At 38.9% G+C, this 72,089-nt stretch overlaps 1 pseudogene; it reads left to right on the top strand.

Annotated features, from left to right (window-relative positions):
• Positions 1 to 37,112: 37,112 nt before the first annotated feature.
• Positions 37,113 to 38,348, top strand: LOC126950840 (argininosuccinate synthase-like; annotated as a pseudogene).
• Positions 38,349 to 72,089: the final 33,741 nt, after the last annotated feature.

Genomic DNA, 72,089 nt, shown 5'->3' with positions numbered 1-72,089 from the left:
AGTTTTCACTCCTAGTCTTTCATTTAAGCTTAAATAATAACTCAAATTCACGCTTTTTAATATTATGCTTATTCAATTATTTTTGAATTTCTGTCACAATTTTTTCCCTGTATATTATAATACATCACAGTTGATTAATGCAGAAAGCTCTGACAGATATTTTAGTGAGTTGATTTGTACCTCTTAATGTTTGAAATTTATATAGTTGGTTGACAGCCTGGCTAAGGCAATAAAATACTGAGAAGTAAAAATACAAGCTCATTCTTAGTTAACATATGTTTTCTGTATCAGCATCATAAAATTCCACATTTGCAAATTTTGTTCATATGCTGAAGTTTTATTGGAAGTAACAAATTGTTGTCACATGAATTTCTCTGAGTTAAAAAGTGACACTCTAAAGACCTAGTTTTCTGCAGAGCAGTATACAAATTTGGCTAAACAGTTTTCTTACAATTATGTAAAAATAACAAACGAGGCTTAGAGGGAAACAGACTGAAAGGAAATGTATCAAAATGTGTTTCCTCTCCCTCATGTCTCAGCCTAGGGGTACTATCCTCCTGGCAGTCTCTGTTGACACTCTAACTGGATTGCGCGCCCCTCCTATGTGCTTTTGGCCCCTTCTTCCTCTGTCACACTGTGGTAGTGGTGCATGGCAGATCATGTCCCCCAGGTACTGTCAGTTCTAGGAGTGAAGGGACTGCTTTGTGCATGTCCTTATCATCTGTCTACTGCTCAGTTAACATTTGCATGGGGAATAGATCCATGAATGAATGAATGCATGGATGTTTGACTGTTACGCTATGGACATTCACAAAACATTAATAGCTCAAAATTTGTGTTTCTATTTTCCAAATTCCCTTTAACATACACATTTTATAATGTTTGGTTTTCATGTGAACGAGAATGTGCAAAGGCAAGCATCAGAATAGCAGAATATCTTGAAAAGAGATTTGTTTTTTTCTTTCTGAGATGCAATTTTTATTCCAATACCACCAGCCATGAGGGAGGCATATTATTTCCTGCTTTCTGCTTTGCTGGGACCTCACTGCCTGGCCCTCTTGTGGTGGGGTAGGATAAGGGCATGTTACTTGTTCTTACAAGAGAGATGTAGGAGGTAATAGCACGTGTCACTTCCAGGTCAAAGTATTGCTGGTGTGAGCCCCTCCAGAGCTTACTTCCCCTTAGCCACAGTGACCAGAATATTCCAGATATTGCTGTCAGCCAGGTTCTCAGCGTGAGAACCTCATGAAGCATACTTTCCTGCCAAATGGAGATGGATGTTATGTGAGCGAGCAGTTAACCTTTGTAATGTAAAGTCACTGAGATCTGGGGAGAGCCTGATACCGAATGATAAGTTAGTTTTTCCCAGTTGATACTCTGTGTGGCAAACTTCTTCCTTATGCCTTATTCAGAGATAGTCACTGAGTTCTAGAAACTAGTAAATTAAGCACAGAAAAATGAATTCTGTCTCTAAAGATGGAATACAATTTAAATGCTAAAAGATTAGAAAAGGAAGTACTTCTGCTTTGCAATCCCTGTACCAAGTTGGAATGCCTTGTAGGCTTATGTCCTGAGGCTCTCCTTTTTCTTTCCTTCAGAGCCAGTTAGACCAACAATCTTACCTAATTGGTTAGAATTAGATACAATTCTTGACTGTGACATTTGGGGTCTTTTGAACATTTTCAAGTTCAGTGGCTGTAATATCGGGAAAAAAAAAAAAAAAAAAAAAAAAAAAAAAAGACAGAATGTGGCCAATCACATTACTTCAGGGTTTTTTTTTTTAGCCCTAAATGTCAGTAGCTAGATTGATACATATCACTCTCTGAAGTACAGGCCATAAAACTAGGAGTTATAAATGTCAGTTTTGATGTGTGTTTTAGTGCCTTCAAACATTCCCAGTGGCGGAAACAAGCAGGCTGTTAATACGAAGCTCCTTGCATTACACAGGGACCTACTAGGACTGGCAGTAATTGGTAACACTTGGAAAATCTATGAGGAAAGCAGCTCCCAGATCACTGAAAAACTCTTGGGCTTAAAATCAGAAGATCTGGGTCTGAGGATCAGCCATTTCATTTTGTGTGTTACGCTACTGTATGAGCAACTTTGAGAGCTTGGGGAAATCTCTTTACGTACACCTCAGCTGTCTCGTCTGTTAAATACCAGGCAAAAAGTGTTCTTAAGAAAAGTGCATGAGATGATGTGAAAACTCAGAGCTAGCTAGGCTCAAAAGAGTTAACTTCACTCCTAAGGTGGGGTCCATGGATCATGTAGCTGACCAGGAATGATAGCAGATGTAGATGCATCCAGATAGACCTCTTGGCTAAATCATGACTAAAAAATCCCAAAGGGTGAGTATCAAACAGGGGTCATTTTTCATTTTTGGTGTTGGTGCAGGGATCTCTCTCAAAAATAAATGGCAGGCAGACATAATGGCTGATGCCTGTAATCTCAGCATTTTGGGAGGCCAAGGTGGGAGGATCGCTTGAGCCTAGGAGTTTGAGACCAGCTTGGGCAACATAAAGAAACCTCATCTCTATTTCAAAAAAATAAAAAATAAAAAAAATAAGGTAGGCATGGTGGCATATACCTGTAGTCTCAGCTATCTGGGAGGCTGAGCTAGGAGCATCACTTGAGCCCAGGGAGGTTGAGGCTGCAGTGAGCCATGATCTTGCTACTGCACTCCAGCCTAGGGGACAGAGTAAGACCTTGTATCAAAATAAAATAAAATAAAAGGAAACTGTCCATCACATAAGTGGCTTACACATCGATATGTTGTGGCCATGCCTCAGCCCAGGTGCTCTAGGGACTCTTTCCACTCTGGGCAATAAGGGCAAATTTGCATCCATACCTTTGGTCTTTGAGGGGGAATGGCTCACAGTCTTCCTGGTTTGGGAACCTGCAGATAATGAGGAGCCCTGCCCACCACAGAAGCATTTCCACAGTGTGAATGCCTGGAAGCATGGTGCTAATGTTTTAGCCAAATCCTCTGGCTCTACCTGACCATTCCATGCTTGGAGTCTCATCAGTCAACTCTTATCTCAAATTCTGACATATACTAAGTTAGGCTAACTAAGAGGGGTGCTTAAATTTGGAGCAGAAATCACCTTGAGGAGTAAATTTGGAATTAGCATCTTGGTACAGGCTCCAATTAAACAGTCCCTGACCACAAGTGATGGAGCGTGAGTCTGGAGTATGTTTTTCAAATCTTCATAATTTAGTGTTTATAGGTATTCATAGAGATTTTCTAGGAAAAAGAAGACTGACCAGCAAGGGATTATAGTTTGCTTTGCCCTCTGTTAGACTTCCTTATCTCAGGGCTTTATTTTATTGGGTTGCAAAAAATCTGTCCCAATAAATATTTGTTTGATCTTTTAAATTTGCTTTCCAAAAATTTCCATTCAAATATAGCCAAGAAAAAGATTCTTTAGGGTTTTCTTCATATGTGTGTATCAAGATAAAGATAATACAACCTAGAATCCTCAAAGTTCTTAGATGCAGAAGTCTAGCATTAAAATTTGAGTTTCTCTTTTTTTTTTTTTTTTTTTTTTTGTGAGACAGATTCTTATTCTGTTGCCCTGGCTGGAGTGCAGTGGCACAATCTCGGCTCACTGCAACCTCTGCTTCCCTGGTTCAAGCGATACTTCTGCCTCAGCCTCCCGAGTAGCTAGGATTACAGGCTCCCACCACCACACCCAGCTAACTGTTGTATTTTTGGTAGAGACAGGGTTTCACCATGTTGGCTAGGCTGTCTTAAACTCCTGACCTCAAGTGATCCACCCACCTTGGCCTCCCAAAGGAGTTTGTCCTTCATAGCAATGTAGGATCTGCTATTTTCTCTCCCTTTGACCTTGAGGTCCTCAGTCAAGCAAGGGGGCATTTCTCTCTGACATTTATTGAGAATTTTCTATTTGCCAGGTACTTGCATATCTATGCTATTTGAGACTCCCAAACAGCTCTTTGAAGTAGATACTTTATCCTCATTTTACTGATAAGAAAAATGTGGTTTGGATGGACTAAGTAATGCTTAAGGTCACTTGGTTGATACATAGCACAGTTTAGGTTTGGATTCTGGGCATGTCACTCCTGGGTTAGTTGCTATGTCTCAGTGGCAGTGATGATAGGTTCAGGAGTCCTGAAAAGTGGATCTGGGTAATTTTTTTTTTTTTTTTTGAAACGGAGTCTTGTTCTGTTGCCCAGGCTGGAGTGCAGTGGCGCAATCTCCACTCACTGTAAGCTCTGCCTCCCGGGTTCATGCCATTCTCCTGCCTCAGCCTCCCAAGTAGCTGGGACTACAAGTGCCCGCCACCACGCCTGGCTAATTTTTTTGCATTTTTAGTAAAGACGGGCTTTGACAGTGTTTGCCAGGATGGTCCTGATCTCCTGACCTCGTGATCTGCCTGCCTTGGCCTTAGTGCTGGGATTACAGGCGTGAGCCACCGCACCTGGCCGGATCTAAGCAATTTTTTAGGAAAGCATGGAGAGGGAGAAGGGAGTTCTAAAAAGATAATGAGATCAGAAAAGTTGAGAATAATTTGAGGTATATTTACATATGAGAGGACTCAAGCAACTAGTTTGGATACTGGAATTGTCCTTTCTGGAAATTGCTCTTTCCAGAAACATGGAACTAACTACCCACCAGTGAAGAAGGATGGTAGATCCGTACAGCAGAATCTAACATAGCCCTTAAAAAACCAAGAGGTTAACATGTGGGGTCTGTGTGTTGGCCACTAGTTAATCTCTTTTCCCTTCTAAAAAATGGGGGAAATAATAGTACCTACTTCATAGGGATGTTGTGGAAGTTAATGGAACAACTCATGCAAAATGCATAGAAAGGTGCCTAGCACATGGTAAGCACTCAGTAGACGTGAGTTGTTATTATCTACACATAATGACATGAAAAGATATCCATGTCTTTTATATCATGTGAATAGAGGAGGCTGTGAAACAGCAGAAAGAGTGTGATTCCACTTTTCTAAATATGTATGTGTGTATAGGAAATATCTGGGAGCATACATATCTTAATGTTAGCAGTGTTAATCTCTGTGTTTATAAGATCATTCTTCTCTTTTTTAACTTTTATTTTAGGTTTGGGGATACATGTGAAGGTTTTTTACATAGGTAAACTCGTGTCATGGGGATTTGCTATACAGTTATTTCATCACCCAGGTATTAAGTGCAATACCCAATAGTTATCTTTTCTGCTCCTCTCCTTCCTCCCCCTTTCCACTCTCAAAAAGACCCAACAACAGTCTTGAATAGACTCAACAACAGTGTCTGTTGTTTCCTTCTTTGTGTTCATGAGTTCTCATCATTTAGCTCCCACTTATATATGAGAACATCTGGTATTTGATTTTCTGTTCCTGCATTAGTTTGCTAAGAATAGTAGCCTCCAGCTCCATCCATGTTCCCACAAAAGACATGATCTTGTTCTTTTTTAAGGCTGCATAGTATTTCATGGTGTGTATGTACCACATTTTCTTTATCCAGTCTGTCCTTGGTGGGCATCTAGGTTTATTCTATGTCTTTGCTAAGATCATTATTTTCTTATAAGCATAAATAATTTTTATAATTAGGGAAAATTGGGTTCCAAAACCAATAAAACAAATATAAATGACACAAGGAAAAAAAGTCTTTAGCTTCTTTCTTGGTTTCTTAATTCCAAGGCAAGTTAGTGAAGAGGAAAATGACAAGGTGTAAGTCTCATTTCTGTTACCTTGACCAAGTCATTTAACATGGGTCCTATACCTCACAAGAATATTATAAGAAATCTAGCAAGTGAGTATCTGAAAGCACCTCAGCTCTCATAAGGATTTCTGTTCACTCATGGCCTCTTGCAGACTTTAGAAGAAGGATTTTTGTTTTCAGTGCTCAGAAATATGACAACCAGAATTTTGCCAATAATAATACTAATAACAACAATGACAAAACATTGTCCAAATCTCAATGACTCTTCTTTATTTTAAATAAAATAACACATGCAAGGATTTCAGTGTTCTTTTAATCCTCTTCTAAGTGGATGTTATTATCTCTGACTATTAAGGTGACTGGAGGCCACTTAGTGACCAACACCCACAGAGTTTACACGAGGAAACAAACCATGTATTCTCCAATCACCATTCATGTATTCTAGAATTTCTTCTGTGTCATTTGTATAATAATATTATTAAGCTCCATTAAAACCCACACTAGACTCATTTTGGAATTAGTAGGAATATACAGACAGGTGAGCAAGAAAACAAAATCTCTCTTCTCTCCTTCTCTCTTAGCAGGGGCTTATCCCAAAGTCTCCACTGATTAGAAAAAAAAAAAAAATGCACCAAAACATCTCAAATCAAAATAAATCTTACTTTATAACCAAACATAAATATCACAATGAAAAGATTGAGTGTGAGGGAGTACAGAAGGGTAACATTAGAATTGTTAGTCCTTTGGTGATTTTTAATCAAAATGGTTTGACGCCTCAGGCTTCTCAATCTCAAGTCATAACTTTACTTTGTTCACCTCCTAGATGCAAAAAGTTATGTGATTTAAATAGATATTTTATTTAAAATTTAGCCATCATAATAAATGTATCTATTTCCAACATGTTAGACTAAAAGCTGACTGCCCTCTGGTGGGCTGTTTCTAAAATATTTAGCACCTCTTTAACTGGATTGTCTCGTAAAATATTATACAGTGGCATGAGATTATTTTACAATTCAATTCATGTAAATAACAAAATTATCTGGGGAAGGGGAAATTTTAAAAGGTTAAATATACTTTATGTTATATACACTTTATTAATGTATAAGCAAATTATACTTTGAGTTTAATTTCTAACTAAAAATTAGTTTTCCCTTTAAACAGATTTTAATGTCCAATTTCAATTAAAATGGTGGAAAACAAGAAAATGTTTGAAACTTCATTTCATTTTTGAAACAAAACAAAATGAAAAATTTTGAAATGTGAATATTTTGATAATTTTGTTATTTTTCAGTTGTTGATGGCAATGGGAAAAGTAAAGTGTTTATCATACTTAAGTTCCCTGTCACTGTTTAGATGTAATCTTACTGTTTGAAAAAAGCAATAGAAGTGAGATCATTATATTCCTGACCAGAAAGAAAAACAAAACATTATATTAAGAAAAGAAAAAGCTTGAAAAATATCAAAGTACAAGGGGTAAGTTGAGTATAAGTAGAAAAGCATCTTTAGGGAGTATTGGTAAAATACTCTGAAATCCTAAAAAACCCCAGTATACCATCAATCCTGCCATACAACAGGATCTCATTCTCTTCTGTTTGCAGTTCCTCTCTAACACAGAGGTTCCAGTGAGCTGAAATCTCAAGCATGCCAACGAACTGAAGTTCTTAGTTTTCATGTTGCTAGTTGGACTGTGTATATTAACAAACTTGAGGCATCACTGGCTCCATTTTGTCAGACTGTTACCACTAATCGAAAATTCCAGCTCACGTTTTATATCATTTCCTTAGCACATATCTCATTCTTATGCTAACAAACCTTGTGAATAGTATTTGAATTCATACTTTAAAAAGTGATTTCATATAAATAAAGATTCGGTATGAAGAAGTCAAGAATTGCCAAACTATTAAAAAAAAACTTAGAGCCTCCGTAAGGAAAATGAGAATGAGTACCAAACAATTTATCTGGTTAATTTCATCAATGCCAGCAACAAATCTGAAAACTCTATTTAACATCCTCCCTCCTTTTCTTCTAGGTAGCAGTTTCTTGGCAATGGCATAAAGATTAATTTTTTAATCTTAATTCCATTTAACACTTGCAGATAAACCTTAAAAAGAAAGAAAAAACTCTTCCTTCATAACAATAAAATTGAAGATTGCAATCAAGTCATTACAATAGGTTAATTCTGTGGCTGCAAATACTCAAATTTAAGTAAAGAAGCAGGTAGAGGAGTATTTAAATCCGTTCAGATCCCAAAATGCAACCTCTCAGTCAGAAACATTTTCAACATGCAACAGCAACCAGAATTTATTTCTCCAAAATAGTCAAGAAAGTCACGCTTTAAAAAATGTTAACTGCAAGTATTTGTGCAAGTTAACATTTTTTCATGTTGCTTTTAAACTAATTAAAATATGAAATAGCCTTAAAATGTAAAGATACCACTTCTGTGAAATTTGATTTTTTTCCATTTCAAAAGAAAGTAAATAGAAATATGGAAGTGAAGAAGTGAGTGCTTAGTGAATTACTGCTTTAAAATTGTCATACAATTTACTGTTTTATGAAGGCTCACTGGAACTTAGTTTGAAAGCGGTAACAGCAAACCAGGCTATCAATTTTTCCTCACCCTGCAGAGACAACGCTGAAGCGAAAGGCTTTTCTCAGCGGTTTTGCTTTCTGTTGATTTCCCTCCTTAAACCTGAAGGCATTAGAAATCTCCCTGTTCAGTTAAATTCTTACCGTTTTTCATTTTTAGCATTAGTTAGGTGTATAGAGCCTGAGCATGTAGCGTCATTGTTCATGCTAAGTGCTCTCTTCGGTTGCAGAAACATTTGAAACGAAATATATGCGTGTGTAGGTTGAATCTATATCTGCACAGAGTAAAAAAGGAGTCGTCTTACCTAGCATTTCCAGGTATGTAGAAACTGAATAACTAGCATGTTTATGTGTGTATCTATCTAAATATATATATTCCAACAATTGTGTCTGAATTTGCAATCATCTGTACTCTCTCAATGTTCATTAAATCAATATTTTTATACCTTAAAATGTGATTTTTACATCACAAATGTGTACCGGCTAATGAGCAGCTTTGCGACTTCTGGTAGGAAAGCTTCTCTCTGTATCCTCCGCTGCGCATTACTTTTTCCATCAACAGAGGGCACTCTGTTGTTTGCCAAGGAACTCTGCTACGTAAGGGGGCTGAGGGCTGGGAGTGCAGCATCTGACAGACCAGGTTTGCAGGCTTTGCTCCAATAACAGGCAGAAGCTCTTCCAACTGGTCAGTGTATAATTTATTGGAAATGCTACTGATCACTGAGACAACATACCTGAATGAAAGAGAACCCCATGATTTACAAAAGTCGGATGCAAGTGACTTTTAAGTCAGTGGTGTGTTATAATTTGAGTATCACCCAAACGGTTAGTGTTGGAAATCATCATATGCATACAATCCAAATGCATGCTCAAATACAAGCTCACCTTGCAGAGAGAGTGACAGCTTTATTTATGTGGCCTGTCCTAGCCCTGAGTGCAGGAGTGTCTTTACCGTGCTTGCTTCAGTACAACTTAAATATATTATAGCTGTTTTATATTTGATCTAAGAAAAATGAAATAATTCCTCATATAGTAATCTATCTGGGTCATAATTGACATGTTGGAAAGGTTCTAGGAAGCTTTTCTCCACCACAAGTTATAGAGAAGGTTTCAGGTATCAGTGCTATTAATTTTTCACCAGTCAAAGACACTAAATTTAAACTGAAAACTTGAAAGAATGAAAAAAGATGCACTTCAAGAAAATTAGATTTTCTTGGGGTATTTGTCCAAGATCTACATTTACAGATATGTAATTTATTAGATGCTTCAACACAACGAAGTAATCATAACCAGGTAGTACGAGGACTGCCATTTACGCTTTGTGGAAGGAAAGTTTTCCGAATGTCTTAAAGCCGTTGTAAAAGCAACAGTGAGAAATCCTAATAGACATTAGAATCAACATATTTGACAAAAGTGTGTGCATGATCATGGCCCATTATTTTAAATGAGAGTGTTCTATCTCAAGAACTGGAATGATACCACAAATAATAGAATAAATGGGAATGTACAAGTGAAACAGCATGACAGCAACTGCTCAGACTCAGAAGAAAAGAGCATTTTCAGATACAGATGTGTTCTGAAAATCCTCTTATGAGAAAATGTGCTCCATTATCACAGAAGGAAAGAAATGCAAGTTTTTCTTATGTTGAATGTATGTTTGTGTAATGTTAAGGATGATGAAGCAAATATTTAACAGCTAGGATACTGCATTACGGCTAACAGTAATTCCTTTATCATTTACCCGACTAGAAGATAAGTGCCGTTTTCCTTCTTTTGCAAATATATTTGCCAGCAGCTGTTTCAACATTTATAAAGACCATTTCCACTGATTGCCAAATAACCGTAAATTCATTTACGCATATTTTTGAGTTGAAGGCATAAAAATAATTACATGTCTGATTAAATCCACTTATGCCTTCATGTCTTACTAAATCTATAATAGATATGAATTGTTACAATGTATTACATCTAAGTGCATAAATAATACAATGCAGATGTAGAGTCCAGCTTTCCTACAGCAGAATGTGCAGCAATAATTTACACAAATACAGTTGGGATATATTATCAAAAATAATTGATTTTAGAAATTGTTATGGAATCTCTAACACATAAAAGTAGGACTTCAACTCGAAAGCTGAAGTTCTTTCTTGTTCATTATGGCTTCACAATCCTGAAATACATACTAAATAATCATTTTAATAAACTTGTCAGTAGACAAGAATAATTGAACTAAAAATTCCACGTCTTAAAACACAAACTATGGAAAAATCATATATATACTTCCAAGTTGGCTGAATTCCTGAGGTATATTAGTTGCTCCTTCTACAACTTCCCTGCCTCCCAACCTCCCCTCATCACTCCATCTACTCCTATCCACCTCCTCTGCCACTTCGAACCAAGATAATTTAAATGATTATAGTATTTGGAGAAAGGCTTTAAGGGACTGTTCAAAGTTAAGAATCACAACGTGTAGAAACAACAGTTTGATTCCACTCTTAACTCCCTGAAATAGAGATGGAATTTTGCTTTCTTTTGATTGAAACTCAGCTTATAATAACTTTAATCACATAATATTTAACCATATTTGTTATACCACAACACTTGGTAACACTTCATTTTGAGTGTTCCAGCATTATTAATTCATGTGGTATTCATTGTAATAACACAGATCATAATGAACTCATTTGGTATTCATGGGGATGTCATAAGTACTTCCATAGGAATTCTATTGCATTTTAGCATTAATTAAATATACTCCCTAATTTTCTTAGAAAAACAGAAATACACTGTATTTCCTAAGCACTATATCTTTCAGCGGCACATAAACTGGGCCAATTATCTGTGTACATCTTTATGAACATATTATCTATGAAACAGCTAACAAAGATCAGTGTCTAGATTTTTGTGCATTATATAATAATCAGCATTTCATGAATGCAGAGAGAAGTGATATTTGCAATGATGTTTCTCATACAATGAAGAAAAGACTCTATGTTAATTTCCAGATTCTCAAAGAAAGATATACATCTTTCTTTAAGAACAAGTAAGCAACCAACACTCAGAAAATGTAAGCTATCTAACCAGAGAGAGCTTTTCATGATGGCATTTTCCCTGACCGCTGGTGCCCATGCCTCTGTGGACTTTGTTCCTCTGTATTTGTCATCGTGGAGTGCAACTTATGTGATGTCATTGACACAGCCAGGAAAAAATACCAGCCCCTATTAGCATCCTGAGCTGGCAAAACAAAGTGGCTTCTCAAAGAATAGGACAAAACCAGTTTAAAAGCAGAACTCCTGTAATGTACTAAGCTTCAATCACATCAAGGTTTCTGAAGTTATGACACAGGCTTTAAATGTGTTCATAAAAGTAGCTGATTCTATTCTCTTTTCTGCCAGCAGAGATCACATTTCTCAGCCCTATCTTACTCTCTCCTTACGTTAAAGAAAAATAAGACCAGATTTTTGCGTATGGAAGATCCTGTGAGGAGTTTCAGCTTCAAGCACCAGGAGGCCCCTATGTTAATGTGAGGGGTTGTTTTTGTTGTTGTATATTTGTTTGATTTTTATTTATTTTTTTGTTTTGGCTTGTCACTTGTCTGGGAACTGAAATCAGTCAGCAGCATTAGAAAGTAAACCCTTGTAGGGAACTACAGTTCCCCCCTACTACTTGATTCTGCAATTTTCATGGGGGTGCTGGGAGGCGGGGCAGGGGTAGGGGGCACATGTGGGGTGGGGTGGGGAACTGTTTAACTCTTAAAACATGTAAATGTGTCTTAAAGTAGAAATGTTTAATTACCAGTTGAACCTCGCATTATCTCTTTATTATTTCTCATTTGTGATGTGAACAGAAAACCACAGGTTAAAGAACAACGTCTTTACCAGGGAAACTTTCAACGCTGTGGTACAATTGCAAGAGTCCTAACATTTTGAGAATTATAATTTTAAAAATATTTTAAACTAACACTAGCACTGCATGATCCCAAAGCAGAAAATGAAAAGGACAAGTGTGCAGTTAATGTTTATTTTTCCAGTACATTCAAAGATAATTCGGATGTTTTCTATGAAACCCCGGGCAGTGAGAATATTCAGTTCACAATTCTAATGTTGTAGAGGAGACAGATGCATTTTTTTTTCTCTTATGGTTTGTAACTCCTGCTACATTTAATAGGAACTGTGCATCAAGGTGTGGGAGAAAAAGCAGATTCCTGTTCTGTAGCTTTGAGAATTACGGACTATTCAGAATCTCCCTGACACCTGGATACAATGGGGCAGGTTAAAAACGTTGCTTCCTGTGAATTCGAGGCTTTTGCTTTTTTCAACATTCAAAGCAGACCTCTCATATTCAAAAAGTACTTCAAAGGTATGCAATGTATTTTTTGCTTGTTTGTTTGTTTAGGTTTGCAGTTCTCTCTTGCACTGAAATAGATTTAGCAAGCCAGTGTTGATTACCTTGATGTGGTCTGTTTAATAGCGGCAGATTCTGTTTTGCCACTGGTGGCAAACAATTTAATTAGGAACACAAAATAGCTGCCTGCTTTATTTCCCCCCTGCAAGCGTCTGCTCCTTGTCTAAGAATAAGAAACTACCACTATAAAAATCTCTTTCTTTGAGCTGTCTCTAATGAAACTTCCCGATTCCACTTGTTTCACTAGCTTTATCTGCAACAATTTATTCTTTCTATCTAAATACTCCTTTAGGTATGCGAGGCCGTTTGTAAATTATATGGTGTTCATAATATCATGAAATATCATGACTGCAGTTTATGGGCAGATGAAGGGGGATGAGTTGTAACAAGAATAGATGACACAAAATACATTGGGAGAGGAGTGAGGGGACACTGGTGCCAGCACAATTATTAAACTTTGAGTGGTACTTAATGAAGACACTAAATTAAGTGACCTTACCAATGGACAGAGATAGCAAATGGGATTCTTAGGGAATTATCTTCCATTATCTTACAAAGAAATGAGGGGACACATTATCACAGAGCAAGATGAGGAAAGTATGGGTGAGCTGAATATTAGCAAATAAAGCAGTTTCACTGAAAAAACGATGATCCTTTAGAGTTGTCCTGAATGTGGTATATAAAATCACATGCCATTGAAAAAAATATAATTTATGGTTTGGGGAGACACATTTTATACAGAGTTTTGCCTTTTTACAAATGTGTCTGACCTAAGGCATAAAAGCTTTTATTGTTTCTGTGATTAATATATAGGACGGAAGAACACTGAGAACTAGAAAACCAGTAACACGCTGTAGATTTCTCTCTCTGCCTTACTTAATCTCTCTGTGAAATGGGGTGCTAAATTCTGACTAACCTTTAGAAACTAAGTGAGGAATTAGGAATACATGGTTGAATATATATTGGAGAAGATAGGCATATGTATGTATATATGTATATTTGCTCCCAGATGCCTTTATTACAGTAGAATTAATATAGAGTAAATGACCAAATTTTACATGTACAGCTTGATGAGTTTTTACATATGGATACACCCTTTTGACTGCTACCCACATCAATATTTTCATTGCCTGGGAAAGGTTTCTCCTGCCCCTGTTCACTCCTCCAGAGCGAGTCACTCTTCTAACTTCTGTCACATTAGATCAGTTTTTAATATTCTTGAACTTCACATTGATAGGTAATCAGAGAGTATGTTCTCTTTTGTGTTTGGCACCTTTCGGACTCAACATAATTTTTTACCGTCACTATCTTCCATTATTAGGGATTGAGAGAGCTGGGAAAGCAGGATTATCTGCAGTTTAAATGTTGACCCTGAAAGTATCAAACAGCCTCTCCTTCTGCCCATTTTCTTTTTCTACTCTACAAGATTGCAGCACAGTGGTTAAGAGTGTTGGCTCTGTCGTCCTTGGGCTGGGCGCTAATTTTAGCTCCGTCACTACCACCTGTGGAAACTTGGGTAACTTGCTTAACATCTTCAAGCATTACTTTTCTAAGTAGAAAAATGAGATTAACAATGACTTCATGAATTTGTTGTGAGAGCTAAGATAATCAACATCAAGTGCACAGTATAGTATCTGGTCCCTAAATGACAGCATTAAGACCAGCCTGGAATATAACAAGTCAAAAATGGAAAGCTCTCTCTCTCTCGGGCTTCTCATAAAGGAAACAGACAGAAGTCTGAAGATTTCCAGGCTCTAAAAACAATAGTTCTATTAAAAGAGAAATAGGTCTGTCAACCTAAACTTACCACACCCCAGTAGGGCAAAGAAGGTTGCAGAAGAGTATTCTTTCCTAGATATAGCTGTGTCATTATTCGTCGTTTTTGAATAAAGGGAACACTATTTGTTTAAAAATGTATTTACATGGATTTCATAATTACCAATGCGTACTAGTTTATTTTGAAATAACTGCCAATGGGAATTGATAGATTTTAGAACTACAAAGGATCTTACAGATCATTCAGTTTGTCCTCATTTTATAGATAAGGAAACTGAGGCAAGTTGTGTTATTTGCTCAAGATCAATGAAAAAGCCAAGATTTCTGTTTCATAGTCTAAGGGAATGGTTCTTCGATTGTGGTTCCCATGCTGGTACAAACAGCATCACCTGATCCTGACAGAACTTTTTGGAAATCCAAATTTTCAGACCACACCCAAGACCTATTAAACTGAAAACTCTGGGGATGGGGTCCAGCAATCTACATAGCATTCCCTCTAGATGGTTCTTACCTGCTAAAGTCAGAACCTTTCTCTATAGCCTTGTTGCTGAAAGAAGGGTCTGTGTATCTGCAGTATCCACCTCACTTAGAAGATTATTAGAATGTAGAAGCTCAAGTCCCAGGATCTACTAAAGTTTGCAGTTTAATAAGATGCCCAAGTGATGTGCATGCAGTTAAGGCCAGGAAGCACTGATGCAGGATATGATCAGAACCATCTGAGACTAAATAGTCTACCAGGATCTGTGCCACTTACTGCCGTCAGAGTCCCTTGATCCTAGCCCTTTCTCAAATTTCTCCTGAGGCTTGCTCCTGCCCCAGAGGATCTGCCAAAACGAACAACTGTAGTAATACCCAGAATTAGTGAATTCCCTCCAAGTGCCAGGTTCTATGCTGAGCAACCTCTGCAGAGCCATTTATTCCTGTAATATAGAATACTTTAAATTCCTTTAATATAGAAGTAATTATCCTCATTTTAGTAACACAAAAATTATCTCAAAGAGTTGCTCACCCAAGGTTATGCCTTAGTAGGTAGAGGAGTTGGGGTAAAATCTCGGTTATTTTGGACCTTGTTCCATGATATCATGAGACACCAGGTACTTATTCTCACTGGATTAAGCACTCTGGTAATTAACCTAACCCAGGATCTGCTTATCTGCTCTTAAATCAATTTTAACTTGCAGGACTCATAAAAAGTCTAAGGGCTTCCACGGATATGACATCTCAAGTATCACACTGGTAATTTTTGAGAGAAGAAACTAATGACAGCACTAGGGTAATAAACCAGGCCGATGCTTCTCAAATGGCCTGTGATGAAGGACTATTCAGCCCTCCAACCCAATCTGTCATACATCAATTCTTTTGAAAAATACAATAACATTAATTAATAGTGCAATTAAGAAGACAGAAAAATCAAGCCATTTAAAAAAAATGTAATAGATGCAAAATTATACTGTCAAATTACTATAAAACTATCTAAAAGCTTATTCTCAAATTCTGTACTTATATTGTCACAGGCCAGTCATGGTTATAGACTGATATTGTTGCAGAAAGTACACTTTGAGTAGCAAGAAATAAGGCAATCCACTAAGACTGCAGCATAGTCTGGGCCAATTTTTACATTTTTTTCCAATCTCTTTTTAGAGATGGGTTCTTGCTGACCGGCCTGGCCAACATGGCAAAATCCCATCTCTACTAAAAATACAAAATTAGCCGGGGATGGTGGTGCACACCTGCAGTCCCAGCTAATTGGGAGGCTAAGGCACGAGAATCTCTTGATCCCAGGAGGCAGAGGATGCAGTAAGCTGAGATCACACCACTTCGCTCCAGCCTGGGTGACAGAGTGAGACTCTGTCTCAAAAAAACAAAAACAAAAACAAAACAAATCACGGCCCCCACCTCCCTCCCCCCACTGTCTGGGAAGTGAGGAGCGCCTCTGCCTGGCTGCCATGCAACCTTCGAAGTGTGAAGTGACAGCCTTGTGTGTGATCTTTCGTCTTCCCCCAGTTTGGATTTTCGACATTTAAATTTACTTTTTAATTTAAAAAAAAAATAGAGAGAGAGATGGGGGTACAAGCTGGTACAAGCTATATGGTACAAGCTGGCCTTGAACTCCTGGCCTCATGCAATCCTACTTCAGCCTCCCAAGTAGCTGGGACTGTAAGGATGTGTCACCATGTTGGGCTGGATTTTTTTTTAAATTTTTTATTTTTGGGGATTTAGGGGCACAAGTGCAGTGCAATTGTGTTACATGGATATATTGCATAGCAGTGAAGTCTGGGCTTTTAGTGTACCCATCGGTCAAACAGGTAGTATTTCATTCCTCTAGATCAGGTTTAAACTAATATGTAATAGGTCAATGACACTATGACTCCATATTTACATCCATAGAAAGGTATGGAAGACCACTGACGCTTTTTCCATGGTCATCCCTAGGAAACTTAGTAACATTTCATTTTTTGGTATGTCAATTCAACCAACATTTAATAATACATGATATGCCAGATTCTTAGGATACAAAACCGATTGAAATGTAGTCCTTGTTTTTAGGAGCTCACATGGTACTAGATCATAATAATTTCTTTGTTTCTATCTCTTCATTTACTTTCTATCCATACATCTGTATTTTTCCCCTTCAAAACTGAATTTGAAGTATATCTTATTTTACAGTATGACATGAATATAAAACTAGTAAGAGTTTTATATTGTCTAGCATTTTATTACTATCTCATTTTATCTTCACTGTGAGGTAAGTAGGACAGGTATTATTATGTCCATCTTACAGATGAGAAAAGAGGATCAGAGGAGTTACCTCGTATGTCCAGGACCCTACAGCTTGTGGAGAGGAGAGTAGAGCATCCAATTTAGGTTTGTTGCCTGCCAGCCACTGCTGCACTCATAGCCCCCTTAGTTGTGGTTGTTTTCCTTCCCAATTCTTCATCCACTGTCATTCTTGGCTATCCTTTTGATGCCTGTCCATTCCCAAGCATCACAACCTTATGACCCTCCTGGAGGTAACCAGCTCTCACCGGGGCTTCTACTTGCAGTTCATTGGAGCTACAGGTCTTTTACTCTTTTTTTTTTTTTTTCCAAATTCAGATTGAACTGACCTAGATCCTATTCACTCTTGATCTCACTCTATGCTGCATGACAGCACACCTACAAAATTTGAATGTATGTCTCTATTTAATGGTAACCAATGACCAATTATTTCCTTTCTATCTGGGGGAAGACCTAGCTAAGACTGTGAGATAAGGGAAGTTTGTCTTCATTAACTTTTACCTCCTTGGTGCTATGTCTTCATCCTCAAATCAGTGACCTACACAGGAATACTCTTTTTTCTTCCTTCCTTGGGTAAAACAGTCTCTCAGAGCATTCATTCATGTAAGGGTGTCATGGCAGCTAGCAAAAAAGCATTCACCACTTAGAAGTGTTTTTGCGTTCTATTTTCTTCACTGTTATATCGCCATAGCCCAGTATCTTATCTCCCACATGGTTAGTACTCAGGAAGTATTTATTGAATGAGTGTTAAAAGAATGTCTAGTTTGGTAGCAATAAACCTTTCCTTTTCCTTAAGGAACGGAACCCAATATGTAAGTGTCCTTCGTTTGCCTCTTTTGGTGCTCTTGTGCATTTTATTTGATGTATTTCTACCTCATTCATCTCCTTGTCTCTGGTCTTACTTCCTTCCAGTCTGTTCTCTGAATATAAAATGCATATCTGATTATGCTACCTCACTACCAAAAACACCTTCTTATACCTCTATTGCCTTCAGGTTATAATCCAGAAACCTCATCAGGTGATACTTAACACAATAGCCATGGAAATGGGAAGAAGTGACTAAATACAGAGTTATTTAGAGGGTGCAGTTGGATGAGTGGGGTGAAAGGGAGGAAGGCACTGACGATGATGTTAAGGATAAGGCTGGTGAGGATGATGCCGTAATAAGCCACGTTATGAAAATACCTATGTATTTCTCCAGCCCTGTTTTCCTCACTTCGCTCTATCTTCTCTCAAAATGTACGAAGTCCAGAGAAATTCCCTGAGACTCATTTTGAAATCTGATAATAAATTCAGGGATGGAAAAACACAATTATAAGACCTTTTATTTAAAAAAAAAAAAAAGGATACTACCTTTCCCATATTTGTTAGTTGTGGGTATTTAATCCTCCCATTGTGATGGCAATGAAACCCTTAAAACTATACGCTCTACATACTTTTTTTCTGGGTAAGAAGAGGAAAGGATGGGGAGAAAAGGTTATTACATTATGTTTCACTTCTTTGTTGTTGTTGGTTGGAAACAAAACCCCAGAATAGGATGGGTGGTGAAAGCTAACAAGAGTAAAGACAGGACCCCGGAAAACTGTCTGATAAAGATAAAAGGCACAAACAGGTATTGACTGTGGTGGTTAATGACATGAGATCTGCCATCAGAAGTAGCTAGGAACCCTGTCTACCACTTCCTTATTAAATGGGTAATTCAGGAAAGTTACTTACCCTCCTTAAGTTACAGTTTCACCTTATGCAAAATGAGAATTGTAAGAGTGTCTACCTCATAGACCTATTGTGATGGTTAAATAAGAGTTTTCTCAACACAATGCTTAGCCCAGCAAATGCTCAATAAATATTAACTATTATTGGAATAATTACCTGGCTTAGCAATAGAAAAACCATGATGGTGTCTGTGGCATATAAGCAGGGTACATAAACTTACAAAATGCTTTGCCGTCTGGAAGATACTTATTTTGCAAGATTTCCATGTGGAATTTGTGTTCATTGTGGTCTTTGCTTCACATTGTTATAATCAGGAGAAAATAGACATGGTTAATATCATTTTCAAATGCTGAGAAAGAAAGCCTTTTCATCCCTATTAGAATAATCAATAAAGAGCAGAACAGATTTCTGGGACAGTGAGAAAACAAAACTGATTTATGAGCTGATTTATTTTGAGGTATGCTATAGAATGAGAAGGGTTCCTCTGTCTGTCTCCTCCTGCTCCAGATAGAAAGCCAGTGTTAAGCCACTGGGTCACGGTGATACAGTTTGCGAGAAGCTACGAGTGCTTATCAGAGGCATTCTCATTCTGCTGGGTGGTTTCTGAAGCTCTGAGACGACAGCTCTCCTCTATGGAACAGCAGGTCCCAGAGCCTGCATCAGAATTTCTCAGGCTCATAATGCAGATTTATGGGCCTCACCCACCTGTCTGATTTCTAGGTCTGACTGGGACCAATATTTTGCATTTCTGAGAAGTTAAAGTGATGTCAGTCATGCTGGACTGGAACCATACTTTAAGAACCATTGCTTTAGAGCAATGTTTCCCCACCGCAAGGTTATTCCCCAATTAAAAAGAGTTTCAAAGTATAGGCTCTTCTTCATGCACTGTTAGCATTACTAAAAAAAAAATAAAGTAATTTTCTTCTTCGAACAGTCTCTATTTATGGATCCTGATGTTTCAACTCACATTGTCAATGTGTCCTTTTGCCCTTTTTCCTTTTTAGCACTTCAGTTTCTTCAACTTTTCCTTACAGAAACCTGGCCAATGCATTTTTGGATCGTGCTTTGGTGTGCTTTGCATGGCCGTTTCCTGCTGTTTGTCTGTCTTATAAGTTTTGTTTACTTTACAACTGGAATTTTCCTGTTGCTCTCACCTCTGGCCTAACAGTTTCCCCCAAAGTCATTGCCTCTTTTCTTGTATTCAGAACATAAATGTATCTAATAGAGCTAACCTAATAGAACCCTTCATCAGAATATGCTTAGCACTTAGCACACATTGTTTTTTTGACCAAAATCAAAACTAAAACTAAAGTTCTAGCATTGTGATTGATACTTCAGGCTATGTGGAATTAATTGACTTCCTTATCATTTTTCCTAAAGATTTTGTTACTGTGTTTGTTTTAATTAGGAGTACTTATGCTAGAAACCTACTGAAGCTTTTTTTTTGTTTTTGTTTTTGTTTTTTTTTTGCTTTTTAATTAATTTCCTGTTTTGGTTTAAATGTAAACCTTAATTTAGAGTTTGTTTATGGCCAAATATAATATTTAAGTATCACTTTGCAACACCCTCTCAGTTGGATCCCTCACTGTGCCCAATATTAGACTTTACTTTTCAGAATGGTGAAACATAAATTATTTTTAAATTGTTGCTCAAATATAAATATATGGCCAGGTATAAGAATTCAGTGAAGTTTTAGCTTTAACTTAGTTTTGCTCTCTCTTTTCAAGTGAGAAGCTGAAATGGATACTTGCATTTTACTTATCACAATTGGCTGCCTTCTTTACAGCTGTGAAAAAATGAACAGCTTGCCATATCCATCAAAGAAAAACCATTGACATGTGTGTTTGTGTGTGTTTTTGTGTGTCTTTAAAAAATACTGCATCTGTGCTACATTGTACTTAACCACAATGACAGTGACTAACATATAATAAAAGACATTAATTGGTGATGTGCTTCAGAAAAGTGAGCATTTAAGTCAGCTCCTCAGATTCAGGGAATAGGTTTCTTTCCTAAGGAAGAAGAGAAAGATGTAAATTAAAACTCAACTGCAAAGCAGAAGTAATATAGAGGATGATCTGGCAAACTGGTTAAAAGAAAAACAGAAATGTCCTATTTCTTATTAGCTGAACTTGCTGTAAATTCCAAAGACTTTAGGTTTTATCCATTTACTACACTTTGGAGAACGATCCTAAAAAAAAATGAAAACTTAAACAGAATAGTCTCTTATTAAACTGGGAAAAGATGAGAGTGCAATAAGTAAAGACATCCAGGGGAAAGCAGATTTGGTTGAAAAAGAAAGGCAAGGGAGAAAGGCTTCAAATTGTCCTTTCCTCTTCTCTGGCTTATACTTCAGATTCCTTATAGATGAATTCTCTATATATAAAATTTGAAAATTCTTTTTTTGATGAGTAGTAAACCATTTCAGTGATCTTACTCATCAAATTTAGCTCAAATGTTCTAAATAAGAACATTTTCACATTTAATAAAACTTTTCAAACGGCTGTCTTAAAAAAAAAAAAGAACTCCTCCATGCTTTGTAATACCTGAGAACATTTCTAAACCTTTCATTTTGGCAAAGATCAATTTTGATAATATACTCTGTGGTGAGAATATGAAGTTTCAAGCACACTTACGTTGGTGGTCGTATAAATTGGTACAACCTCTGTAGAGAGTGGTTTGTAATATCTAAGATAAAAAAGCACATACCCTTTGACCTAGCGATTCCTGTTCTATGGATTTAAGCTACATATATAATTTCTCATATGTGGAAACACCTATGTTCCAATAATACTCATTGAAACGTCATCTGTAATAACATTTGTTTATCAATATACAAATGATTATAAATTTAGTTTTATCCATCTGATGCAGCTATTTTAAAACAAATTCAGTATATATTGGTATGGAATGATCTCAAAGAGATATTAAGAAAATATCATGTCTGTATTTGTTTTTGTTTTTTGTTTTTTGTTTGTTTTTTGTTTTTGAGGCGGAGTCTCGCTCTGTGGCCCAGGCTGGAGTGCAGTGGCCGGATCTCAGCTCACTGCAAGCTCCGCCTCCCGGGTTCACGCCATTCTCCTGCCTCAGCCTCCCGAGTAGCTGGGACTGCAGGCGCCCGCCACCTCGCCCGGCTAGTTTTTTGTATTTTTTTTTAGTAGAGACGGGGTTTCACCGGGTTAGCCAGGATGGTCTCCATCTTCTAACCTCGTGATCCGCCCGTCTCGGCCTCCCAAAGTGCTGGGATTACAGGCTTGAGCCACCGCGCCCGGCCTGTATTTGTTTTACATATAATTCCCCTGAAATGTAAGAGACTAGTAAAGGTAGCCACATCAGGGAAGTTGTTATGCAGGGCAGGAGCCCAAGGTGGAAGGGAAATTTTCACCACATTCTCCTTGAAACCTTTTGATTTTTCTACTCTGAGCATCTATTTGAATTCTTTCTTATTCAAAATAAATTAAATTTTAAAAGTGTGGAATCTCAAGTCACAAATAAACTTGAAACAAACCGGGTTAATTTAACTTATTTCAATGACTTCAGTAGCCCAAGAACTGAAAGTCTAAATTATTTAATTCTGAATGTAACCGAACTTATGTAGAAAAGTCTTATCCTAAGCCACGCAAACTCAGGGCTAGAGAAGTATTTCTTTTTAATGACATATTTCTTAAGCAGGCATTTGTAAAACTAAAATGCACCCATTCTTTACTTGCTTAGGAAGTTTAAAGCTTGTCTCTGTAAGGTAAAATAAAGGAAGCTTTGTAGCCATCATTAAATGTCTTCACTGTAAGATTTATTACCATAATTGTGACAGAGCAAATGATTTTTTTTTTTTCCTGGCAGCAAAAATAGTTTTAAAAAGAAACTAGGTATTGTTTTTTCTTTTCCAAGCAAAGTATAGATACCTCAAAATTACATGGTGTCACAGAGCATGCCATAGTTAGAAAAAATGATGCACTGCCTTTTCAGTCTTATTAAGAAAATTACATAGTTAACTCTTTGTACCTTTGAAGGATGTCTCTGATGAACTTTGTTATTAGAACAACATTTGGCTGGAAATTGTGTATTGGAACAACATTTAGCTGGAAATTGTGTATTAAAACTAACTCAGTTTAGAGTTAACAAAGTAGATTCTGAAATTAAACCAATGTCATAGCAATAAATACAAATTATATAACTGTGGCTGAACAGTCCAAGACTTTTAGCTATTGGTGGAAGGAACAACAAGAATGTAAAGGATCTGTATTAGTTGATTGACAAGTGGGTTATTAATGTACTAAGGGAAGGACCATGTCATTTTTTGCACTACTATCTGCACAGACTAATATCATGGGGTTCATGCTAGTCACTCACTCACTCACTCACTCACTCATTTTTCTTATTTGGTCAATCAGTCCCCAACCCCTGATTTTATTGTAGAGGACACAAAAGTAAATGAGGCAGTTTCTGTTCTTCAAGAGCTTACAGGTTAGTGAGAGGGAGGTTAGGGGGAGATGAACACAAGACACAGATAAATGTAATGCCATGTAACAAGTAAGAGAGAAAACTCTTAGGAGTCCAGAGGGAAGTCCTCTCATTCAGCTCGAAGTGCATGTCTATTTATGTGTCTTGGGGAGGTGGAGTGGGGAGGATCAAGAAAGATTTCCAAGATGGTGTGATGTTTGAAGGGAGTTTCAGTGCTATGTGGAAGTTCAAGTTCACTGTGTTGACTGGTGGTTGCAGGGTCGGGGAGAGGCATAGGCAAAACTCCAGGCAGAGTTCACAACAATAAAAAGATAAGGAGGTGAGAAATATCAAGGTGAGGGGTGGAGGAGGGGGTCAGCTTTAAGCCACGGTGTTGCTGAAACCTATGGGAGAAGCAGGATCCACAGAGGAGATTCCTAGCAAACTATTTGAATAAGAATGGACTATGAGAAAAATGCAAAAAGAATCATAATTTTCAGTCACCCTTGAAATGTGCTTACTTCAGAAATGTAACTACAACTTTAGATGCTAACTATGTAATTTAATTTAGAGAGGGACAGCCATTATCATAAATTGAGACCATGGTAATAATTAGGTTGTTTTCTGATTATCTAGAAATGTTAAAAAGATTATTTGCACTGTAGAAAATATTGTTGGTATGGCATTGACTGTTATGCCACAGGTTGCATCTGACAAGCACAGTTCATAGAAACGTCACGAGGCCTCTGGGAGCTTATGTGTAAAGTTTGAGGGTGTTGCTGCTAGGTGGTGCTTTTTATTTGGAAACACTCCTAAAAATCTGGATTTTAAAAAATTAAAAATACTGAGTAAGTTATTAGAATAAAAATTTATCATGAATACTAAAAAGCTAACTGTGGAAAAGTAAAAGTAGTTGCGGTAGGATAGGATAAAGCAATGTGAAGTTCTGTCAATATATATTTTTTTATTGTGGCAAAATACATGATACATAGCATAAAACTTACCATTTTAACTACTTTTGAGTGGACAGTGCAGTGGCATTAAGTACATTCACATTGTAGTGCAACCATCACAACCATTTATTTCCAGAGCTCTCTCCTCTTCCCAAATGGAAACTCTGTATCCATTAAACAAGAACTCTCCATTACTCCCTCTCCCCACTCTGGTAACTACCATTCTATTTTCCATCTATGAATATGGCTCTTCCAGGCACTTCCTAATATGTGGTCTCATTAGCTTGAGTGTAACTTTGCTAAACTTCATTTATCTGCTCCACTGAGAGTCTAGAAATGTATTCATAAATAGGTTTGACTTCAGGAGATGTGACCTACAGGCTTGATTATTTTTTGGGCTTGGCCCACAGAGAAGTATGGAAGCAGTTGATGAACTTCACACTCCTAGCTACTAATGCACACAAGTTATCTCTTTATGTGGCTGATAAAGCTAGTGAAACTGTTAATGTGGGAAGGCCCTTTCTTGCTGGCTTCTTGAGCTCCCAGATTCGACTTCAGATGGTGAGGCAGCTCATTGCTTCCTACTGTATCTTTTTCTCCAACAGGGATAAATTGGCAACCATTTGGAAATATTAATATGTCCGTTCTTACTTTACAGATCTCTGTGGAAGTGTTCATTATAATTGATACTACGTATATGAATAACTTCAAAGCTGTTGCTTTAAAATATATTGAGAATCCTTAAAGAGTAAATGGAAATCTTTCCAGCCTTCAACTAAATAATAATGTTATAGTACATTTATGTTACATTGTTGTTCTGAAGAACAAAATATGTTCAAATACTAGGGGAATGGGATGTTTTAGTCCATTGATTGCTTATAGTTTCAATCTTTCTGGTTAGATTTTTTAGAATGCAAGAGTTGCTTATCTGCTTGTATTATCAATCACATTCAGTAAAACAGAAATGGACTCTAAAATAATTATTACTGTTAACTTAATTCACTTTTAGCCTCTGCAACCAGTGAAGTAACGCCTTTTTAATTTTTTTGTGATTGAAAAATAATGCATGCAAATTATTTAAAATGTGGATGTTCTAAATAAAATTATTTAAAAATCAACCATAAAATGCTACCACCAGGAATAATGACTGTCAGTTTTGTTGCATTTCCTTATGCACCTATAACATGTATCCAAAAATCTGTATCTTATCGTGTTCTTTGCAATAAAATTTATCAAATTTTTCTGTTTATTATTGTTTTAGAACTTTTAAAAAATAACTACAATAATATTTTATCATATGGCTATACAGTAATAAATCTAACTATTTTTTCTATTCCTCATATTGTTAGGCATTGAGTAGGAAGGGGCTATTTACCTGAGAGTTCAGAGTGGGAGGCATCTGTCAGACCTGGATTGGAGCATCCCCTCTGTCTCCCGTCTACTATGCATGACTCTGGGCAAGTTGATGGAAAACTTTTAACATTGTCTCTACTGCGAAACTTGAAAATCGAGATTTTCAAACACAGCATGACATTTAATGTAAAAGAAAGAGGCCAGCATGGTGGCTCACGCCTGTAATCCCAGCACTTTGGGAGGCTGAGGCAGGCGGATCACCTGAGGTCAGGAGTTTGAGACCAGCCTGGTCAACATGGTGAAACCCCATCTCTACTAAAAATACTGGGCGTGGTGGCACACACCTGTAGTCCCAGCTACTCAGGAGGCTGAGGCAGGAAAATTGCTTGAACCCGAGAGGCTGAGGTTGCAATGAGGCGAGATCACACCACTGCACTCCAGCCTGGGTGACAGAGCAAGACTTGCTCTTGAAAAAAATTAAAAAATAAAGGTATGTGTCTTCATTATCTATTGCTTTAAAATATAGCACTCCAAAACTTAGTGATTTAAAACAACATGACTTATTCTTTCTCATGGTTCTGTGGGTTGGCTGAACTCAGCTGGGCAGTTCTTTGATTCACATGTGTTGTCTGGGGTCACTCCTAGAGGTGCACACAGCTGGCAGCTGGGCTGCTCTGTAAGTTCCAAGGCAGCTTTTCTCTTATGTGCTGTTGGCTAGAGCACCTCAATTCTCTTCCTTATGGCCTCTCTCCCCATGTGGTATGTCCTCTTCCGAGGCCTCTACATGTGACCTCTGTCTCCAGCAGCCTTACCTGGCCTTCCTTAGAGCATGGTGCTTCTTCAGTCCAAGACCCAGAACAGACCTGCTACTGCTGCTTTTAAATTTACTTTTTAATTGATAAGTATCAATTGTAATATATATGTATGACATGTTGTTTTGAAATATGTATACAGTTATTCCTGGGTATTCAAGGGGGATTGCTTCTAGAATCTCCCTCCCTTGGATATCAAAATCCATGGATGCTTAAGTCCATAATATAAAATGACATAGTAGGCCAGGCACAGTGGCGGTGGCTCAGGACTGTAATCCCAGCACTTTGGGAGGCTAAGGTGGTGGATTGCTTGAGCCCAGGGATTCAAGACCAGCCTGGGCAACATGGCAAAACTCCATCTCTACAAAAAATACAAATATTAACTGGGTGTGTTGGTGAGTGCCTCTAGTCCCAGCTACTTGGGAGGCTGAAGTAGGAGGACTGCTTGACCCTAGGAGGTTGAGGTTGCAGTGAGCTATGATGGTGCCACTGAACTCCAGCGTGGGCAACAGAGGGAGACTCTTGTCTCAAAAGTAAAAACAAAAAAAAAGGCAAAGCGTCTGCTTGTAACGTATGCACATCCTCCCATATACTTTAAATCATTTCTAAATTACTTATAATACCTGATACAATGTAAATGTTATGTAAATAGTTATACTTACTGTATTGTTTTTTATTTGTATTATTGTATTGTTATTTATTATTATTATTTCCAAATATTTTTGATCAGTGCTTGGTTGAATCTGCAGATGTGGAACCACTGGATACAGAGGGCCATCTGTACGTTGTGGAATAGCTAAATCAAGCTAATTAAGATATGCATTACCTTACAAAAGTTTCTTTTTGTGTGTGTGGTGAGAACATCTAATATCTACTCTTAGCAATGTTCAAGAATAGGATATATTGTTATTAACCATAGTCACAATATTGTACAATAGAGCTCTTGAACTTATTCCTGCTATTTAACTGAAATTTTGTATCCTTTAGCCAACATCTGCTGTCTTTTTTTGGTCAAAGCAAGTCATAAATTGGCCAGGTATGGTGGCTCATGCCTGTAATTCCAGCATTTTGGGAGGCTGAAGCAGGTGGATCACTTGAGGCCAGGAGTTTGAGACCAGCCTGGACAACATGATGAAACCCTGTCTCTACAAAAAATACAAAAAATTTAGCCAGGTATAGTGGCGTATGCCTGTAGTCCCAGCTACTTGGAGGGCTGAGGCATGTGGATTGCTCGAACCCAGGAGGTCAAGGTTGCAGTGAGCCAAGATAACACCACTGCACTCAAGCCTGGGGGACAAAGTGAGACCCTATCTCAAAAAAAAAAAAAGCAAGTCACAACTTGAGTCTAATTGGAGAAAGACTGGGGAAATAGACTCCACTTGTTGGTGGCAGAGGAATGGCAAAGAATTTGTGGCCATCTTCAATCTACCACAGTATTTATATTTAAAAATTTGAATGTATGTACCTAAAACCAAAATAAAATAAAATAAACAAAAAATTCTTTTCTATATTATGGTTGTCTGTAAGGACCACATGCTGTTTTTGGTTTCTTTAACCAAATTGTCTTTCCATGAGACTGAGGGTGGTGGGATATGGAAAGGTGGTAACTTGTTTAAGCTTCTTGATAAAAAGTGCTGTCTTTGTTTTCTGTTTTCTGATATTTATACAATTATTCCTCTCTTAGTGGCTTTTATAATTATTGGGAGTGGAAAAATCTTGAATAAACTATATAGTAGTATGGGTATATTAAATTTATTTGATCCTGAGACCTATATTTCTTAACTTGTTTTTAACTCAATAAATATTTATTGAATTAATAAAAAAATTCTTTAATTCTTGAAGCAGTCACAAACACTGGGAGGCGGAGGTTGCAGTGAAAAGAGATTGCGCCACTGTACTCCATCCTGGGAGACAGAGCGAGCTGGGTCTCAAAAAAACAAACAACAATGACCAAGATCCACTCTTCTTAGAAAGGACACACAGTGATATATGCTTTAAATCCTTGCCTGACTGAAAGTCTTGGGACAGGCATACCATCCAGATTTTATGTGGAATTTTTGTTTCTCAAGCTTTTAAAAACATTCTATAGCTTTCACACTTAAAAAAGTATTTCCATAGGTTATTGGAGAACAGGTGGTGTTTGGTTACATGAGTAAGTTCTTTAGTGGTGATTTGTGAGATTTTGGTGCACCCATCACCTGAGCAGTATATGCTGCACCCAATTTGTCATCTTTTTTTCCTCACCTCATTCCCACCCTTTCCCCCTGAGTCCGCAAAGTCCATTGTGTCATTTGTATGCCTTTGCATCCTCATAGCTTAGCTCTCACTTATGAGTGAGAACGTATGATGTTTGGTTTTCCACTCCTGAGTAACTTCACTTAGGATAATAGTCTCCAATCTCATCTATGTTGCTGCAAATACCGTTAATTCATTCCTTTTTATGGTTGAGTAGTATTCTGTTGTATATCTATACCACATTTTCTTTATCCACTTGTTGATTGATGAGCATTTGGGTTGGTTTCACATTTTTGCAATTGTGATTTGTATAGCTTTCACTTTTGGTTTTTTAAAATTAGTGTTGAAAAAGTGAAATTAGAGCACTCTGATTGTTGTTTCTTTCTGATTTGTAATTACATTTTTCCCCTTTGTTCTTGAATTTAAGTTTTGAAAAATATGACTGTTTATTTAAATGTAGGTCCTTTTAATTAATTTTGCCTGAATCCAGATGAGTCGTTTCAAGTCATGATTTTTCTTCCAGAAACTCCTTCTTCTATTATATCCTTGACTATTGCTTCACTCATTATTACTCTGGTTTCTGCTTTTGGAAAATTATTATTTATGTCTGCTCTCAAATCTGTCTTTCATAATTTTCCCTCATCTCTTTTACCTCTGCATTTTTAACTCTGCTTCTGGGAGAGTATCTGACATACATCCTCCACAGTACACATAGGAATTTACAAATTATTTCAATAGTTTATACTAACAAACGTACATTTTTCATCACATTTTCTTTTGAATTATTTTCTTACATTAGCTATATTTGCATCTGTATTTATCACAGCTAAATTTTTTCTATAATTGCCTGCTCCTTTTTTCAAAGAAGCTTTCTTTTTTAATCATTTTGGGGAGCCAAGCATAAATACTCTCTTATTTTTACCAGTTTATTATAGGGTAAGTCATGCTTTTCCTCTGAGGCTTTGGGGAAATGTCCCAACTTTGCCTTAAGTGGCCGATTTATTTATTAGCCTTCTTTTCCACCAAAGTGGTTTTCCAGATTACTTGAAACGCAGCTAAATAAATAAATAAATGAATAAATAAATAAATATTCAACTAGAGACAGAAAGAGGAAAAACAAAGAGAAAAATCAAAAATGCCTACCCTGAAGACTCACGCTTTCATGTTAGTGGACACATATTAGTGAGCATCCAAGATGTGTGCTAAGATGTGCTAAGCTGAGAAAGAAATTGCCCCTGAAGCCCATGATAAATGGAAGAATTCTCTGCACCATAATGATTAGTGTCCTTAACAATATCTGGGAGAGGTACAAGGTCATGTGGCTAATGATGGGTTAATGGCCTTACCTCAAAGGCAGTTCAAGTCTGGAAATACTTAGAATGTATGGAGGGTTACATGGATTTCATTTACTTCTTTGAGTGATTCCCCCAAAAACTTTACTTTCCTCAACTTTTGCTGAATATTAGGCAGCTGTTATTTTGAAATTGTTCTCTTTGGCAATTATCTGGAGTGTGATTGTTCTCTATTCCCAATTAAATTTGGAACTACACATTAGTAGAAAGTCAAGCCAGAGGCAAGGTTGACGCTCTGTTGTGAAATTACTGAAGCCTAGGCAAGCCTACATGACTGAGAAAAAGGCACATACATTGATTCTACCTTTATGCAGAGAATTACCTAGGAGGCAAGGCATTACTCATGAGCAGAATGAAGCTTCTTAGAAAACAATTTACATCTACTTTTTAATTTAATTTTATTTTTTTGAAGCAGGGTCTCACTCTGTTGCCCAGGCTAGGGTGCAGTGGCATGATCTCAGCTCATTGCAACTTCTGCATCATGGGCTCAAGCTATACAGGAGTGCACCACCATGTCCAGAGAATTTTTGCAGTTTTTGAAGAGAACGGGTTTTGCCATGTTGCCCAGGCTTACATCTGCTTTAATGCACAGACAAATGGAAAAGTTCAAAGTTCAAAGTTCTACTTCTAGACCTAAAACAACAGTTTTAGCAGGAAAATCATGAAGGCAGGTGTACGCAAATACTCCACAGTAGTCAAAATACCATCTCAGTAGAGTATGCAGAATGCATTGTTTTGAGTAATGCTGCTTCATGGTATGTACACCAAAAAAACTGTTGCTAACTAAATATGAAACAAATAAATGAGTTGATTATTAAATACATGTAAGTTAAAACTTGGGGAATATTATAGAAGTTTTTTTGGCTTTAAATTAATTGAGAGCCCTCTGGAGAAATGATCAGATGGGAGAGCCAGGTGTTCATTACAGATACACTTTGATCATGACAATGAGATCCAGATCCTATCTTTTGTATATGTGAAAATTCTTATTTTTTGTCTGTTGGGGATTCTTTCCAAAGCATATTAGACGACAGCCAAAATGGCCTCACTTCAACTTTTGTAAGTGCTTTGATTTATTTTCCCTTTCTTTTAACTTCGGGTCCTCCTATGGGATAGGGATACTGTAATGACAGTAACTAAAAAATTAGAAAAATTAAAAAAATAAAATACCTCTAGTTGGATCATTAGCCTCTAAGTGTTTATAAACCTTCCGGTTTTGTGTTCTTGGGTACATTTTCACCAGAAAGATTCCAAAATCATTTGTAAAGAAGCTTTTTCCAAAACTACCTGGAAATGTCTGTTTTTCAACAGAGAGAACTGTCTCTCCCGGGGATTTGAGGTCAGGATAATCCCACTTGGAACAAGTCAGCAGGAAAATCATCCTGTGTTCTTTCCCCCACAGCCAAAAAATTGATAGATAGGTGATAGGTAGGTGGGTAAGTAGGTAGGTAGATAGATAGATAGATAGATAGATAGATAGATAGATAGATAGATAGATAGATAATTATGGAGAAGGGATAAAGTGAGTGTCATTGTGAAGCTTGAAGGTACAAATCCTAAAAGACACTATGCAGCCCCAGGGGGGAAGTGGCAATGGGATTCTGCTTGGGAAGATGGAATGAATACAAGATTCTCCTACTGGCACCTTCCCTGAGTCGCCACAGAGCTAACGGTAGAGAGGTGGTTCCCTCAGAGAAGAGCCTAAGCTATTTCCCTCAACAGTGCCCTCAGTTTGTACCTTCAGGAAATCCTTGTCTGTATATTATCACGACAATCTCACTACAGCTGTCCTCATAATAAACAAGAAAACCATTTGTCCCACCGCCCTCGCCAACCAAAATGGTGTTTGTGTGTTTGTGTTTGTGTTAAAGAATACTATACTCAGCAAATTTTTCATGCCTTTTCAAGTGTCAGTGCAAAATATGGTAAAACGCATCCAAACGCATTCCAATTCTCCCTTTACCTTTCCAAAGGAAAGATTTTTCTGGTGTGAACCTGACCCTTGTGACAAATCAGAATGAAATGGCGCACTTTAAAGGGAATGTTCTTGGCTGGGAACATATAAGCAAGCCTGCGAGTGTTTGAAGGGGCGATGAAGGCTACAGCCCGCGGACTGCTCCCGTATCTGTTGTCATCACTCCTTAAAGGCGTATTTCAACATTGTGAACGTCATTCCTATTATGTGACAAGATGACAAATACTATCCAATGAACCACAACACATAAAAGGGAAAAATAACATTTTCTCACCTTAGGAGGGCTTGAAAGGTCCATCTAGCCAAAGACACCGGCTGATATTACTTTGCCAAGATGGTTTCAACCTAGAGAGATGGGTTCAAAGAACAGAATTTTAACAAAGAAGGAGGGTGAGATAAAATAAGGATTTAGCAAGAAGCCAGCCTGGGAAACACAAGATGAACTTTGATGAAATATTCTAAATCTGAATTCCCAAAGGAGGCTTTTCTCATTGCCCTTTTTAACATCCATATTGAAATAGGTGAATAGGTGAAAATGGTTTCCAACAGTCGAAGCAGAATCTCTCAAAATATGAAAAAGTGAAGGAATTCTCTAACAAACATCGGCCTCCAAACATCGTGTTTTCAGCTCCAACCCTGCCTGGGTATCACTTACAAACAGATTTTTTAATTGTTTCTTTGGGTTGCAACTAGATAAAAAGCTTATGTCTATATGATCTATAATCATTCTGTAAACCGGCTCCACTTGTGGATTCAGACTCACACAGCAGATCTGCTGTCAGTCAGTCATGCAGGCCTGATTGAATAGTTTTTCACACCCTGATCAATCAGGTATCATCCTGAATGGCTATTTTCTCCTACTCTGGGTTGTTTAAGTTCAACAAGTGTCAGAGGAATTTAATGAACCATGTGGTGGCAACATCAGCTAAGTGAGCGATTCTTTGATGTTCCCTGTTCTTACAAGAACAGGGGATAAAATAGAATGTTTACAGAATAAATTCTGGGGGACAGCGTGGTGAAATTGTAATCTGATAAAACGTGGGCATGATTAAGGAGTTGTTTTTGTTTTGTTTTGTTTTGTTTCCTGAGAAGGAGTCTCTCTTTGTTACCCAGGCCAGAGTGCAGTGGCACGATCTCAGCTCACTGCAACCTCCCCCACCCAGGTTCAAGCGAGTCTCCTGCCTTAGCCTCCTGAGTGGCTGTGATGACACGTGCACACTACCACATCCTGCTAATCTTTGTATTTTTGGTAGCGACGGGGTTTCACCATGTTGGTCAGGCTGGTCTCAAACTCTTGCCTCAGTTGATCCACCAGCCTTGGCCTCCCAGAGTGCTGGGATTACAGGCGTGAGCCACTGTGTCTGGTCAGGAGTTTTTATTTAATTTAAAAGATACTACCTTAGTTCCTAGACATCCCCCACCTCTGAAGATCATTTGCAGCAGGACAATATTCATATGTATAGAATGATTAGATCTTGGGTGCTTGGAGGGACAAGGGATTAACACCAAGCTCTGGAAGCCCAATTTTGTGATTCCATGGTTGCAGTTTACATAAGGGGTGAGAACAAGGGTTCACATGTCAGAGCACCAAGTTTTGCCTATATAATTGTAGAAAATTCATGTGTCTTCAGAGCTTCCTTTATATATAGATCTCACATTGTTGACTCTATATTACCTCTTTGTGATAAGTTAGTAAACCCCACTAAATGGTTTGGGATTTCAAGGCTAAAAATAAAAGGCTCAGAGAAGTACTAATTAAGTGCACAGACTCATGTTCATGCTATCAGGTTCATATCCTGTATCCACCCATCATCTATTAATGATTTAGACCTTGGACAAAGTTACTTAACCTCTCTGAAGCTCAGTTTTTGCAGCAGTAAAAAGGGGATAATAACAGGTATGTCTCAGAGGAGTGGTGTGAGGATTAATTGGACTGATGACTGCATAGGTCCTAGCACAGTGCCTGCCACATAGTGCTCACTCAATAAATAACCACTCTTTTAGGATGTGACACAAATAATCTTTGGGAAACAGGGCCTGCTGAGGAGATGCTATGTCCATGTGAACTGAATAAAACCAACTTGATTACAGGCCTGATTACCCAATTTCCACATTTCCTTTTGCTTGCTTTTCCTTTAATTTTCTATCCATTCATTTCTATCCATATCATTGCATAATTCTCAACACAACGTAGTGCAGGATAATTCTGCTAGAGAAAAGGCAAACACTGAGATGGGCTCCCTATGAAGATTAGCAGAGTGAACAAATAAAAGGAAACCCACACTGTAGAATGATTAGTAGGGGGATTGGTAGAAGCAGACCATTGAAATATATTTTTATATGATGTGAGATACTATCATGATTTTCTTGGCCATAATAAACATGAACCATCAAGGGGTGAAGTTAATCTTCTGGGCATCTTTTCACACAGGCATGGGTGTGCTTGTACCTAATCCCTAGGCACACACACATATGTATTTGTGTGCATGTCCACACACTTGCACATGCACACATGCAAAACATCCTTCTGATATTAGTGTCCTTTCATTTGTAATAAATTCTGCCTTCAATCCTGTATGACATGGCTGGCAAAAGGACACAGTTACTACATAAGTGTTTGAGGCAATGACGGCAGCCCTTGGACTCAAACATTGATTTGCAGGTGTTCTACCATCCTCTGTAAAGAAAAGACCATGTCCTCGGCATCAGTGATAGAGAAATCTTCAAAGGAGATGTTGGTTAAAAATGAGCATTTTAGAAAAAAAAACAACAACAACAAAACTTGCTATTCCTCTGTCACTGCCTGAGATAGCAAGATGTGGAGTCAATTTAGTGAGCTTCAATTGTAGCTGACTTTGGAAGAAATAATATACTCATGTCTCTTTGGATGCATATTGAAGAGGGAGCTATGTGAAGGGCTGCGATTTTGCAGATTGCAACCTGATCAGACTTCCAAACACAGACTATCACCGTAAAACAGGGAGAGAGAAATCCCTGTATCTTAGAGGACCAGTGATTTAAGGATTTCCCAATTCACTTCTAAAATGTATGTGGGAGGTTCTCTATTTTCATAATTTTCTTGTCAAGCTTGACACCAGGAAGAGGTGTGAAAAGGGCCAAGCTTTATTGGCAGGCAAGGTCAGACACTTCCTTTACAGGGAGATTTCAGAGGCATTAGAAGGGCCTCTTATTCCCTAGATCCCATAAACACTACTTGATACCTAAAGTGCCACCACAGAATCTACATTTAGAGTCATTTTCTTGGAAGTCACAAATTTGGAAGGGAGGAAGTCCAGTCTCCAAGGTGAAGAGTGGCTGGGGAGGGAACAGTGCACATGAATATCTTCCTCAGGCATAGAAGTGGCCAAAAGACAGATTTGAAAAACATGTTCCACACAACTGATCATCAGAGAGATGCAAATCAAAACCACAGTCACATACCATCTCAAATGGTTACTATTAAAAAGTCAGAAAATAACAGATATTGATGAAGACACAGAGAGAAGGGGATGCTTAAAAGACACCTACACTCATATGTTTATTGCAGTACTATTCACAAAGACATAGATTCAAAACCTAAGTGTCCATCAACAGTTGATTGGATAAAGAAAATGTGGCACATATACATATGGAATACTATGCAGCCATAAAAATAATGAAATCTTGTCCTTTGCAGAAACATGGATGGAGCTGGAAGTAATTATCCTAAATAAAATGGCTCAGAAACAGAAAATCAAATACCACATGTTCTCACTTAAAAGTGGGAGCAAAATAATGGGTACACATGAACATGAAGATGGAGATAATAGACAGTAACGACTCCAAAAGAGAGAAAGGTGGGAAGGGGATAATGGGTGAAAACTATCTACTGAATACAGTGTTCACTATTTGGGTGATGGGTTCACGACAAGCCTAAACCTCATCATTACACAGTATTTCCATATAACAAACCTGCACATGTACTCCCTGAATCTAAAATAAAATAAAGTAAGTGAAGCAAAAAAAAAGTCTTCCTTATCACAATTCTGCATAGAGCTGGCCTGCAGTGGTATTAACAGTGAGCAATCTTCAGAGAATGAAAGTGGAAGGCCACTGAGTGGCTGCAATTACAATGAGCATTAAACTGAAAAAGAGAAATGCAACTGAAGGTAAAGTTGGTTGGCTCTATGTTATGGGAGAACTTTGAAGAAACATCCCACATGCAACCTCACTCCCTGACACTACGATATAATAATTTTCCTTCCTAGAGGAAGTGTATACAATAAACAGATTGTGAGTATCTCAAGGAGAGTATCCCAAGGGTTCCTCTATGAAAGGATTTTTCTGGTTGCAATATGAGAGAATGTGTAACATCATTAAACACCCTAATAAAAGCCCCCCTTCTTCCTGAAATCACACAATTTTGCCTTTTATATTTATATAAAAGAATAGACAGACACTTACTCAACCATGTTTCACGTGAGGCATAAGAACATTGTATACGGCTGTCACCATGGCCTTTATTTCTACCTTGAGGTGAACAAAAAGAGAGATGAGAAAATTGTTTCCTAGATTATCTAGTGGTGACAGCAGGGACTTCACTATAGGTCTTGAGCAAAATCCTTTGGGACTCAGCAACATGGTCCAGTGTCCTACATGAGCTTTGATGCCTGTGACTCTCCCATACAGCTGAAAAATCCCACTTCCTGGCAGAGGATAGGGAAAGGTTTCAGGAACACTGGCTTTGCAACTGATAAGGGATGAAGAGAGAATAAAATTCTCGAACTGTTTTCAGCTTCTTTGCCTCATTGTATCTGTCAGAAGGAAATATTTTCTGTAAAGTTTTACTAAGTGGCATGGCTAATTGAGCCTAGAAACCCTATTTACTAGGTGAGCCTGGAAAGCCACCATCTTGGGAGGCTTGGCCATGGTATCAGAGAATAGTTGGCAGGCAAAAAATATTGCATATAGCCCTGCTCTGTAGCCTGCCACCGCTGCCTGAGCCCCAGTGGTTCACTGCACCGTGAAGACAGATTCCAGATGCCAGGAACTGGCGCCTCCAATCCCAGAGGCTATGTCCAGCAAAGGCTCAGTGGTTCTGGCCTACAGTGGCGGCCTGGACACCTCGTGCATCCTCGCGCGGCTGAAGGAACAAGGCTATGACGTCGTTGCCTACCTGGCCAACAATGGCCAGAAGGAAGACTTTGAGGAAGCCAGGAAGGCAGCACCGAAGCTTGGGACCAAAAAGGTGTTCATTGAGGATGTCAGCAGGGAGTTTGTGGAGGAGTTCATCTGGCCGGCCATCCAGTCCAGCGCACTGTATGAGGACCACTACCTCCTGGGCATCTCTCTCACCAGGCCCTGCATTGCCCGCAAACAAGTGGAAATCGCCCAGCGGGAGGGGGCGTATGTGTCTCACGGCGCCCCAGGAAAGGGGAACGATCAGGTCTGGTGTGAGCTCACCTGTTACTCGCTGGCGTCCCACATAAAGATCATTGCTCCCTGGAGGATGCCCGAATTCTACAACCAGTTCAAGGGCTGCAGTGACCTGATGGAATACACAAAGCACCACGGGATTCCCATCCCAGTCACTCCCAAGAACCCGTGGAGCATGGACGAGAACCTCATGCACATCAGCTACGAAGCTGGAATCCTAGAGGACCCCCAAGAACCAAGCGCCTCCAGGTCTCTACACGAAGACCTCGGACAAGCTAAAGCCCCCAACACCCCTGACATTCTCGAGATCGAGTTCAAAAAAGGGGTCCTCTTGAAAGTTACCAACGTCAAGGATGGCACCACCCACCAGACCCCCTTGGCGCTCTTCATGTACCTGAATGAAGTCACGTGAAAACATGGCGTGGGCCGTATTGACATCGTGGAGAACCGCTTCCTTGGAATGAAGTCCCGAGGTATCTACGATACCCCAGCAGGCACCATCCTTTACCACGCTCATTTAGACACCGAGGCCCTCATCATGGACTGGAAAGTGCGCCAAATCAAACAAGGCCTGGGCTTGAAATATGCTGAGCTGGTGTATATTGGTTTCTGGCGCAACCCTGAGTGTGAATTTGTCCGCCACTCCATCGCCAAGTCTCAAGAGCGAGTGGAAGGGAAAGTACAGGTGTCCCTCTTCAAGGGCCAGGTGTACATGCTCGGCTGGGAGTCTCCACTGTCTCTCTACAACGAGGACCTGGTGAGCATGAACGTGCATGGTGATTATGAACCAATTGATGCCACCGGTTTCATCAACATCAATTCCCTCAGGCTGAAGGAATATCATCATTGCCAGAGCAAGGTCACTGCCAAATAGACCCCTGTACAGTGAGGAGCTGGGGCCTCCTCAATTTGCAGATCCCCCAAGTACAGGTGCTAATTGTTGTGATGATTTGTAATTGTGACTTGTTCTCCCCTGCAGGCAGTGTAGTGGGGCTGCCAGGCCCCAGCTTTGTTCCCCTTTGCAGCAACATGGATGAAGCTGGCAAACCTAGTCATCAAAGGAAAGGGTTGGGGGGCAGCTGCGATGGGGAGCTATAAAATGACAATTAAAAGAAAAAAATTGCATATAAACTTAGGGATCGGGCACTCACCTTCTAACCATGAATATACCCCGCTTGTAACTCTATTGAATAATACAAATGTAAGTTACCATGCACATATAAAGAAAAAAATGGTGGAAAAATTCCTTAGGAGTATGAGCAATAACAGCCAGTAGTACCTAAAAAAACAGCTGGTGTTACTATGGTTAAGCATTGGTTTGGGTGTGGTCACTGAACTCTATTGCTTTCCAAGTTCTTCCAGCTTGGTCTAAGTGAGTGCACAGTTGCATGTCTACTGGACTTCAAGACGTTTCTCCAGAACTGAAAAATTTGAAGAATTTTTAAAGTTTGTATTTCTAATTCGTTCATCCATATGTTTATCCAATAAATATTTATTTAGAGCCTACTATGTGCCAGGCACTCTCCAAGTAAAGGGGATTCAGTGGTGGGGAAAAGCAATCCAAATAAATCAGCTTTATCTCTGCCCTCATAAAACTTATATCCTGGATATAGCAATAGGCATTAACGAAAAAACCCAAACATACTAATAAATGTAAAATTCCCTCCTGGCTTGGTGCTAGGGAGGAGAGGAGTACTGTGAGAGCATAAGAAGTGAGTGGTTGATATAGCCTGAAGTGTAAAGGATGGTTACTTTGCGGAAACAAAGACTCAGCTGAAATCTAAAGTATAAGTTGGAATTATTTAGTTAAGGAGATGGAGAGGAGGAGAATGCAGGAAAAGGAGACAATATATGCAAATGCCTGATGGCAGGAAGGATCGCAGCACATTTGGGGGCCTGAGTGAGGCCTGGTGTGTGGAGAGTGAGTGAGCATGGTGGGGATGTGGCTGGCAAAGGAGGTCTGGGCATACAGGACCTTGTAGGTCCTTTCAACTGTATTATTTGCCCCAACATTAATGGGAAGCCTAGAAATATAATGACTTTTAAAACTGGTAATGCCATAATACAAGATTTTTTTTTCTATTTTTTTAATGCTCTAGACTCCTTACCACCCTGAGTGTTTCTAGAAAGTAGGGTTAAATGCAGCACTGCCACATGTGGGTCCTTGCGCTGTTCACTGCATTTTCACATCACACTCCATTGTGACCAAATGTGTTTTCAGGAGCTGTGGGGTGGGGCAGTCCTGGTTAAACATCCTCTGATCAGCAGACGGGGTTGTTTTCTCTAAATGGAGAATCAAAGGACATGCTTGAAATTGAAAGTTGTGTGAAAGGAATCTAAATTGGTTAAATGTCAGATACATCCATGATTTATGTCTCCTTTACATCTCATTGCTGATAAAGCTAACATTCCTCTATTTGTTGGATGTGTGTGTGTGTTTGTGTGTGTGCACATGCCTAGGGAAAAAAATTCCAAGGCAAGGAGCCCGTGGATGTCTGTTGCCTTATTTTTCCTGGTACCGTGATAAGGTAAGGGAAACATCTGGCCTAGGAAAAATGCAAATTTCATGCCATGTACTAGGCAACTCCCTACTAGTTTTTCTTTTTTTAAAGTATTACACAAGCAATTTATACTCAGTGTAATAAAATTAGGGAATTTGTACGACCAAAAAGAAAATTGGGAACTCTTAATTCTATTAACATTTTGGTATATATACTGTCAGGTATTTTTTTTTCTTCCTCCATGTGTGTGCCTTTAAGATTTCTTTTTTTTTTTTTTTTTTTTTTTTTTTTTTTTGAGACGGAGTCTAGCTCTGCCACCCAGGCTGGAGTGCAGTGGCTGGATCTCAGCTCACTGCAAGCTCCGCCTCCCGGGTTCACGCCATTCTCCTGCCTCAGCCTCCCGAGTAGCTGGGACTACAGGCGCCTGCCACCTCGCCCGGCTAGTTTTGTTTTTGTATTTTTTAGTAGAGACAGGGTTTCACCGTGTCAGCCAGGATGGTCTCGATCTCCTGACCTCGTGATCCGCCCGTCTCGGCCTCCCAAAGTGCTGGGATTACAGGCTTGAGCCACCGTGCCCGGCCTGTGCCTTTAAGATTTCTAATTCACTTATGTTATTGAATGATTGACATGCTCATTTTTAATAGAAAAATTCTCATTTACAATGGAAATTAGTCTGGAGGCAACTGGAGATGGAAAAGTCACAGCCTCCATCATGAGATGAGTGTTTTTCTGCAAAACCCAAGTTCCACAGTGAGCAATTCTTGCTTCCAGTTTTCAACATAATCATTTTCTTTCAAGCTGTAATTTTAGATGACAATGAGGATAAATAAAAAGCATATCATGAGGAAAGGTAAGTCAATGTCCTTAGACTTTTGGTAATCAAAAGGAATTCTCCCAAGTGGAAGTTTCTCACCTATGTCTCTGGAGAATGGGGAAGTCCTGGCTAACACGGGCCCTTATGCAGAAAGCAATTTGAGGTGTGGTTATTTTTACAAATCTATGTATACTGCATGTATTAGTTTCTTAGGGCTGTCATAATAAATGACCACAAACTGGGTGGGTTTCAACAGAAAATTCATTCTTTCACGGTTCAGGAGGCCAGAAGTCCAAAAGCAAGATGTCTTCAGGATGGATTCCTTCTGGACACTGAGAGGCGAGAACTGGTCCCATGCCTTTCTCTGAGTTTCTGGTGGTTGGTAGCAATCCTTGGTTTATAGTCTCTTGGTTTATAGTTCCCTGGTTTGTAGCTGCATCACCTCACTCCCATCATTGCCTCCATTGTCACATGGCCATCTTTCCTGTGTGTGGTGTCCTCTATGTCTCTGCGCACAATCTCCTTCCCCTTTTCTTATAAAGACACCAGTCATCAGGTTTAGGGCCTGCCCTAATCCACTCTGACCTCGTCTTCACTTGTTTACATCTGTAAAGACCCTATTTATAAATAAGGCCGCATTCACAGGTACTGTGAATTCTGACTTGAAAGTATCTTTTGTGGAAACACAATTCAACCTGCTACACTGCATATCTTATGATCCCATATATAATAATTTATATCATTCATAACTAGCATCATCATAGAAAAACAAAATTGCAAAGCAGTTTTATTTTCATTTATATTACATGGATCCTAGCTTCAATTCCCCAGTCCACACCGGAAATATTGAATAATATCCAGAATGAAACAAACAAAACAAGACAAATCCTTTCCTTTAGCACACTGTGGAAAGACCCTAGACCAACATCAAATTAAATCTAGGCAATAGAAGGGACAGCTAAAAGATTCATGAGTCCTAAGAATGTTGTCTTCATGTATTAAGGATGTATTAATGTATTAATTTAAGGATGAAAACACAGATAAGAGTATCCTGTAGTGGATGAGCTTTTCATTTTTAGCATAGGAAATACTGCTGTGCACAAAACAACAGAGCAAAACAAATATGAGTTATTCTGTAATTTTAATAGAATTGGAATGGAGCTTATTTACAGAGTAGGATATGATAAGCTTCAGTTTTCCTTTAGGTAGGATGCTTTAAGAGAAAGTTTGGTTTTCTGAGACTTTGGGATGTAGTATAATCGTGAACACAAATCCAATAAATTACAGAAAAGTTTGTATTAATCTGTACTTAATTTTCCATATATAATTTTTTATAAAATTAAATTTTTCTATAAAATAAAATTCTGTGCATTGAATTACATTTGCCCCCAGATTTACATTTTTTGAGATGAACTGCTGCATTATGATAACTGTCATTACGAAGGGATATGATGTAAGTAAAGGGAGGGAGAGTCTATGTTCTCTGAGTGGATCTGCTCCTGAATAGCTTTGCTTCTCGTGCCTCCATCTGAAATCCTGATACCCAGCCTAAACCGTAAGCCTGCTGTAGTAGACTTAATTCTCTTTGTTGTACTATTTCTACAAAACACCTAATCAGCAGTTTGAATCTAGACTCCTGGTGTAGAAAAGTGGGAGGAAAAATCACATGTATGAGTGGATGACCCAACAAGTTCCTGGTGTCCACCTGGAACTTCCCTGTCGACCTGGGATGGCTGTGAGTGGCCTTAGCCAGGGTCCTCCCCAGTGTACTGCATCTTGTGGAGGCATTCATTCTCTGCAACACAGACTTTCAGAAGGATTCACTGCAGCTTACAAGATCCCTTCTCTAATTGATTTAAAAATGGTCAAAAAAGGCTTAGAATCTACATCCGGTGATTTTAACAATCATAAAATACTCCATTTACTGGGAGCAGTGTCACACCTGCAGTCCTGGCTACTAGGGAGGCTGAGGTGGGAGGATCACTTGGGCCTAGGAATTAGAGGCTGTAGGGCACTATGCCCGTCAGGGGTCGGCACTAAGTTCACCATTATAGTGACCTCCCCAGAGCAGGGGGCCACCAGGTTGCCTAAAGAGGAGTGAACTGGTCCAGTCTGGAAATGAAGCAGGTCAAAGCTCCCATGCTGATAAGTAGAGGGGTGGCATCTGTGAATAACCACTGCACTCCGGCCTGGGCAACCTACTGAGTCCCCATCTCTTTAGAAAAGAAAAGAAAAGGAAAGGAAAATAATTAAAAAAAAAAAAGGAAAGAAAGAAAAAAATACTCCAATTGGAGGGAAGCACTAGTAACAGTAGCAAAAGAAAATAGCTGGCAGATTCGACCACCATTATAATACAGTAGAATAACAAGTTTCTCCGTGTTCTACTGTCATGAATTGCATATTAAAATGAATAAAAGTACCCAGCTGTAGCTTAAGAGTATATGTTGACTGATGTTTAAGGGTGGTCTGTGGTGTAGACCTGAAGTCTATCTGGGGGCCTTACTGCGCCTTGTCTTAAACAGCGCTGTGTGAAAGAGTGGATGCAATGTTGAAACACAAATGCTCTGGGCTCCTTTCCTTTCACTAAGGAGAAATGGAGAACTATTACATTCTATTGCTGGCAGTTGAGGTTTCCTGGTTGTCCTCCCCCCACCCCATAAACCATTAATAATTTTTTGTTAGATTGTATAATTTATAGTATCAGTTTTGAATGCATAATGTAATCCTGTATACTGAAGGGTAGTTAGTCTTTCTTCAAATAGGTTACCGAAAATGAAATAAATACCTAGATTAAATTTCCATACTAGGGAGGGGAAAATGAAATAATTTGCTGACTTGCAAAAATATATAATAGACATTGTGGAGATAATCTACATTCTAAAAAATTACCTCATTGTTTTAGTCATCTTGGATGGTTTCATTGTAAAGGCAATTCTTTAGAAAAAAAATTGCTGCAATTGTTGATCAAAAATAATTCTTTTTAAATAAAATGAGTTGGAAAACATTTTAAAAATATGTTACTATAGAATAATAATCTCTATCTAAATAGTAATAAAATGAGGCAAAATTAGTTTGGGAACTTATAATGTGATATAAAAAGGTGACCAGTTTATTTTAATGTCTTTGATTTTGTGAATGAATGTGTTATAGAAGCTTTAAAATATGATATTTTAAGCATGAGCTGAAAAAATTTTGTTTTATCTTTATATTTGGTCCTATGCTTTGTTCTAAGAAAAAAATTACTAGACACTTAATAGTTCTAAAAACTTGTTTGTATTTCTAGAGTTTTACTTGTAGTTTTTGTGTGGTTGTAAAAAATATAATTCTTGTTTCATATTATGAGACATCTACTGAAATTACTACCTTTTTCCATGCCACCAGTTGCTCCTTGCTGATGTCTACTATAAATTAATAATATTATTTAGTCCTTTTCCTTTTGTTATTATTATATTTTTCATGGATTCAAGCCCCTTATTTTCCTAAGCTTTTGTCTTCATGATAAACTATCAAACTTCATCTGTGGGATTGGTATTAGATCCTATGGGAATCCCAAATAGAATTTTAATTTTCTCTGGACATTGGGTACCATTTGTTGTTTGTTCTTCTGAAATTATTTTCATTATAATAATAGCAGTATGTTCATCAGGACATGTGTTGTCTTCCTTATTATATAACCTCACTTTTCCCCCTTTAAAGGAAGGAAGATGGGAGTAAAGAGAGAACTTGTTAAGCATAGACAAGCATGAAATTAAAGGATGGTAACTAATGACTGTTGGATGCTTTAAAAATAAGTATATATCAAAATCATTAGGGAACTCTAATCTGTAAAAGTAACAAGTTTTGATGATGTATATAAATGAATTGCTTCATAAAAGTTTTCTATTGAGCCACTTAACGATCTTCTGAGGTTGTGTTTGATACACAGATATTTTTGCTTTTAAAATGTACTCTTCCCCATAATGTTTTAATGCTTCCATGTAATCAGTAAATGCTCTCAAACATACAAAACAATTTTATCTAGATTGTTTATTTAGTGTGACTTGTAAAAATAGTATATCACAAATTATTTGGAAGTCTGACATTTTTCCATATTCATAAGTACTCTGTTAATAACACCATCAGCATCATTATAACTAATGCTCTTTAAGATGAAACTCTGGGGAAAAAAATTAAGTGTTGAATTTCATCTAACTTTTTACTCTCTTTCTAAACATAGGCTGATTTACAGAGGCTTAGCAATTTGATGATATTTGTCTAGAAATGTGAAATTCACTATATTTCTAAATTTAGAAATTCTTTCTAAAATGTTTGAAACATTTCCTAATTTTTCTCCCTAATCATGTTGCGATTGTGCACAAAATAAAGGGACTTACTCAAGCCAGGTAAATTATACATAACCTTGATAAGCTTCATAATGCTAATGCTGTTTTGATAGAGAAAACCACAAGTAATGCAAATAGCAGCCTTTACTCTCCGGTACAGGTGTGTAATAAACACATATAATTAAACCAAAGATACATAATGGTTTGTTGTTGGACACGCATTTACAACAGCTGACTACGTTCTTAATGTGTGGTTCATGAGTTAGGTAATTTTCTTATGTCTCCACTCCTTGAACAGAATATTCCTCATGGGCTCATATATGAAACGATTCTGCGCTTTTTACTCAGTAGCTTCCCACTGCTCCTGTAATTTAGTGTCTTTGCCATATCAGCATTACCTAAAGATGATTAAAAAGAGCATGTAAATTCACAAACAAGTCATTTTATTCTTCAACTTAAATAATTTAGAAATACCCCCCAAAAGAAAAGTTATCAAAATGTAAGCCTTTCGACATGGTTTCCATCTTAGTGAAATATATCAACTGTGCATTTAATCACTGTTATGCATAAAATATGGTTTATGGCTCTGCTCTATATATCAAATATACTTCTTTGTATATTATGAATCTGAGTTCTTTAAAGGGCATAAAGCAAAAAGAAAAACTAGTACCAGATTTTTAAAAATCAGTATAGAAACACAGCAATGCCAAAGCTATATTTAGTTATTTTAAATTCTGTACTTCCATTGAGGTTTCTATGATTTTATTTTTTTGTAATTCAAAACAAATACACATATATACCGTCTTTGAATTTTGAATTGGGCAAACCAAAGATAATAATCATGAGTCTGTATAAATAGTGTGTGAATTTCTTAATTTTAAACACTTTTAATCCTTTTTCCCTTCCACTGTGATGCTATAAAACGCTGTGACACTGTAAGACACTGTATCATATAGGCGCAACTGAGATAATGTCTCCTACCAGTTTGGCCAGAAGAGTCTGTCTACTAACGTTGATAATGTAGAGAAAAATAAGTAATGTAAATTTGTTTTTTATTTTTTAAAAAAGGTATATCTTAACACATGTATTAAACTATAGTGCTTGGTAAAACTGGTCATGATAATATCTGAGCTCAATAGAATTTCTCATAAATTGCTGTGTAGGTACCATTAATCATTGTATTCAAATGCTAAGCGTCACCTGTTTAATTCAGTTGGTTCTGATTTACACATCATTTCAAAGAATGCAAAGGAAACACAATTGAAAAGTTTTACTTTCCACATTAGCTATACAGCTCATCCTCTTCTAGCCATATCTCAGGACAGGAAATAAGTAATCAACTTCATTTCTTTGTCTAATTTTTAAAGGCTTGTTTGCAACTAATTTTAGGCAAACCCTTTATTTTAATTGAGTTTCTAGCATGGACTTTAAGGAATGGAATTTAGTACCAAAGCAGTCATAGTTATTCCTATTGCTATTGTTATTTTGGTTCCTCATGAAATAAACTAATTATTTTCCCCTTCTTCTTTTTTATGACCTTGAGTATGTGTGATTCTGTACGTGTTGGAGGAGGCAATGTGTCCTCTGCCTATATATAAAAGCCTGTCAGGCTGGGTGCGGTGGCTCATGCCTGTAATCCCAGCACTTCAGGAGGCAGAGGAGGGCAGAACACCTGAGGTCAGGAGTTCGAGACCAGCCTCACCAATATGGTGAAACTCCATCTCTACTAAAAATACAAAAAAAAATTAGCTGGGTGTGGTGGGGTTGGGGGCCTGTAATCCCAGCTACTTGGGAGGCTGAGGCCGGAGAATCACTTGAACCAGGGAGGCGGAGGATTCAATGCGCCAAGATCGCACCATTGCACTCCAGCCTGGGTGACAGAGTGAAACTGTTTCCAAAAAAAAAGTAGAAAATAAATAAAGAAAAAAGCCTGTCACTGTTAAGTTTCCTTTTTAAAAAGAGAAGTTGCCAAAACGGAACTTCCTTACCTTTCACCACCATGTGTAACCCTAAGCCCTCCTTTCTTCCTCCTCCTTTCAAAGGTCAGTGAGTTGAGATGTGCTCCAGTGCACCGTCCTTCCCTTGTCTCACAGACGTCACATCGTTGGTTACTCTCCTGGTCTCACTTGCCCTCCCCCTGCAAGGAATTTTCAACCTTTCTCTCTCTAAAGGACTCCTGCCCTCAGCACATGCTCGCATCTCATCCAAATTATAAAAGCCCACCCAGACCTTAAAAGCTTTCTCCAGGTCTCACCTTGTAATTTTCTTTTTCTCCTTTTTTTGGGAGGTGGGGGTTTGGGGGTGTGGGGGGTTGGGGAACAGGGTCTTGCTCTTTCACCCAGGCTGGAGTGCTGTGCAGTGGCACCATCTTGGCTCACTGAAACTTCTGCCTCCCGGGTTCAAGCGACTCTGGTGCCTCACCCTCCCTAGTAGCTGGGACTACAGGCGTGAATCACCATGCCCGGCTAATTTTTGTATTTTTAGGAGAGACGGGGTTTCGCCATGTTGGCCAGGCTGGTCTTGAACTCCTGACCTCAAGTGATCCATCTGCCTCAGCCTCCCAAAGTGCTGGGATTACAGATGTGAGCCACCACGCCCAGCTCACAGACTATTTTCCATCCTCCTCTCTTGTGACATCTTGTCAGCTTTTTAAATAGTGAGTGATTCTCTCTTTCTCTGCCTTCGTAGTCCCATATTCCCCTAGTTTTCTTTCTTTAAAAGAAAAAAAAAGCTCTTTTTTTTTCTTTTTTCTTTTTTTGAGACAGAGTCTCATTCTGTCGCCCAGGCTGCAGTGCAATGGCGTGATCCCGGCTCACTGCAACATCCACCTCCTAGGTTCAAGCGATTCTCCTGCCTCAGCCTCCCAAGTAGCTGGGATTACAGGGAAGTGCCACCATGATGGCTAATTTTTGTATTTTTAGTAGAGAGGAGGTTTCACCATGTTGGTCAGGCTGGTCTCGAACTCCTACCTCATGATCCACCCACCTTGTTCTCTCAAAGTGCTGGGATTACAGGTGTGAGCCACCGAGAGTTGGGGTCTCGCTCTGTTGCCCAGGCTGGAGGTCAGTGGCACAATCATAGCTCACTGCAGACTCAAACTCATGGGCTCAAATGATCCTCCTGCCTCAGCCTCCCAAGGCACTAGGATTATAGGTGTGAGCCACCAAACCCAACCCTTTCCTAGCTTTCAACTAAATCTCTGATGATTCCTGATGGGTTTCTCTTTGGAACTCTTCCTCCACTCCCTGAACTGGAAATATTAGAGCTACTCAGGCCTCTGTCCTGGATTTACATCACGTAGCTTCTTATCCTTCACTCCCACACATTAGGTGAGCTTATCTAATTTTGTGTTTTCACATGGGACCTGTATGTCCGTGATGTCCTAAGTTTTACCTCTAGTCCAGTCTTTTTCTGAGCCGTAGGGCAAACTTTGTACCTGACATTCTTTTCTGGATGTCTCACAAGCATCTCAAGCACATCGAGTCTAAAACACAGCTCAGGGTTTTCTCTTCAAACTCCTCTTATCCCTCCTCATCCTAGTAAAAAGCATACAGCTTCCCAGTTGCTCTGCTGAGGACTTAACGATCCATCCCTCTATATTCCTTCTTACTTATCCAACTCGCTTAATAAATGTCTGAGTTCTAAATAGCATTCAAGTCTATCTACTTCTCTCCATCTCAATAGTCACTATTTTAGTCCAAACAATCATCATTTCTCAATTGGACTACTACAATGCCTCTAGTTTTTCCTGCATCCACTCTTATCTGATTCCAATCCTCTATATAGCAATTTAATTCTGATAATAAAATATCCTTGTTTAAAACTCTTAAATGACTGCCCATTGCTTTTAGGATAAGAATAAAATCTCTAACATGGTTTAAAAGGCACTACTTAATTCAGGCTCTGCCAATTTCCCTGGCCTTAATGCCCCCTCTTGATCCCCATGCTGAAGCCTGGTACATAGTAATATCTCGATAAATATCTGCTAAATAGATGAGGAATTCATTGGTGAAAGAATGGATACGTGGATAAATGAATGCATACAAAAATGAATTAATGAAGAAATAAGATAACCCAAGTCCATCTTGAAAAGAGTGTCATACATTTTATAATCTTCCTTCTCATACATTTTCATCATCCCAAACCACCCTCAAAACTATATTTTCATTTTAGATGATTATATATAAGATTTATTAAATATTTACCATTGATTTTTGAAGAATTTTGAACTTCACGACACACACACATTTGACACATCTTCTAAACATCAACCTGAAGAAGATAAGGAGCCAATCTCGTGGTTTTATTCCAGGTGAGAAAATGGTGGCTCATCCCACGCAGAGTGTCCTCATGATCACTGAAAGGGTCAGTGGCAAAGGTCTCTTGAGTTTGAAAACTTCTATTCTACCTAAGACTACTCTTAGAAATCTTGATTTATAAGGCACTACTTAATTTGGGCTCTGCCAAACTAGAGTAGCATATGTCAAAGTGGCAGAAGCAACAAGGAGTTCACAAACTTAAAGTTTTCTCCTTATTAGACGACCATTCATTTTGTAACCATTTTAAGAATAAGGTGGGGGTTTTCTGAAAGTTTCTAAGGAAACTTTGGAATGTAAATTTCATTTTGGGTTAAAAAAATCAATAAACATTACTACTGATATAAAATAAATATTGATGCCAAAACCTGTCAATTAAAAAATGATTATTTCAGGCTGGGCACAGTGGCTCACGCCTGTAATCTCAGCACTTTGGGAGGCTGAGGCAGGTGGATCACCTGAGGTCGGGAGTTCAAGACCAGCCTGACCAACATGGAGAAACCCCATCTCTACTAAAAATGCAAAATTAACCAAGCGTGGTGGCACATGCCTGTAGTCCCAGCTGCTCGGGAGGCTGAGGCGGGAGAATCACTTGAACTCGGGGTTGGGGGAGGAGGTTGCAGTGAGTTGAGATGGCGCCATTGTACTCCAGCCTGGGCAACAAGAGCAAAAATCCTCTCAAAAAAAAAAAAAGAAAGAAAAAGATTATTTCTACTACAAGTTCACTGTACAAAAAAATCAGAAATGCTGATAAGAAAAAAAGAGTTAAAACAATCTTTGGACTATTCACAATAACTGTGATTATCTATGTTTAACATTGAAAACTATGGTTATAAACTTTAGTTATGTGCAACTGCAAATATTAAAAATTTAAAAATGGTATTATATGCACACATAATGTTTTATAACTTGCTTCTTGAGTGGAGTCTTAATAATATATTTGAAATATTTCCTACGTTAAAAACATTTATTTTTTTCTTTTAAATAACTTATTGTTAAGGTATTTCAAATATATATATAAACATAGTATAACATAACCAACACAAAAGTATCCATCACCCAGGTTTAACAATTGTTGACTGATATGATTTCGCTCTGTGTCCCCACCCAAATCTCACCTTGAATTGTAATAATCCTCACGTGTACAGGGCAGGACTAGGTGGAAGTAATTGGATCATGGGAGCGGTTTCTTCCGTGAGAACAGCATTCTCATGCTGTTCTCATGATAATGAGTGAGAGAACATTTTTGATGATATATGTTACAACAATATGTAGATTAAAATATGTATTTTCAACAGAAGTAATGATTGGCTCCAATGCAAAGCTGAAAGGTTAGGACAGTTTTGGGATATTTGATATTATATATTATGAACACAGATACATATATCAAAATATGCTATGGTACTCCCACTACACCATACTTTTTTTGTTTTGTTTTGTTTTTGAGACAGAGTCTAGATCTATCTCCCAGGCTGAAGTGCAGTGGCATGATCTCGGCTCACTGCAACCTCTGCCTTCCAGGTTCAAGCAATTCTCCTGCCTCAGCCTCCTGAGTAGCTGGGATTACAGGTGTGTGCCACCATGCCCGACTAATTTTTGTTTTCTTAGCAGAGACGGGTTTCGCCATGTTGACCAGGCTGGTCTTGAACTCCTGACCTCAGGTGATCTGCCCGCCTCAGCCTCCCAAACTGCTGGGATTACAGGCATGAGCTACCATGTTCAACCCACCATAGATATTTTAAATCTGTATGTTGTTAGGTGTGTCTTATATCTACCACTGGAAACAGTTAAGTGTGGTCACATCTAAGAAACCTGGGCTCGGAGAGCAGGAGTCAGAATGCCTTCAACACTAAGGAATCTCAGTGGGTCACCTGGTCTATTTCTTAGCTTCTGGATATGCAAATCAAATAATCTCTCCAAAGAGGTATTTTTCTTGTTCTTGCAGATCTCTAGAAATGGAGGTGCCATGGACTTTTTGGTGGACTAATATGATGCCTGTTACTGTTCTTATATGCTGAGTGGGTTTGTTTTTTGGGAAGAGAAGCTGTGATGATATAACATTTCTCTTCATATACAGGGCTTTCCTTTCTAAGTGAGTTTGAAATGATTCTCCTCATTCTCTAAAGGCAAATCTCCACAATTAAAAATTAATCAAGAATTATATAGGTTAAAATCTAGTAGACCAGTGAATTGTACTCACCTTATTGATACATGGAAGCACCACATTAGCCAGTAAACAAGACCGACTACCATTTTATCAGAATTAGTCTCATTTTCCATGAGTTTTGAATATGTGGGGTCTCAGGAATGCTTTTGTCACATAAAATGGAACTTCCCTCTGTCCAAAGTGCTGTCAGGTGGAGGAAGATTAGATTTCTTGGGCATTGCTCCAGAGGCCAGGCAAAGAGTAGTGGACATATATCATGAGAAGGGATATTTTGATATAAGACGAAAGACTTATCAATAATTAAAGCTGTCCGAAAATAAAATAGGCTGTCTAAAAATCCAGCGAATTCTCAATCTCTGGAATTATTCAAGCAAGGACAAAATGATCATCCACAAGGCTTTTGTGAGGGTACTCACTGGTAAAAAAAAAAAAAAAAAAAGCTGGGTGGGATAGCACTTTAAGGTGTTTTCCACTCTAAGGTTTTATGACCAAATGGCTTAATTATATTAATCTTTCCTGGTGCGAGCTATCAATCTTCTATCTAAAAAATAATCTTGGTTGTCATTTATTAACGTTTTCCAAATATTTACACAATATCTATTTTTAATATATACATGTACATATAACATTTAGCTATTTATCTCTGAACATAACAATACATATTTTAAATCAGATGTTTAAATTACTCCTAATATTTAAACAGAAGCCTGAGAAAGCTCAAATGTAGCACAAATATTAGTTTTCTTTTGTTTGTTTTGTTTTGTTGTTGTTGTTGTTGTTGTTGTTGTTTGAGACGGACTCTCTCGCTCTGTCGCCCAGGCTGCAGTGCAGTGGCGCCATCTCGGCTCACTGCAAGCTTCGGCTCACTGCAAGCTCCGCCTCCCGGCTTCACGCCATTCTCCTGTCTCAGCCTTTGGAGTAGCTGGGACTACAGGCGCCGACCACCGCGCCCGGCTAATTTTTTGTATTTTTTTTTTTTTTTTTTTTTTTTTTTTTTTTTTTTTTTTTGAGACGGAGTCTCACGCTGTCGCCCAGGTTGGAGTGCAGTGGCGCGATCTCGGCTCACTGCAAGCTCCGCCTCCTGGGTTCACGCCATTCTCCTGCCTCAGCCTCCTGAGTAGCTGGGACTACAGGCGCCCGCCACCGCGCCCGGCTAATTTTTTGTATTTTTAGTAGAGACGGGGTTTCACTGTGGTCTCGATCTCCTGACCTTGTGATCCGCCCGCCTCGGCCTCCCAAAGTGCTGGGATTACAGGCGTGAGCCACCGCGCCCGGCCAATTTTTTGTATTTTTACTAGAGACGGGATTTCACCGTGTTAGCCAGGATGGTCTCGATTTCCTGACCTCGTGATCCGCCCGCCTCGGCCTCCCAAAGTGCTGAGATTACAGGCGTGAGCCACCGCGCCCGGCCCTATTAGTTTTTTTTAAGAAGTATCATGCAGGGTTTGTGCTCAGAATAGGGACAATCGTACATACTCCCAGGAACAGCATGTTCTAAATCAAACTCTCTGATTTTGAACGACAGAATCAAATAAGACACAATTATGCTGGCCTTGCTTTTTCATTGTGTATGCATTCTCCACCAGAGAAGAAAAGTGAACTGCTAACTGCTTTTCACAAAGTATTGAGCACTCCCAATACCGTGTTCCGTCCTAAGTTGGTTCAAAATCACAGTCTTTTCTGACATCAAAATATTTTTCCAGAATGATATGTTAGTGGCAAAGTGTCTTCAGCTAGGGAAACTTGCAAATCCCAGACTACAGCTTAATGAAGAGAGCAATAAGCATGTCCCACAGATTTTAATCCCTGAGAAGCAGAAGAAATGGCTCAAGATCTTTTCAGGTTGAGAATACAGAAATTGTGGTCAGAGGGGGTGACGTGATTTGCCCCATGTCACACAATAATTGAATGCTAAGATCAGAAATAAATACAGATTTACTTACCAACTTTTAATCCATCATCCCTTCCATACCGTGATTATGGAAATACAGAAGATGTACAGAATATAAAAAAGGTAGGCTCTGGAGCCAAACTGCTGGGATCTAACCCTTGACTCCCTCATTTACTATGCTTCACTCATAGTGCATCAGTTCTCCAATCGGTAAAATTTAATAATAAAAACTACATATCTATATTATAGGGTAACCATAGATTCTAAATTAATACATGTAAAATGATTAAAACAGTGCCTGGCACATAGTAAACAAGCAATTTTTTGTTTCTATTTTTCAAGACCATGGAATATCTCAGACTGTTGAGCTAGGTAAGAATTATCTAACATTCCACTCTGTGGAATATTTCTTGCATGGTTATTCTTTTTTCACAAAAACAATCATAGCCTTGGGTTGGATTTTTTTTTTTTTTTGCCTTGTTTTTCAGATATCTGTTGTATTTTCTTCAAATGTTCCAGAACTGTTGTTGCATGTTTATTGATGTTTTGCATTATTAAAACCCAGCAATTCAATTTCCCTTCTACCTTCTGCCTGAGACCCTGTAGGAGCCCTTGGGCCTCTGCTCAATCTGGAGCACCTGCTGTCTGGGTTCACAATGAAACTTCACTTCATCTTTCCCCATTATCCTATCCTATCTTTTCTGATACAATGTCTCTCTCATTTGGTTAACTTCTTATTTCATAAAAGCACAACCTCAAGAAGCTTCTTATGAAAGAAAGATTGAGAAGTATGTACTCTGGTTTCTTCCCTTTCTGTAGAGACTTTATTTTTGCACTTGGTTGATACCATGGTTAAGTAAAAATGCTAGGTTAAAAATTATTTTATTCGGAAGCTTGAAGTTGGTGTTCCATTGTTTTCCAGGATTTTGTTGTTCTTTAGAAGTCTGCTTGACCTGTTTTTCTCTCCAGAAAACTCTTAGAACCTTTTCCTTGTTTCTGATGTTCTGAAATTTTGTAAAGATAAAGATCTTAATTTTTTTTTTCTTGGACACTCAGGGTTCCCTTTTAATCTGGAGATACCTGTCTGCCAGTTCTGAGAACTTTTCTTGTATTTTTTTTGATAACTTCCTCTCCTCCAATTCTCTGTTTTATTTTTCTGAACCGAAACTTACTTAAATATGGATTTCCTGGATTGTTTCTCTAGTTTCCTATAAAACTTCCATTTCTTTTTCTATTTGGTCTAATTTCAGGCAGGTTCTGTTTTCATGTTATCTCCCAGTTGAAATTAAAATTTTTATATTTTAAATTATCAAGATTTAAATTATAAATTTTCTTTTTCTTTTTTACTTTTTCATAGTATTCTCTTCTTGCTTTGTGGGAACAAATACTTCTTTTAACTCTCTGATGATTCTTCACAGACAGACACACACACACCTATACAAGCATGTGAATATGTAATTGTGTGTGCATATATATTTATATATATGTGTGTACAATAGTCCTCATTTAATGTCAATAGATTCTTAGAAACCACAACTTTAAGTGAAATGATGTATAATGAAACAAATTTTACTATAGGCTAATTTATAGAAACAGGAGTTAAGTTCCTATGGCGTATTTGTTGTCACAAAAAAATCACCAAACTTCTCAATAAAGACCAAAATGCTTCTAATATTAAACAATAAAATAAATGTGAGATATACATGTAAGAAAGATTAAACACAAGATAAACATTTATCCAGTTATTCCAGCTCAGGGCGCAAGGCAGGAACCAACCCTGGACAGGATGCCATCCCATGGCAGGGTGCACTCACACACACGCCCACATGCACTCACATGGGAACCATGTAGACATGCCAGTTCACCCAACACGCACATCTTTGGGATGTGGGAGAAAACCAGAGGAACCAGAAAAATCTCACGCACACATGGGGAGCAGGTGCAAACTCCACACACACTGTGGCCCAGGCTAGGAATCTATCAACATTATAACAAAACAATGTTGAATAAAGTGATGTTAATTGAGGACTCTGTGTATGTGTTTGTGTGTGTTGAAAGAGAGAGAGAGAGAGAATGAATGAGGTGACCAGGATTTTAAAAAGATAATGCAGGGCCGGGCACGGTGGCTCAAGCCTGTAATCCCAGCACTTTGGGAGGCCGAGACGGGCGGATCACGAGGTCAGGAGATCGAGACCATCCTGGCTAACACGATGAAACCCCGTCTCTACTAAAAAATACAAAAAACTAGCCGGGTGAGGTGGCGGGCGCCTGTAGTCCCAGCTACACGGGAGGCTGAGGCAGGAGAATGGCGTAAACCTGGGAGGTGGAGCTTGCAGTGAGCTGAGATCTGGCCACTGCACTCCAGCCCGGGCGACAGAGCAAGACTCCGTCTCAAAAAACAAAAAAAAACAAAACAAACAAACAAACAAAAATTAAAAGATAATGCAGAGAGATGAAATTATCTTCTAAAAGCATGCAGCTCCTTTCTCCTGACAGGCATGAGGCTTGAGAGGCAGCAGTTGGGAGGACTTGGGTAGGGTGGGAGAGGTGCCCTGGGCACCAATTGATGTCACAGACTTTCAGTTAAACCCATCGGTTCCCACCTAGCCCCCAACTCCCATCTTCTCTGGATCCTCGGGTTTCTTAGCCTAACTCTTTCAGGGCCCGCAGGGAATTGGCTACCTTATCATAGGTAATCACTGCTGAATGGGTTGCTACACATTCATTGACTTCACTCATTCTAAGGTACATTGAAAACTCTTGTCTGCTGTTGTCTTTGCTCCTATTCTTTTATATATATGAGTCAATATCTTTAAAAATGTATTTTCTCTTATATTGGCAGGGTTTAGGGGAAAAGAGGAGCTGAATATGCATGTGGTTAATCTGCCATTAAGATCATAGACATTATTTTGCTTAATTTTAAAATAAAATGACTACAGGCCAGTTGCAAAATACATACTATTAGTGAATATAATTTGTGTCTGTCCACAAAACACCAAAAAATCTGCCTCAAAAATAAAGTTTAGCACTATAATTGGTGGTTTTGTCTGCGCATGGCTAAATAATAATTGTTTTTATTGTTTTTCAGTTTCCCAGGAACCCACATTATAAATCTTGACATTACCTTTGATTTCTCTTTTCTTCCTATTCCACATCTGTAAAGCCTATTGCTTACAGTTCTGTAATACCTTTTCAATATGTTTCCTCTTTCCATCTGCATAGCTGCCTCTCCAGTTCCTCCCTGATATTGCTCACCCAGACTATGACAATATTTTCCTATCTGCTCTGCCCACCTTTATTCACTTACTCAATAAACATGTAATGAGTGCTTACTATGTTCCACTTGGGGCTACATAAGTGGGCAGCAGCAAAGACGCTGTCCTCAAAGAATCCATCTTTGAATGGAGAGACGACTAAACACATTTCTTCTCTTTCAGTCTATCCTATACACCAGAATCATTTTCCTAAAAATTATGATAGTGATTTTTATCACCATTTAAAAACCTCTGATGACTTTTCTCCCTGAAATTCTAGATGCTCCGTGGACTTGATCTAAAATCCATTTCTAAGCCAATATTTTCCAACCACCTCCATTTTTTTTCATTTGGTTGAGAAAACTCTGACACATTTCCAGTTCCCAAACTTTACCTGTACTTCTTCCAACCCCTTATTCTCAAAGCTGTTCTTTCTACAGTGCAATGCCATCATGGTAGGCAGAATTCTCAGATGGGCCCTAGAGTTCCCACCTTCTGGTATAGACTCCTGAGTGTGAGCAGAACCTGTGAAGATGATGAGATGTCACTCCTATGGTTCCATTACTAACAGTCAACTGAGTTAAGCAAAAGGGAGACCATCTGAGTGAGACTGACCTAATCAGGTAAATGCTAAAAAGGGACGGGGCCCCTCCTAAAGTCAGATATTACTCCTGCTGGACTTGAAGGAGCAAGCTGCCATGTTGTGGAGTGAACTACATGGCAGGGAACAGCAAGTGCCCTCTAGGAGCTGAGAACAATTCCCAGTTGGCATCAATGAGTGTGGATGGAGTCTTACAACTGTAAGAACTGAATTCTGCAGCCAGCCTGTGAGTTTAGATGAGGAGCTCAAGCCTCAGATGAGACTGCGGCCCCAGCTGACTCCTTCATTTCAGCCTAGTGAGATCCTGAGCAGAGGATATGGAAACCTAATTTCCGATCCACAGATGCTGTGAGATAATACATTGGTGGTGTTGTAAATAGCTAACTTTGCATTAATTTGTTAGGCTGCAAAGAAAATGAATACGGTCACTTTCTAATTTCACCTGGAAATATCCTAACCATCTATCAAGACCCAACTTATATGTTTATCTCATTCATATTTGCCCTGATGTCTCCAACCAAAAGTGGTCTTTTTCTAAATGTCCACAGAACTTTGTTTCTTTCTGATGGCATTCCCTACTTTTATTGTAGTTATCATGTTTGTCTTCTTTCTCCTCCTGAATTGTAAGTTCCTCGGAAGCAGAGATGGCCTTGCATATGTACACATGCATACATTTTATAGAACCATTCAACCAAGCATTCACTTTTATAGAATCATTGAACCAAGTATTCATGGTGTTTTCATAATTCACATTGAACCAAGTATTCAGCAAGTGAACACTTCTCAAGCATTAAAGAGTTAAAGCTTCAGACCAGGCACAGTGGCTCATGCATGTAATCTCAGCACTTTGGGAGGCCAAGGCAGGTGGACCACTTCAGCCCAGGAGTTTGAGACCAGCCTGGACAACATGGTGAAACCAAATCTCTACTAAAAATACAAAAATTAGCCGGGTGTGGTGGTGCGCACCTGCAGTCCCAGCTACACAGGAGGCTGACTCATGAGAATCGCTTGAACCTGGGGACAGAGGTTGCAGTGATCCAAGATTGTGCCACTGCACTCCAGCCTGGGTGAGAGAGTGAGACTCTGCCTTACAAAAAAGAAATTAAAAAAAAAAAGTGAAAGCTTCAGGCGTCAGCTTCACCCTGATTTTTCTTGTGCTTGTGAGTAACTTCACCTGACTAAGCACAAGGACAGAATTTTGTGACCTGATCCTCCCTAAAACTGCCACCCTAAAGGCTAATATTTTTGTCAAAGAGTAGACAGCAAGAAAGTCAATCCATTAAAAATTCAAAGTTGAAGGTCATTAAAAACAGATTTATGAGTGTAGAAATTTGCAGATAAGCCAGGTGGCCTTTAACCGCCCCCCCCACCCCCTGCCGGCCCACCCCGGACGCTGTGATCCTTGCTGTGCAGATGTGAGGTCTGTTTGCATCTGTTGCTATTTACATGTGTTCTCCCTTTTCCTTACATCGAAGGTTTTCTCACCTGCATGTGCTTCGGTGGGTTTAAATAATAAATAATGAAGAACCCAGGCTCAGAAAAGAGCTTCCCCCAGCAGTGGAAGCATTACGGCCAGACTTGGTTAATTGAAATCATGCATCGAACTAAGTTGCCACTCTGATGCGATCTGACAAAAATGATCATAGGATAAAATTGCCTCTTGCTGATCCCCACCTATCTTACATTTCAACTTGCAGCAAGATTGAAGCAAACTGCTCCAATTTACTGCTCCCGACCTGCTGATAATGGACACTTTGCCGTGCACTCTCCCTTCATTACCGCTCAGGTCAGGGCTGTTAACAGGGACTCTTGCCACTTTTGACAGATAGTCACTACCAAGATGAATGGCGGGAGCCACATGACCACTTAGGACCAGGCCTTCCCTCTCCAGCACCTTCAAAATGCCTTTTTAAAAAATAAAATAAAATAAAAATAAAAGACCACACTTTACTGTTTAACTCTTTATTAACTAGGAGAATCAATAGAAACCAGGCATCTGTGACCCGGTGATTCCTTTACTGCAGTGCTGAAACTATTGCAAAGAAACCGTTTAACAGCATTTTAAAAACAAACTTTCTAGTGAAGTTGCCGCTGTACATTTTGTTCTACTGGGGAATAGAAATTGGGCTGTAAATTGTGTTATTTGGGGGAGGGAGCAGACTATTTGCCCAAAGTCTCAAGGGTGCGAAATCCTATGAAGTGGCCTCTTGTCTGAGTTAAAATGGGCTTAAGAATGATAAAAATTACTTATTAGGGAAAATAGGTTATTCTTATCACACAGATGAATGGAATGTGAGAACCTTGTTCTCTATGTATTCAATTGTTCATAAATAATCCTTCATGAAGAACTTTTTAACAAATATTTCCAAATCATTCTACTTATTTTTAGAAAGAAAAGAGCAGTGAGAGGACAATGCTTGTATCATTTTGTATTGTCTTCCTTAATAGACATACCACAGTTTAGATAGTAAGCACTTAATGAATAAGTTTTAAGAGCAAGCTAAACGGGAATAGAGTCCATATGTTTCATGTTCCTTAAGGCTTATAGCTTAATTCTGTATAAAAACTAAACACAATTTATATAGAATGCTTTAGTTTATATCTAATTCCTGATGTGCCCATTCATTTTTGCATTTGACAAATAGTCAAATGAGCCCTCACAATTCTTATTAGATTTACATTGCATTGTCTAATTCACTTTGCCTCATGAAATTAGATGAACTATTAAATACCATAATCTGTTATCCACCATTAAAATTAATTGATTTTTATGTCACTTTAGAACTAATGAATCATCTAGAGATGGTCTCATAAACTACCTAGCATAGTGGGAAAGCTATTTTATTCCCCATCATTTCTAGTAAGGTTGAGCAAGGCTATCACTTTGCTGGTTTTGCTCTCAGCAGAAATCTCAAAAACATAATTATTCCAACACCGTTATTTTTATTGCTTTACAATCATGCTTGCAAATGGTGTAGCTATATTCAATAATTATACTTCATGGATAAAAGCCACATTTATGAAAAAGGTTTTGAATATGTGGATAATGCTTAACATTGCTCTGGGAGAGGTTAGTCTGCTATATGGAAAGATACTTCCATGTACAGTATGGCGTTGCCATCAGGATAATATAATCTGAAGGGACATGCCATTAAACAGAAGTAAAACACTACCAAATAGTAATGGTCATAAAGTAAATACACATGGATAGCATTTTATTGTGTTGCCTGAAAAAATCTTATTTGAAATTTTGGCTCAAAGATTGCATAGCTATATTACAACATAATGCCTCATGGTTACTGAAAATGTATCATGTGCCAGGAATGGTGCCAAGCATTTTCATCATGCATTGTTTCATTGAATCCTCAAAACGCTCCTATTATAGTTGGGCTTGATTTTTATTCTCATCTTACAGGTTGGAAAACTGAGGCCTAGAGAGACTAAGCAACTTATCCAAATTCACATAATTAATAACAAAGGAGTTGGCATATGAACCCAGGCAGTCTCACTCCAACGTCAAACTCCTAACTATGATACCCTGCTGTCTCTTTAATGGATGGTATGAGGGTTATTGTTCACCATTTTTATTCTCTTTATGTTTATGAAAACGTTAAATCCTTCTTTACAAAACATCCTTCCATATGTAACAAATTGGCTCAGTTAAAGAAGAACATCACTTGTTTTAAAAAAAAAATCCTTCAGTATCAATAAAATTGCTCCATGTAAATTTTAACAAACAAATATAGCTCTGGATTTAACCACATTCCCCTCACCACAGCCCCCCGACCTTAAGACATTAAAAGTGGTCAGGAGGTACATTGTGTATCCATATGTATTTAAAAAAAAACAATTGATAAATGAGTTAAAAGGTGGTCCAACAGCATCTCGGGCTGAATCAGGGGATCTCGTGTTCTGATGTGTCTCGAACTGTCCTGGCATAATTAAAGAACATGCTTTTATTCTCAATATTGTCCCAGTTTGGATAATATATTGTAGGGTTGCCTTAACCTTAAGGGAGAAGTTAGTCTGCTGAGTAGCAATCTCAGCTGGAAATCACCTCTGAGAATCTCACAGAGTTGAACAACTCAAATACTTGAGAGAGCTGTAAATATTTCAAAGGCGGATGGGCCTGCAATGCCTGACACCTTGCTTATCCTTTTCTATTCATTTTTGTTTGTTTGTTTGTTTTCTGAGATGGATTTTCGCTCTTGTTGTCCAGGCTGGAGTGCAATGGCATGATCTTGGCTCATTGCAACTCTGCCTTCCAGGTTCGAGCGATTCTCCTGCCTCAGCCTGCTGAGTAGCTAGGATTACTGGCACCCGCCACCATGCCCAGCTAATATTTTTTTTTTTTTTTTAAATTAGAGACAGGGTTTCACCATGTTGGCCAGCCTGGTCTCGAACTCCTGACCTCAGGCGATCCACCTGCCTCCCAGAGTGCTGGGATTACAGGCATGAGCCACTTCATTCTTTTCATTTGGTCACTGAGATGGTCTTTGTGATGTGTAAACTTGGCTAGGCTACACCCCCTAGTTTTCAAATCAAACTCTCATCTAAGTGTTGCGGTGAAGGTATTATTATTTTTGTAGATGTGATTAAAAGTAAAAATCAGTTGACTTTAAATTGAGATGATGATCCTAGGTAACTTGGGTGGGCCGGACTCAGTCAGCTGGAAGGCCTTAAGAGCGGAGCCTTCCCTGAAGAAGAAAAAGTTCCACCTGTGGATAGCAGCATCCACCCGTGCCCAAGAGGTCCCGCCTGTTCTTACTGACCACCCGCACTGTGGATTTCAGACTTGCCTAGCCAACCCCCACAATTGTGTAAGCCAGTTCCTTGCAATCAGTCTTTTAATATACATTTCCCATTGGTCCTGCTTCTCTTGAACCCTGACTGACCTGGTCATTAATGAGTGTTGAATCTTGCTTCAAATATTTCACATACTCCTCCTGCCTTCTTTCACTTTATGCCTAGATAACACCCAGAGCTCTCTGCCTCCTCTTGCTCCTTACTCTGCCGTCAAAACCAGATTCATGCTCCTAGAGCAATACTCTCATAATTTTGCATCTAATCCTTAATGAGGGCTAATATATCCCAAGGACTCTGTTAGATACCAAGGATACAAAAATAAATACAGTTTGTTTTTTAGGGTCTCATCACTCTGTCACCCCAGTAAAAACTTTCAAAGTCTCCTCCATTGCTTAAAGGGCATGGAAAACTATTCAGTCCAGCAAAGTAGGCACCACTAATTTCAGTCTCTCGTGCTACTCACATTCATAAGTGCTTAACACATGAGCCTCGCTGGTCTCTTCATAACCTTCATCGCAGAGGGTTTATGTCTATATTTCTTGTGCCTTCATTTGTCAGCTAATGTTTTGTTGTAGAGAGCAAAAACTGTCTATTTAAAATAGAATGGGGCCAGGCGCGGTGGCTCATGCCTGTAATCCCAGCACTTTGGGAAGGATAGGTGGGAGCACCACAAGGTCAGGAGATCGAGACTATCCTGGCTAACACGGTGAGACCCCCGTCTCTACTAAAAATTAAACAAAAACAAAAACAAAAACATAATTTAAAAATTAGCTAGGTGTGGTGGCAGGCGCCTGTAGTCTCAGCTACTCAGATGAGGCAGGAGAATGGCGTGAACCCAGGAGGCAGAGCTTGCAGTGAGCCAAGATCACACCACTGCACTCCAGCCTGGGTGACAGAGCAAGACTCCATCTCAACAAAATAATAAAAATAAAATAAAATAAAATGGACCGGATGCAGTGGCTCATGCCTTTAATCCCAGCTACTACTGGGGAGGCGGAGGCAGGAGCTCACTTGAGCTCAGAGTTAGAGACCAGCCTGGGCCACATAGTGAGACCCCATTTCAAAAATAAAAGATAAAAATATGAGAAGGAATGGGATACAGAGAACTAGCCATTTATGAAATCACTAGAAAGGTTAGAGACACAGGCTTTTAACTGGGCCTTTAGGAATGATACCTCTCTATTGGCCCATTGGGATCACGGGCCTGCTCTGCCACAATCAGGAAGGTGTGAAATCCACTGAATTTCACTGGAACTTTGATCCCTGGGGTCAGGAAGCTGTTGCTTGCCACCAATACTACATCTGTCTCTCAGTTCCCACTGAGAAGCTGCTACAGGAAACCAGTATGTTCATGATGACCTCTTGCCAGCAGAAAACTGGTGAAGCAGCAGGAAGATGGCTTCCACTTTACTTCCTGTGAATGCAACTGACTGGCATTCAGAAATCTAGCCACAAGGGATTCTGGGAAATAAGGGGTTTTTTTGTTTGTTTGTTCGTTTGTTTTAGCTTCTCAGCTGCTCATAATATAAGAAAACTCAGCAAAAGGCTGAGTGTCATCCCTCATTTTTCCTCACAACTCTTTTATCTAGTCCAGAAAAAGCTTTTATGCCTATCTTACTCAGATAAGGAATATTTACTTAAATCAAGTCTTAGTGTCCTTAGTACTTTGTGTAATTTTTACCACATACAGGTGTTTCACATATATGTTGAATGGATGAAACACAATTATAATTTATTCGTTTGTTCTGACACAATCATAAATCGATGTAATTTGTCACAAGCAAAACTTTTCCAGCTAATTATAGAAACTGTATCCTATATAGTGCAAGTACAATACTTGCAAGTAAGTGGAAGGCACTCAGTAAGTATTTATTGAATAGTTGGATAGGTCAATGCATAGATGGATGAAGACACTGCTGTCAGAGTGTCAGCACTATACCTCAAATAGACCCACATAACCAATGTTTATGTTTCTCTAGGACACTAAGCCATTGGACTTGAAGGTAATATTTACTTTCCTATGTTATAGAAACCAATGACATAAATATTATCTCTTTGTTTAAAGATTTGACCTTCTAGAAATTTTTATTGGATACCTATTCTTGAAATTGTAGCTTAGTGAGAACAAATTAATGCTATACAAAAGTAATATTATTTTCTGAATAACATACTTCATTTTGAAAGACTAAAGGCAAAGAAGCTTTTTATAATATTCTGTTACTCATTGTACTTGTAGTGAGATGAAAGGCAGATAATACCTAAGTGAGAGAAGTCATTTGATGTGATCATAACAAATACAATCAACTTGTCAGAAAGAAGGGAAAGATGGCCTTTGCATAGATGGGATCAAGTTTGACGAGAGAAAGTTGTCGTTAGAATGGATTTCATCACTCTGAAATCTGTCCCCACACATGTGGCATGCTTGTCATGTATATGGTACCTCTCAAACATCTTTCAATAAATGGAAAGAAAAGAATGCTGTAAAATTGGATAATTTGACATCTGTATTGTAGACACTGCAATGATAAGTCATGTGATCTACTGCCCATAGGAGAATCAGTAGTGCTTCATACACGCTATCTGCACTTAAAAAATGTCACGGTATCTATGGGCTGGTGAGTTGTTCCTGGAAAGGTTAGTTCACTCTATTATATTATTCTTCATATTAGGCGAGGGGTATCCTTTTTTTTTTTTTTTTTTTTAATTAAGGACAAATCTGAGATGGCAGATGCCTACCCCAACCCTTGTTAGTCTGCATTAGATTACTACATAACTATATAGATCCTAATATTTGGAATTTACATTTCACTATTTCACCAAAGTTTTATTAAACTTTCTTCATTTTGACTCAGTTAAAATGGAGCTATTTCAGTGGAGTGAGTGTAAGTTTGCCTTTCAGGCTTACATGGTGGAGAAAGAAACCACTATAAGGCTTGCAGGAAGCTTGATCTTATTTCTCTCTCTTGTAATAGAAGAGAGAGGTAAGTTGCATTTTTATTGCCTTTGCTTCTCTAGCTCTATCATTACAGCTTGAACAAATGTCCATTGTGCCAGGTCATTTGATGGACCCTGAAAAGGGATGGGGCTGTCCCAGGGAGTGTTTTCTATTGGCACTTATGACACTATCCCTAATGGCATTTGGGGAAACTCCACTTTTCTTTTCTCCTGACTTCATGAGGGTGTTCTTGGACGCTCCAGTCACACAAATCTTCTAGCTTGCTATCCTCCATCTTCTGCCCAGTTCCAATCCTTTATACTTTAGATTTCCTGACACAAAGATCCCACATACTTAATCTTTGTATCTTGCTTTTAAAACATGTGCTTCTCTGTTATTTGGAGAATGTACTTTAGTTTTTTAAATTCATTCTCAACTATATGTCATATGAGTATTTTTTTTAAAAACTGCATTTTTTTTCAATCTCCCAAAAGCTTAGTTGGGACTCAGAAGCACACACATTCCGTAGTTACTACCTGACAGCACAGTCCCTGAGAACGTGAGGACAGCATCAGCCAGAGGTAACTGATACTCCCTTTGCTTGTGCTCGAAAAGCATGCCCTTCCCCCAGTGACCACCAGGAACACACTTGAAGTGACCCAACTTCTTCCTTTGCAGCACTTACAGAAGCAGGAAGTTTTCCTGTACATACCCTGGCCTGGGCTGAAGCAGTCCATGACCTTCTAGATTCCCCAGGGTGGTTAAACATTCCAGTAAGGCCTTGATCTCTGCAATAATGCCTACTTTCTTCAGAGCTGGCCTTTGTGGTGAGTGGCCTTTTCTATAATGCTGAGCCCAAATAACCCATTGTGTCTGATCCTGCTCAACATATATCTGAGGGAGTTCCTGAGGGCACCAGGTAACAGAGCAAGCCCTGAGGTAGGCTAAGTCAACATTAAAGCAAGTTTTGAGGTAGGCTAAGTCAACACTGAAGCACTCTGTCCCACTTGATCATCAGCAAAGCCACTTATGGTTCCCCCATGGGCTCCATACGGTGGGCACACTACCCAGAAGAACCCAAGAAGGCAAGTTTTTGGTTAGCTCATCAAGTTGTCTAAAGTAACCATGAAGCTAAGGACAGACCACTAAGGGAATGAAAGTACAGGTTAATAAAACAACACACACCCTGCTACCTACTGCTGTGTCCCTTCAGGGCTTCAGCTGAACCTGATTCTGAAACAGACCCATATTAATATGTTGCTACATTTATACAACAAGGAGCAACTGGGTATAAAAAGGTCTTTACAAACTCCAGCATTCAAAGCCAACGTCTGTGATACACAAATTTCTTTCAGAAAACAACAACAACAAAAAAACCCACAACGGTTTTATGTTCAGATTGGCTACAGTGCATTGGAAACAAGGGAATCTTAATTAATTATAGGCTTCTATGCCAAAAGCCTCCGTGAGCCTCATAGCAGGCAAGCAGCCACGAGAAATGACCCCTGAGAGTGAATTAGAATTTAACAAGTAGAAGATGTGTTGAGGTGGAGGCTGGCAGAAAGGAGAAGTGGACTTTTGTAAGTTTGGGAATCACCTGTGTTGTTTCTCAGACGGGCTTGTGAGTTGATCTAGGACCAATATTGGGAGGTGAAACACCTCCAACGTTCTTTCAACTAAATCCTCCATAGATGGGGTGCTTCATAGCAACCAGACACCCATGGAGACGCGTGGCTTCCTTGTGCTTGATATGGAAACATTCTTCTTTCTGGTTCCTTTAAGAAACAAGTTCTTTGGTTAACCTGGTGAGGAATTCCTTCAGCAAGTATTTATTGGCACCTGCTAAATTCCAGGTGTTGGAAATACAGCCGTGAACAAAACCAAATCTTTACTCTTATGGAGCTTACATTCTAGTAGAATAACAGCCAACATTTTGAGCTCTTATTATTTGAGCTATGGGCCAGGCATTGTTTTAAGCGCTTTACATGTATTATTTCAATCCCTGCCACAACCCTGTATATTCATATTCTCTTTTTTTTTTTTTTTTTTTTGAGATGCAGTTTCACTCGTCACCCAGGCTGGAATGCAGTGGCGCGATCTCGGCTCACTGCAACCTCCGCCTCCCGGGTTCAAGTGATTTTCCTCCCTCAGCCTCCCGAGTAGCTTGGACTATAAGCCCATAGCACCACGCCTGGCTAATTTTTTGTACTTTTAGTAGAGATGGGGTTTCACCATGTTGGGCAGGCTGGTCTTGAACTCCTGACTTCAGGTGATCCACCTCCCTTGGCCTCCCAAAGTGCTGGGATTACAGGCCTGAGCCATCATGCCTGGCCTATTATTCTAATTTTACAAGTGCAGAAACTGAGGCTCAGCAAGTTAAACAACTTGCTCAGGCAGCTTAGCTTCAGAGCCAGAAATGTCAACCATTCTTTCATCTTTCAGAGAAGAGGATGGACTTCCTACCAAGAGGGATTGTGATGGCAAGGCCAAGTTACTTGTTGTGAGTCTGGGCATTTTGATGCCAATGCTGTAATGCTTAGCTGCAGTTCTTTAATGCTGCAGTAAAAACAGACTTCTCATGCATTGTATGTCTGTGTTTGTAGGCTGAGATGTAAAACAAGATTTCTTGTTGATCCAGGCGCAACTGTACTCACTCTGCTTATGTAATTCTGCTCCTGTGAAACTCTTTTCCAGGGAATCTAATCTGTTCATTCTGTGCCTGAGGAGTCACGCTTTTGTTCCTGATGTACAGTCCCTCTCAAGGACTCCCTCCACCAGAGAACCTGTTTATCAGGAAGTAGCATGGTAGCACAGAAAGTTTTATGTCATGGAGTCCACAACGGAGAGAGTCCAGGAGGGAATGTTCCAGGGCTAAAATATGAAGCTGCAGTGACAAGATGATGAAAATAGAATCACGTGCAAACATGAAGCACCCAAACATATATACACACACTTATCCATTTCATGTCCAATAACAACAAAAACAAAAATGGCCACACACAGATGTACGAGTTTGCAGTGAGAACAAAGGCAGCTATAAATATTCCAAGGAGCCAATAAAAAGAAGAAGATGAAGAAGAAGAAAACGGGAGTGGTTAGTTCTCCAGTGTAATGGGCCCCATAAAAGCTTTTATTGTTAGGGCAGTTACTTTACTAAGAGCTATATGAGGAAAGTTGAATGAATGTGAAAAATTGCATGCAATAACCTGACCCGAAAGATGATTATCAACCTCTGAGTCCTGTATTTTGGAGCGAGTTACTGCTGCTATTAGAAGATTGCCTTTGTAGTAAAAGAAAAGCTGTTTTGTACTTTTCTCCCCCTTCTGGGTAAACGGAGAGTCAATATAGGCTTCTCCTCTGTGCTAGTCCATTTATTTGAACAATTATTTTAAAGATGTAGTCCAACCTTACAGTCTTTCTGAAAGTATAACTTCTGTAAACTTTTCCAGCGGAGTTGTGCACACACAACTTGCTAACCAAGAATTATTTCTAGCGTGTCCTGCTTCCCTCCCCATCTGCCCTCCACCCCACTCCATTCTTTAACCATCTGTTTGTTTTGTCCTTGGTAATTGACAGGATAGTGGGTGACATTTAAGGGAGTTAACCCATCTGTACTTCAACCATTCAAAGGCTAGCCAACTAGAATTGCAACAAATGGAAAGCTGGAATGTCTTTTTTTGGACATTCTTCTCTTAGGCTATTAGTGTGGTTTCTCTGTACTCTGTTTGAAGGACTCTGCTCTGTCCTTTCCTGGGTAGATGGAGACAGAACAAACCTTCCAAAATATTAGTGGGGGGTGGCAGGGGAAGTGGTAACTTTTTAAAGAGATGATCTAACAGATGTTATTGATGTTTCTGGAATTCTATTTGATGCCATTAATATATTCTGAGATAATGGTTGCTTTATTATTGCTTTAAATGTACTTTGGGAGTTATCAAAGTAGCAGGTATATATGTAAGACATGTAATAATATGGTGGAAACTACTTGGAAGGTCCAGATAAACTCAGGATTAAACTCATTTCATCAGATATCAGGAAGATGGCTTGAGTGCCTTTAAAACATCTCTCCTAAATATTGCAAAAAATATATTTAGATAGAGCATGTGGAAACTTTTTCACAGATTATATAAACAGCAAATTCAACTTTAATAAGCGAGGTCTTGACCTGAGAGGGCAAGGTGGCTTTTCCTTTCCATGTACAACACTGTAGGGCTCCCAGCTATCCACAGTGCTCATGTGAGCCTGGGCAAGTGAAGGCTCATTAGCTTCACAAGAAGTCCATATTGACTTGTTCCCTTATGATGCATGAGCTTCGAGTAGTGATAAAAATACAGAATTCAAATACACCCTCCCATGTGGCTCCTGAAGTATGTGGAAGGGAAAGGGATGGACAAAGATGACCCATGCTGTCAATTTCTTTTTGAAATAAGCACATATGAGGGTATATGAGTAGAAGCTGATATAAAGTGAAGCAGAGAAGACTGCTTGTCTGCCCTCAGGGTTAAGTCAGTCTCCTGGGAGGGAGGCAACATAGGGGAAGAGAGGAGCAAGCAATTCTGACTAGATTAGTGATGTCTCTGGGGAGACACAGCTTCTCTTTCCCTCCCCCGCCTCTAGATTTCTGCAGAGGCCATGTAACATGCATGTAAATCCATGCGTCCTGAGAAGTCCTTTTTGCAAATACTGTAAGGGTCTTGAATATATATTGAAGGCAAAACTAATAGAACTTGCTAATGGGTTGAATGTGTGCTACGAGTGGAAGAGAGTAGTCAAAGATACCTTGTATATTTTTGACCTGAGCAGCCAGAAAGATGGAATTGCCATTTTCTGAGAGGAAAACGCTGGGGAGTGTGACTAGGGTGGGGTCAGGAGTTCAGTTTTGGACATGTCAAGTTATGTCTCCAACGGACGCTGTCAAGTAGGCACTTGGATATACAAATCTGGAGTTCAGTGGGAGAGATCAGGAAAAGTGGTGCTGGTAAGTGTTTAACAACTGGCTCTCTGGGAGTACGAGGGAAAGAGGCCCAGTATATAGCACTTGCCAATTTATTTGGTGTAATTACTTTCCCATAGCTGAATTGTGAAGTCACTGTCACTGAATCGAGTTGAGATGAAATGATTACAATCTGCTCTTGTGAGTCCAGATGAACTGACTCATGCGTGTTTACTAGGAATTAGGACATAAATTTGGAAGTCATTGGAATAAAAAAGATGCTTTATACCAGAAAGTAGAGGATGCACTTAGGGAGTATCAAGAGAATAAATTATAAGAGCCCAGGGCACTCCAATGTTGAGAGTTGGGAAGATGAGGAGGAACCAAGAAGAGGGGACCAAGAAGGAGGCTAAAAAAGGATTTCAAGAAGGAGGGAATTGTCGTGTGTCAAAAGCTAGTGGTGGGCCAGATAAGACAAGGATTACAATAAGCCACTGAGTCTGGCAGAATGCGGTCTTTGAAACCTCCATAGGAGCAGCTTCAGTGGAAGGGAAGGAACAAAAGCCTGAGATGTTTTAGAACCACCCAAATCTCAAAATAGCAACACCTGGAGGCAAGTGGACTTGGCAGCTGAACCCAGTATTAAAATTTTTTAAAGGGACTTTGAGCTTTTGAATTAGAGTAGATTTCAGAATCACATGATGGCTTTTGAATTAGAGTAGATTTCAGAATCACACGATGTTAGGACTGAAAAAAAGTCCAGATCTCTTGGCTCGAAGCCCTAGGAAGAAGAGAAAGGAGGGGACCAGTGTATGCTCAATAGTTTGAAAAGATATTTAAAATCTGTATACACCCTGAGTCCTGTAATTGCCTATTGGTTCATGTGGCTCTAGGAATAAAAATCCGGGCCTTTCATTTGAATTCACTGATTAATACTTTTTTTTCTTTAACACTGCAGAGAATGCACAAAACTTAAGGAGAATATTTTCTTAGAGTCTGAGCCTGTTTTTAGCTACTGCTTTACTCTCCTTGTTTTCTTCATTCTTATCCTTTCACCTTTTTAGTTAAACAGCAATGAGGTAAATCTGGGGTACATATTCACAGGTAAATATTATCAGTGTTTCTCTATTTCTAGGCAAATCTATTATTTATGCAATCTTGCTCCAGGGGTAAAATCAACTAGTTTTTCTTGACACAGCTCTTTACTGTCTCTCACTTGATCATTCACTCACTCCCTCACAATCCAGGAAAGAGAAGTGACTGGGGGGCTAGAGGCAGAGAGGGAAATGTCTTCCAGAGAAAGGATCAGCAGGTGCAAAGACAAGGCAGCCTAAGAGAACATGCTCTAGAAACTCGTTGAGTAAGGCCTGCAGATGTGAGATTGATGAGCCTGAGACTAAAAAGGTAGGCTGTACTGAAATTCAAATAAATGTTGAAAAGGTGGATTTTATCATGGAGACACAAATGCAGAGGGGTATCATGATCTGATTTGTGTTAGGACTTGTGACAGAAGGCCAAGTTAGAAGAAGCAATAAATGATGATCTTAAAACAATAGCAGTGTGATGGCTGGGTGGAAACAGGATAGATTTGAGAAATCTTGGAGGAAAATCGACTGGGCTTAGTGAACGACTAGATGTGGTTTGTAAGAGAGACGGAAAGAGGAAGGGAGAGGGAGTTGGCAATCATAAACTATCAGAGATCCTCTTAGACTTTGACCTTTGACACAACTGTAGTTTCTGCAGTTGTTCCCAGGTCTCAAGCTCAGTCCAGCTCCCTGGGTCACCCCAGCCAGGGGATTGCCAAGTCTCATGTCCTTTTGGCCACTGTCTTCATCAAATTGTGCTGCTATAAGAAAACACTGTAAACTAAGTCTCTTATAAACAACAAGAATTATTCTCTAGTTCTGAAGGCGGGAAGTCCAAGATCAAGACCCTGGAGGATTTGGTATGAGGTGAGGGCCTGCTTCCTGATTCACAGCTGTCTTCTTGCTGTAGCTCTGCATGGTAGAAGGGGCAAGGGAGCTCTGGTTTTTCTTTTATAAGGGTACTAATATCTTTCAAGAGCTAACCCTCTC

The sequence above is a fragment of the Macaca thibetana genome, chromosome 3, assembly GCF_024542745.1.
Source record: "Macaca thibetana thibetana isolate TM-01 chromosome 3, ASM2454274v1, whole genome shotgun sequence".
In the NCBI taxonomy this organism is placed as follows: domain Eukaryota; kingdom Metazoa; phylum Chordata; class Mammalia; order Primates; family Cercopithecidae; genus Macaca; species Macaca thibetana.
Note: the sequence above shows the minus strand (reverse complement) of the source record. Positions and strands in the feature narration are given on the sequence as shown.